This window comes from Cryptomeria japonica, chromosome 2, assembly GCF_030272615.1.
Source record: "Cryptomeria japonica chromosome 2, Sugi_1.0, whole genome shotgun sequence".
Classification (NCBI taxonomy): Eukaryota; Viridiplantae; Streptophyta; class Pinopsida; order Cupressales; family Cupressaceae; genus Cryptomeria; species Cryptomeria japonica.
In genome coordinates, this window is record NC_081406.1 from 261,268,150 (window position 1) to 261,340,238 (window position 72,089).

The following is a 72,089-nucleotide window of genomic DNA, read 5'->3' on the forward strand; positions in this document are numbered from 1 at the left end:
TCGGTTTAAGCTTTCCAAATGGTTGTTGACTGATATCACCCTTATCACTCGGAGCCATAGGATGTGATTGTTCCATTTGACTCATAGTCAGTTGATAATTGTGAAGAGTTGCACACAACTGTTGGAAAGAAGTAAACTCAGAAAACAGAAGTTTGTCTCGAATATCTTTTTGTAAATTGGAAATAAAGATTCTTTGAATATCATTGTCAGGCACTGGAAAAGAAATTTGAGCATACAAATGCTTATATCTACCAATGAAATCAGTCACTTTTTCTTTAACACCTTGTTTACAATGCATTAAATCAATCAAAGTAACTTTAGGACTTATATTGTTTTGAAATTGTTGAATGAAAGCATTTGCAAGTTGTTCGAAAGAAGTAATAGAATAAGAAGGCAACGAACAATACCATTGTAAGGCTTTGTCTCTTAATGTTCTAGTAAACAGTTTCGCAAGCAACCTTTGGTCATAAGCAAAATCGGTACATATTGTTTGAAAAGTCTTAACATGTGTTAGAGGATCACCTTTACCATTATAAAGTTCCAAATGCGGGATTTCAACATGTTTAGGAGGGATAGCTTGAACAATGTCAAGAGAAAGTGGGCTCGCAACATCAAATGTGGGCACACTAAACTTAGATTGATTCATAGAGGCAATTTGTTGCTGTAAAGAAGAGACAATTTGTGCAAGATTGTTAATGGTCGCTTCAGTTGAAGAATTCATATTAGGTGTGTTAGATTGAGATGGAGGTGTTATGTTATTGAAAGAAGGTAGAGAGTAAGGTGGTGGGACTCTATGATAATTAATCATAGGAGATGATTGGACAGGAGGAACACTACAAGGAGGAATGGAATGGTTAAATGAATTGCCCCCTTGCGTCATGTTTATTTGTGAAGATGTAATAGGGACACTCATTGAAGGAATGAATGAAGAAGTCGGATTGAATGAAGGAAGAGGGTTAATTGAAGAGGAAGGATTGCCCCCATGACTGGTGATCATAGGAGGAATGTCTTGTATAGAAGTAGTCATTATGTTTGATGTAAAGGTAGGTATGCTAGCAATAGAAGTTGTCAAAGGAATAGAATGATTGACTTGAGTAGGAGGTTGTGTATAACCTAAAGTTTCGGCACAACTCTTTATAGGCATCACATTCGAATCCACGATGTGTGCAATACCACGCAAAATATCAATTCCATTCTTATCACTTTGAAGCATATGTTTTAGACCCTCAATTAAAGGAAGAGCTTGACTATCGAGGTATTTTTGAGACATCCATTGTCGAAAATTGTCAAATTGATTATCCAATTTCGCAAGTTGTTCTACAGAAACCTCATGGAGAGCTTCTTCATCATTAGGAGGATTAGAGGAATTACCCATGTCCTCGTTAAAAAGGCTATTCAAATTAGGTTCCATCTCCTCAGTAATTAAACCTTGGAAAGACTTAATTCTAAGGCTTCGTCTAACGGGAATAGTGTAAGTAGGGCTTATTGTTGTAAAACTCATGCACTAGAAAGGGAGAGAAGATTTTGAATTTTAGAGGTAGCAATTTTCAGTAAAATCAGCCAATCTTCTAGATTTAAGCTTTTAAATGCAATCACTACAGTCTCCCGAAATTTCGGAAAAAATGTCCAGGACGGTGGCGCTCGGAGTGCACACGGTCCTTGCAACTTTTTTCAAAATTTGCAGGGATGAAAGTTATGATGATTTTAAAGCTAATCTGAAAAAATTGAGTGATTTTACAATCTGTAGATAGGCCAAATTAAAGTTGCAATCTCAAAATTGAACCCTACCAAGATTGTCGAAAAATGCAAAATGTGAATTTTGAAAAAGAGAGGGAAACTGAAATTTTGAATTTTATGATTTTAGAGGGAATGTCAAAAGCAATGCAAGTTTTGAATTTCAAAAGTTGACTCAATTTCACGCAAAATTCAATTTTGAAAGCGGAAATCAAAGTTGTTGTAATTAAGCACTTAATTTCAAAAGTCACAAATTGCAAGAATTTGAATAAAGCACTGAAATTTCGAATGAATGCAAACACACTTTTCAAATTTAGGACAGTAAGAACACAATTTTGACACAAAATTTCAATTTCAACAATTTTTGAATGATTAGAAGCCCTAGACCAAGCAATCACAAGGCCAACTTTGACTGTAATTTTGAAAGTGTTATAATTGATAAAATCAGCCAAAATTCTGGATTTTAGCAGGAAAATACAGTAAGATCTAGCTCCCGAAATTTCAGAAAAAATGTCGGGGACGATGGCGCTCGGAGTGCACACGGTCCTCGCAACTTTTTTCCAAATTTTCAGGGATGAAAGATATTGTGATTTTATTGCGGAATCCAAAGTTACAGCTGATTTGGAGATGTTTTGATCAGTGAAATTATCGGACAAAGGTTGAATCAAGAGGGTTTCAAAAATTAGGGTTTTGACACTTAACCACTTAATTTTCAAAATTAAAGTACAAATATGACTTGATAATTTGTAATAGAAGGGCAGATCTGAAACAAGCATTAACAATTAAATATTTCACAAGTTCAATTTCTAGAAAGAAAATTTTAGGGTTTTTATGCAATCAACCTCTAAAATTTGCAAAAGATCAAACATGGAAATGTAATCAAGGAATCCAATTTTCAAATCTAACCATGAATAATCAGAAAGGATGTTCACATCGGGTTCACCAAAATGTAAAGCGGAAAATCGATCGAACCCTAGTTGCTCTCCCCTCTTCCAACTCCAAGGAGAGAGAAGGGAGGTTGCTAGGGTTGATGGTTTTCACTTAGGGAGACTTTACATTCAAAAGAGGGGTTGAAACCCACAAGATCCAATCCCACACAATGCAAGATTGGATGCTAAATGAGTTTCAAGGGTTAAGACAACAAGGCTACCCTCTTTTGTAAAGAATGTTGATAGAAGAATTAAGCTAGGAATACATAGAAAGTGAGAAAGATTTGCTTATAAACTGAGATAGGGATATAGGATGAAGCTGCGGACCTGGAATTAGTAGTAAAATGTCGATACGACGTTGTCCTGCAAATTTGAGCAAAAGTTGACGGGACGATGGCGCCCGGCGTGCACACGGTCCTCCGAAAAATCCGCGAAATGAAGGGGGATCTGTTCGTCTCTGCACAAGGATTCCAGATCTTCAATTTCAGCCGTGTACCTACAACCTACACACAGAAAAGAGAAGACGATTGGGGGGTTAGGGATTAGGGGTTTGCCTTTAGGTCAAACCCCAGTTTTGGAATTAACCAAGAAATGAGAAATGCTGTAAATGTAAATGTCTGTAATGTAAAACAAGTACTAATACCTTGTTGTAAGGATGTTTGTATCCTTATGTGCGAAGGTATAGATGTTGTTGTTTGTTGTATTGTTATATGTTGTAGTATGTGATCTCCTCTTCAATGGTTGAATCCTTGTCTTGAATGCAACACTTAGCCTTGAATGGAGACTTAGAATGATCAATTGCTTGAAGGAATGCTTGAATGCTTGAATGCTTGAATGTTGAGTATCGTTTTCACCTTTTTCCCATTCATCCAAATGAGAGAGGAAGATGTAGTTTATATACTTGTCAATTAGGGCTGATAGACTGATTTTCCCGACCTTAGGCCGACCAGGAAAGTTAATTTCCAATTTGCAAACAAAAAGACCCGAAGTCCCATAGGAGACCGAGCCCAAAATAGGGCCAGGGACTAGGGCGCTGGGCGCCCTGGTCCTAAAGGACCAGGGCGCTGGGCGCTCTGGTCCCACCTCCCGGGACAGTAGGATGCAAAGGAGGTTCAGGCCAGGGTGCAAGAAAATGCAGTTTTTGATGTCGTGGACAAGTTTCGGGGTCTCCATTCAGGTTCCATGTTGTGTCGCCATTGTGAAGACCGAAATGCAGTCAAAATTGCAAGTGTCGTAATTTTAGGATGCTATAGAATCAAAAGTACTATTCATAGTTCTTCATAACCTGTATGGGTTATGAAGAACTAGAAATAATTTTTTTTTGTTTCACAAAACCCGTACAGGTTATGAAGAACTAAAACATTTTTTTTGGTTTCACAAAACCCGTACGGGTTATGAAGACATAATAATGTATGCTTGTAAACTTAGCATTTACTACACATGTTTTAGACATACCTAGATAATATGTGTTTATGTATGTATATATGCATATCTATAGTTATATATACATATATTATATAGATATATGTATATATGTTTGTATACATGCATGTACCTCTTCTTTTCCTCTCTCTCTCTTGTCTTACTTCCCCCATCATTGTCTTTGTCTATTCTGAGCCCTAATTATCTTTCTTGAGTTCTATCTCATCTCTCTCCCCCTCACACTTTTCTATTTTTTGATTCTCTCACCCTTTTCTCCTTCTTGTTCTCTCTCTACCTCATGTCTCTCTCTCTCTCTCTCTCTCACACACACACACACACACACACACACACACATTATCTTATCCTATTCCCACCCTCTCCCCCTTCTCTCTCTTTCTCTCCCCTCCCTCTCCCTCTCCCCCCTCTCCCTCCCCCCCCCCCCACCTCTCCCTCTCTCTCTCCTCTCATCTACTCTCTCCTCTCCTCTCTCTCTCTCTAACTCTCCTCTCTCTCTCTCTCTCCTCTCTCTCTCTCTCTCTTCTCTCTCTCTCTCTCTCTCTCTCTCCGCCCTCCCTCTCCCTTCCTCTCTCCCTCTCCTCCTCTCCTTTTCCCAATCTCCCTCTCTCTCCCTCTCCCCCTCTCCTTTCCCCAATCTCCCTCTCTCCCTCCCCTTTCCTTCTCTCCCTCTATCCCTCTCCTTTTCCCAATCTCCCTCTCTCTCCCTCTCTCTCCTCCCCCTCTCCTTTTCCCAATCTCTCTCTCTCCCCCTCCCTCCCTCTCTCCCTCTCCCTCCCTCTCCCTCTTCCCATCTCCTTTTCCCAATCTCCCTCTCTCTCCCTCTCCCCCTCTCCTTTCCCCAATCTCCCTCTCTCCCTCCCCCTCTTCTTCTCTCCCTCTCTCCCTCTCCTTTTCCCAATCTCCCTCTCTCTCCCTCTTTCTCTCTCCCTCCCCCTCTCCTTCTCTCCTTCTCTCCCTCTCCCCCTCTCCTTTCCCAAATCTTTCTTTTTCCCAATGTCCCCTCTCTCTCCCTCTCCCTCCCCCTCTCCTTTTCCCAATCTCTCTCTCTCCCTCTCCCTCTCTCCCTCCCCCTCTCCTTCTCTCCCTCTCTCCCTCTCCCTCTCTCCTTTTCCCAATCTCCCTCTCTCTCTCTCTCTCCCCCCTCTCCTTTCCCTAATCTCCCTCTCCCCCTCCCCCTCTCTCCCTCTCTCCCTCTCCCCTCTCCTTTTCCCAATCTCCCTCTCTCTCCCTCTCCGCCTCTCCTTTCCCCAATCTCCCTCTCTCCCTCCCCCTCACCTTCACTCCCTCTCTCCCTCTCCTTTTCCCAATCTCCCTCTCTCCCCCTCTCCCTCTCCCTCTCCTTCCTCTCTCCCTCCCCCTCTCCTTCTCTCAACTCCCTCTCCCTCCCTCTCTTCATCTCCCCCTCTCCTTTTCCCAATCTTGCTTTCTCTCCCTCTCCCCCTCTCCTTTCCCCAATCTCCCCTCTCTCTCCCTCTCCCCCTCTCCTTTTCCCTATATTTCTCTATCCCTCTCCCTCTCCCTCTCCTTCCCTCCCTCTCTCCCTCTCTCCCTCTCCCCCTCTCCTTTTTCCCAATCTTCCTCTCTCTCCCTCTCCCCCTCTCCTTTCCCCAATCTCCCTCTCTCCCTCCCCCCTCTCCCTCTCCTTCTCTCCCTCTCTCCTTCTCTCCCTCTCCCCCTCTACTTTTCCCAATATCCCTCTCTCTCCCTCTCCCCCTCTCCCCCTCTCCCTCTCTCCCTCCCCCTCTCCTTCTCTCCTATCTCCCTCTCTCCCTCTCCTTTTCCCAATCTCCCTCTCTCTCCCTCTCCCTATCTCCTTTCCCCAATCTCCCTATCTCCCTCCCCCTCTCCCTGTCTCCCTGTCTCCCTCTCCCCCTCTCCTTTTCCCAATCTCCCTCTCTCTCCCTCTCCCCCTCTCCTTTCCCCAATCTCCCTCCCTCTCTCCGTCTCTCCGTCTCCCCCTCTTATTTTCTCATCTCCCTCTCTCTCCCTCTCCCTCTCTCCTTTCCCCAATCTCCCTCTCTCCCTCCCCCTCTCCTTCTCTCCCTCTCTCCCTCTCCCCCTCTCCTTTTCCCAATCTCCCTCTCTCTCCCTCTCCCCCTCTCCCCCTCTCCTTTCCCCAATCTCCCTCCCCCCTCTCCTTCTCTCCCTCTCTCCCCCTCTCCCTCTCCCCCTCTCCTTTTCCCAATATCCTTCTCTCTCCCTCTCCCCCTCTCCTTTCACCAATCTTCCTCTCTCCCTCCCCCTCTCCTTCTCTCCCTCTCTCCCTCTCCCGCTCTCCTTTTCCCAATCTCCCCCTCTCTCCCTCTCCCCCTCTCCTTTCCCCCAATCTCCCTCTCTCCCTCCCCCTCTCCTTTTCTCCCTCTCTCCCTCTCTCCCTCTCCCCTCTCCTTTTCCCAATCTCCCTCTCTCTCCCTCTCCCCCCTCTCCTTTCCCCAATCTCCCTCTCTCCCTTCCCCTCTCCTTCTCTCCCTCTCTCCCTCTCCCCCTCTCCTTTTCCCAATCTTCCTCTCTCTCCCTCTCCCCCTCTCCTTCTCTCCCTCTCCCCCTCTCCTTTTCCCAATCTCCCTCTCTCTCCCTCTCCCCCTCTTCTTTCCCCAATCTCCCTCTCTCCCTCCTTTCCCCAATCTCCCTCTCTCCCTCCCCCTCTCCTTCTCTCCCTCTCTCCCTCTCTCCCTCCCCCCTCTCCTTTCCCCAATCTCCCTCTCTCTCCCTCTCCCCCTCTCCTTTCCCCAATCTCCCTCTCTCCCTCCCCCTCTCCCTCTCTCCCTCTCTCCCTCTCCCCCTCTCCTTTCCCCAATATCCCTCTCTCCCTCCCCCTCTTCCTTCTCTCCCTCTCTCCTGCTCTCCCTCCCCCCCCTCTCCTTTTCCCCTCTCCTTCTCTCCCTCTCTCCTGCTCTCCCTCCCCCCCTCTCCTTTTCCCAATCTCCCTCTCTCCCCCCTCTCCCCCTCTCCTTTCCCCAATCTCCCTCTCTCCCTCTCTCCCTCTCATTTTCCCAATCTCCCTCTCTCTCCCTCTCCCCCTCTCCTTTCCCCTATTTCCCTCTCTCCCTCCCTCTCTCCCTCTCTCCCTCTCCCCCTCTCCCCCTCTCCTTTTCCCAATCTCCCTCTCCCCCTCTCCTTTCCCCAATCTCCCTCTCTCCCTCCCCTCTCTCCCCCTCTCCTTCTCTCCCTCTCTCCCTCTCTCCCTCTTCACCTCTCCTTTTCCCAATCTCCCTCTCTCTCCCTCTCCCCCTCTCCTTTTCCCAATCTCCCTCTCTCCCTCCCCCTCTCCTTCTCTCCCTCTCTCCCTCTCCTTTTCCCAATCTCCCTCTCTCTCCCTTTCCCTCACCCTTCCTCTCTCCCTCCCCCTGTCCTTCTCTCCCTCTCTCTCCCTCCCTCTCTTCATCTCCCCCTCTCCTTTCCCCAATCTCCCTCTCTCCCTCCCCCTCTCCTTCTCTCCCTCTCTCCCTCTCTCCCTCTCCCCCTCTCCTTTTCCCAATCTCCCTCTCTCTCTCTCTCCCTCTCCCCCTCTCCTTTCCCCAATCTCCCTCTCTCCCTCCCCCTCTCCCTCTCTCCCTCTCTCCCTCTCCCCCTCTCCTTTTCCCAATCTCCTTCTCTCTCCCTCTCCTCTCCCCAATCTCCCTCTCTCCCTCCTCCTCTCCTTCTCTCCCTCTCTCTCTCTCTCTCTCTCTCCCTCCCTCCCTTTCCCCAATCTCCCTCTCTCTCCCTCTCTCCCTCTCCCCCTCTCCTTTCCCCAATCTCCCTCTCTCCCTAGCCCTCTCCTTCTCTCCCTCTCTCCCTCTCCCCCTCTCCTTTTCCCAATCTCCCTCTCTCTCCCTCCCCCACTCTCCTTTTCCCAATCTCCCCCTCTCCTTTCCCCAATCTCCCTCTCTCCCTCCCCCTCTCCTTCTCTTCCTCTCCCTATCTCTCTTTCCCTCCCTCTCTCCCTCTCCCCCTCTCCTTTTCCTAGTTCTACATAGCCCATACAGGTAGAACTAAGGCCAAAACTTCTAGTTCTACATAACCCATATGGGTTATGAGAAATTGTGAACATTGACATATAGGGTTTCCATAACCCGTACGGGTTATGGGAAAATCTTTATATATTTTAGTCCCAACGGCCTAAAAAATAGCATTGCAAGTTTTTTGAAGGCCCCATTGCTTTTGCACATGATTTTCTTGGACAGTAATAGTCAGGTTTTCATATTCTTTTGTCACTTTTGCTTTGGAATGATTGATTTTTAAGTTATTTTATAATTGTTACTTTAGATAATAACAAAATCATGATCATTTGTTGTTTTTTTTGTTTTGATTATGATTTATTTGTCTTGTATTTTGGTTTTTTTGAAGTTATTTTATTATTGTTACTTTAGATTATAACAAAATGATGATCATTTGTTGTTTTTTTGCTATTTGATTGTGGATTGTCATCATGATGTTATGTGTAGGACAATGGGAAAGAATCAGAGAGGAACAAATGAACAAAGAGAGGCAGCAAAGGAAAGACAAAGGGAGCGTATGAAGAGATTACGTGAAGGTACGCCATCTAATGCACCTAATTGAAGTGATGAACATTCGACAATTGAAATTGATATGATTAATGCACAAAATCAAAATGATCAACATACACCAATTCAAATACATATGATGAATGCACCTAATGAATGCAATGAACATAGACCATTTGAAAATGATTCGGTGAATGCACATGTTAATGAAATTGAAGAAGATTTACCATTTGAATTTGATGTGATCAATACACATAATGCACCTAATGAAAACGAAGAGCATGCACCAATCTTAACACCTCTTAGAATAATTCATAGAAAACCAAAGCTCCTAATAGATATTAATGAAACTATTGTGAAGCCAATGCATGATAAAATTTCTGAAAGAACTTGTAGAAGAACGATTAGAATAATTTGGAATAACTATTTTGAAAACTTAAATCAAAGTGGAAGATGCCAATTAGTTGTTGAAATGATTAAAAATCTGAAATTTAGAGAGACAATGAAAATTTTGGGGTTAAGAACATCCGAAAATAATAGTGAAAGAAGCATTGTGAGAAATCTTTTTGATGCATACCAAGCCATTGGTTCAAAATCACGCACTAAAGATGCTAATGTTACTCGTCATGTCCTCACATCAACCATAATGGGAAAGGAAATGAAAAAATCTCATTTAATAAGCAAAACAAGCAAGTCATTAAGGATAAGTAGAACCACATTACACTATGCCTTAGAGAGGCAAGAGAAAATTGAAGATCCTAACAATAATTCTCTTTGGGAATTCTCTGGTAGACTCCCACGCAAGGACAAGGTTGTTGTTGATGCACTAAGAACATTAATTGAGAGATTTTGGCATGACAACACAAGGGTTTCACCCAACCAAAGAGATGTTGTTAGAAGGCGAATTGGAATTAGTAATCGTGAGCCACATCCAAAACACTATTTAGATACAACTCAAACACAATTTTATGAAAGGTTTCTTCAAAGCTTTCCTCAGATTAAAATTAGTCAAAGATTTTTTGAGATGACAAAACCATTTTATGTTAAGATTAATCATGCACGTACTACATGTTGTTGTAGGGTCCATGTTGAATTTTCCATGCATTATGATATTTATCGCTATATCTGTTGTACTTTGCACACTAATGATGTTTTGCAGGAATGTGGTCTACAAGCACCTTCGAAGTCACCGAGAGAATTTATTTCAAGTGTACTATGTAGATGAGATGACAGATGCATTTATTATAAGATGATGTGTTTGAGAGGTTTTTGTCCTACATGTGGTGGTTTGCAACAGTTGCATAGATGCCTGCATCTGGATAGTACACATGAAATTGGCAAGGAACTAGTTTCTATTGGAAAATATAAGTCAGTAACATATGGTGTTAAAGATGGAAAAGAATTAAAGAGGTGTGAGTTAGTGAAAAGGGATATATGCATAGCTGATTTTATGAAGATGTTTCAAGAGAAACTAGTATATGAGTACATAGGTCACACACATAGAGCTAGATGGTTAGATGAGCAATTCAAGTTGTGTAAGGACACTTTCCCCCTTGGCGCTATTGTCTCTGTCGTTGATTTTGCTGAGAATTATACACTAAAGCCACAAAATGAAGTACAATCTATGTATTACCACTCTACACAAGTTACAATTTTTGTACACAAAGCATTCATGCATGCACATGATAGCACCGAGGAGGACAGAAAGTTTATAAGAGAATATCACTTCTATATCAGTGATGATCGTACACATTCCTCAGAGTTTGTGCAAGGATGCTTTATAGTCTTCTATGATAGTTTAAGGGAAAGAGATATAAGATACAACCAACACTTAATATGGTCGGACAATTACACCACACAATTCAAGAATGCAAGGATGTTCTACTGGTTGACTAGGATGCATGTAACAAGTGGTGTGCAACATTTTTGGAATTTCATTGAGGCAGGGCATGGAAAGGGAGAGAATGATGTTGCGGGAGCATGTGTGAAAAGAGCTCTTACCAGAGAGGAACTGAAGTACGAAGGTGGTGCAATGTTAATAGATGCAAAAACAATTATGCAATGGTGTAGCTCTACAATGGGACCAGGTAATGCAGATAAGTCTATTGTTTCTAGATATTTTTGGTTAATAAGTGAATCTAACATTGAAAACTATCTAGATTGTTGTACACTTACTGGATCAAGTGACATGCATTCATTTAGAAGTTCAAATGCAATATCACTAGTTATTTATACTAGACATATTGCATTCTTTTTCTCTTCGTGTATGCATTTTTTATGGGATGAATGTGAATCAAAAGAGTGGGCTGACCAATGGTCTTGTAGACCTTTGCAAACCCTAGATACATATCAACTTCCTAGAGCACTACAAATGAACAAGATTGAAGCATCAGTGGATTTTGACCATGTATCAGACATAGTTGAACCAGGTAACTTAGGTTGCAATGTGCTACAATTTTAAGCTTAATTTATTAGTATTAACTTATGATGACTTTGGTATTAACTTATATCCTTCTATTAAATGCAGGTCATGTATATGCAGTTATTGCGGATGAGAACAACGAAGAAGGAACATATTACTTTTTGTGTCATTGTATTGAGACCAAAAAGAAATTGACTTCTATAGAGGTTAATGGAGAGGGTATTGAGTACCCAATAGGATCCGTTGTTGTGACAAGGACATGACTTAGAAGTTACCACGTTGTTGTGTCGAGTTGTATTGAGACCTCTTAAACTCATTTATTTCGTAGTCATTGTATTGGTTTTGCCATTATTCTTCTATAAAATGTAGGTACCCTATTGAAAATTCTAATGCTTGGTTGTTTGAGGACTTTGAGACATATAGACATATTCTTCATTACTCAAACCTTCTTGTTGCAACAAATATTCATTTGATTAAATATCGTGGTAGACCTCTTAACAAGGATTTGTGGAAAGTTCATGAATCAGACCATGAGGCAATACTTGAGACGATCCAGAAGGTTTACTTGATTGATTTTGGGCCATCTAGAAGAATAATTCTACAATATGGTAGAATAATTTTGACAATTTTGTATATATCTTTTGTGAAACATTGTAACTTCACTTTTTTGGATGTGCTCTACATGCATATGAGCTATAATGTGCAAATGTAGATGCCAAATTTTGTATATAAAAACATCAATGAGTTGTAATGTGCATAGCTAGATGCTAAATTTTGTATAAAAAACAACATTGAGTTGTAATGTGCATATCTAGATGCTAAGTTTTGTATAAAAAAACAACAACAAGATGTAATTTGCATATTTAGATGCAAAATTTTGTAAATATAAACAATAATGAGCTTGATAGTTTATAAAAGATGCCAAATTTTATATATGAAAGTGTCCATGGGGCTGATTTGCAAATTTTTAATATGAATATGCAATTTTTTTTTCCAAGTGTTTTGGGAAAGTTTTGAGTTATTATTGAATTACCCGATTTGAAGGGCTAGTATGAATAGTCCGAATCTGAGATATGATTTTGGTAGGTAGTGACAACATGACCCCATAGGTTCAAACGGATCATCCATAAGTGCCACGGTTTCCTAGTTGGGCTACGTCAAAGTTTGACCCTTTTTTTGCTTTGAGCGCTCATGGGAAAACGTCGCTACGAGGTGGCTCATAATGATTGGATGTCTTGGGGAGAAAGACAAGGGCACACTGAGCATAAACATGGCCACCCAGATTCGCTCACCTTGACGGTTCATTCCCACAACAAGCATAACGAAAGATGCACTATTTTGCCACCTCTCACTAACGGTTTTTGATGCAACAGAAAAAATCTCACCACAAGAAAATGAAATGGAGTTGGCTAAAATAGAGATAGGATTTTGTAGGTAGTAATAACATGACCCCATACATTCAAATGGATCTTCCATAAGTGCCACGGTCTCCGAGTTAGGCTACGTCAAAGTTTGACCCTTTTTTCCACTTTGGGCGCTAAAGGGAAAACGTCGCTATGAGGTGGCTCGTAATAATCAGATGCCTTGGAGAGAAAGACAAGGGCACACCAAGTGTAAACCCAACCGCCCGAATGTGCTTGCGTTGATGGTTCGTTCCCACGACAAGCATAACGAAAGATGCACTATTTTGCCACCTCTCACTAACAGCTTTTGACGCGACAGAAAAACTCTTACCAAAAGAAAATGAAATGGAGTTGCCTGAATCTGAGATAGGATTTTGTAGGCAGCAATAACATGACCCCATAGGTTCAAATGGATCATCCATAAGTGCCACGGTCTCCGAGTTAGGCTACATCAAAGTTTGACCCTTTTTTTCGCTTTGGGCGCTCAGGGGAAAAAGTCGCTACAAGGTGGCTCATAATGATCAGATGCCTTGGGGAGAAAGACAAGGGCACACCTAGTGTAAAACCAGCCACCTGGATGTGCTTGCACTAATGGTTCATTCCCATGACAAGCAAAACGAAAGATGCACTATTTTGCCACCTCTCACTGACGATTTTTGATGCGACAAAAAAAATCTCACCACAAGAAAACAAAATGGAGTTGCCCAAAACTGAGATAGGATTTTGTAGGTAGTGATAACATGACCCCATAAATTCAAATGGATTGTCCATAAGTGCCACGGTCTCCGAGTTAGGCTATGTCAAAGTTTGACCATTTTTTCCGCTTTGGGCGCTCAAGGGAAAACATTGCTACGAGGTGGCTTGTAACAATCAAACACCTTGGGGAGTGAGACAAGGGTGCACCAAGTGTAAATGTGGCCACCCGGATGTGCTCGCACTAATGGTTCATTCCCACAACAAGCAAAATGAAAGATGCACTATTTTGCCACCTCTCGCTAACAGCTTTTGACGCGACAGAAAAAATATCACCACAAGAAAATGAAATGGAGTTGCCTGAATCTAAGATAGGATTTTGTAGGAAGTGATAACATGACCCTGTAGGTTCAAACGGATTGTCCATAAGTGCCACAGTCTCCGAGTTAGGCTACATTAAAGTTTGACCATTTTTTTCGCTTTGGATGCTCAAGGGAAAACGTCGCTACGAGGTGGCTCGTAATGATTGGATGCCTTGGGGAGAAAGAAAAGGGAACACCTAGCGTAAACATGACCACTTGGATGCACTTGCACTGACGATTCGTTCCCACGGCAAGCAGAACGAAAGATGCACTATTTTGCCACCTCTCACTGACGGTTTTTGATGCGACAGAAAAAATCTCACCACAAGAAAATGAAATGGAGTTGCCTGAAACCGAGATAGGTTTTTGTAGGCAGCGATAAAACAACCCCAGAGGTTCAAACAGATTGTCCATAAGTGCCACAGTCTCTGAGTTAGGCTACATCAAATTTTAACCATTTTTTTCATTTTGGGCGCTCAAGGGAAAACATCGCTACGAGGTGGCTTGTAATGATCAGACACCTTGGGGAGCAAGACAAGGGAACACCAAGCATAAAATCGACCACCTGGATGTGCTTGCGCTGACGGTTTATTCCCATGACAAGCAGAACGAAAGATGCACTATTTTGCCACCTCTCACTAACGATTTTTGATGCGACAGAAATTATCTCACCACAAGAAAATGAAATGGAGTTGCCTGAAATTGAGATAGGATTTTGTAGGAAGCGATAACACAACCCCATAGGTTCAAACGGATCATCCATAAGTGCCACGGTCTTCAAGTTAGGCTACATCAAAGTTTGACCATTTTTTCTGCTTTGAGCGCTCAAGGGAAAACGTCGCTACGAGGTGGCTCATAACGATCGGATGCCTTGGGGAGCGAGACAAGGGCACACCTAGCATAAACTTGGCCACCCGGATGTGCTCACACTAATGGTTCGTTCCCATGACAAGCAGAACGAAAGACTCCAATCTCTTCATGCACAAAGGACTCAAAGCAAATTCACTCAATCAAAATATAGAATATCAACATTACCGGTATCAGTACTTGGGTATACACAATATGAGAAATAGATAGTTTAAAAGTATACGCCATATGAGTTACAAGTAATGAACAAATTGGATCACATTTCAAGACATATACACAACTAACAAATTTGATCACATTTCAATAGCAAATAACTAAGTTTTAGGAATATCATGTTTCATATATATCAATGAACAAATTGGATCAAATATCAAGTTTCATATATATCAAAATGAACAATAATCATGTACATATATCAAAAAATGGCATAGATGCCAAATCAATAATAGTTACAAAAATGTGGCATGTGCCATGTCTGTCAAAGTCGATATATACATATACAAATGTCGAATATATAAAAAATTGGCCCTTCAATGACCACAAATATAACTATATGTCTCTATCCGTATCTATGACTATGGTGGATTATTAAAATCAAGCCTCTTTGAAGTAGTAGGTGGCTGCAAAAGGACAATTCAAATGTCTAATCAGATATATTTTCTCAATATAACATCAAAATAACTAAATACTGAACTCTAAATTGTTTGAAGTTGAAATGTTGATTACCTCATTTTTGTCTTCTACAATTCAGTGAGGCTGAGGATCCGTGGGATGTCCTGCAGGAGGCTGTAACTGGTAAAACAACATTAATACATGTTAATGACATATATGTCAAATAACACATAATAACTAAAAATGAATAGACTAAAAAACTAAAGCATATCAGAGCCTCAGATGGATGTGTTGTGGTCGTAGAAGGCAAAGTCACAGATGAATCAGTTACGACCATTTCCTATATCCATGGTAAGTGATCCAAAAGGAGTTAACTAGACGGTTTCAACTCTGTTGTGCATTTAGTGAAAAGGAGTTGATCTAAGACTGACATAACTTTTGCCTTGGTCGTGTTGGATCCCAAAATATACGTGTAGGACTTCTACTGAAATGGAATGGTAGAATAACAATAGGAAGTTTGCAAGGGGCCTGTAATAGTTTAAAGACAATCATACAAGTTAATAACCCAAAGTTGTTGACAAACTAGATAAAACAAATATTTTTAACATATGTACAAAAAATGCACATCGAAGCCTCATATAGTTCTCCTGTAGCCTTAGGAGGCCTTGTCGAATCTGATACAGCTATTACCATTTCCTGTATGAAAAATGATAACATATGATATAGACATAAAAGGATTTAGTTATTTTGAACAAGCAAGAATACAATCCAAAGTGAATATGAAGATATCACCTCTTCCCTCTGCTGAACCTCATCGACATCAGGTGCATTCATTAATTCCGTAAACCCCATATGTTTTTGTATATAGAACAAATAAATTAAGTGCATTTATCAATATCTACATATACATGTTTAATCATAATACATTTCAACAATTGAATTTAAATTGTAGTGAATTACCTTCTGTCATTTGGGTGTCTGAGAGGATATCTTTTTCTGCCTCAAAGTGCTAGAGGATAGCTTTCTCACACGAGATGTCCTCGAGGCAAGTGGGATAAACTAATGGAAAAAAATTAACATAAGGGAAAAGAGCATGTATTTAATATATCACTTAAGTAAAAAATATATAAATCTAAATGGTACTGCATAGCTATCTTGGCCAAAGTCAATGGCTGGAAGCGTGATATCATCAACTTGGGACATCTCAGCCACTGATAAGCCCTACAAAATATCAAGTAATGATACATATAATTAACAAAATATATTTTGAATCTAATGTATTATTATATTTTTAACGAATTTACAAATCTTTACCTCTGGTGGCGAAACTACTCGTGACCGTGGAGTCGACTAAACAGTATGTGGTGTACTCCCACCACCTGTTGCACCCTACAATGCATTTTATTTATATGTCACTTTAAATTATTCTAAAAATAAAAATTCATTTCTTTTTATAATATTTAGTCACTTAATTGATAACATGTCATAAACAGAATTAAATGCACCTGTGTTTGATAGATAGGGTACAACATATTGAGCAGTTCATCGGTGAGGGCCACATCCTCTACAGTGGAAGTATGATATCTACTCCCACAACATGTACACGAATGAGATGTCCCACCATCCTCGTCCGCATCAGTGCCTACACCAGAACATACACCCTAGCAGGTGGGGCACATATGCTGAATGGGTTGGCTTGTGCCAAATGATGCATGAGGTGTTGTTGATGAAGGAGGTGTCGCTGAGGAAGGAGGTGTTGCTGATGAAGGAGGTGTCGCTGATGAAGGAGGTGCTGTAGGTGCTGGTACATCCTCTACTCCAATGAACTGTGTCCCATGCTGAATAATGACATCAGTCAATGATGTAGCTTCCTGAAGAGTCTGTAATTCCATAGACTCCTTCAAGGATATAGGGACATTGACATGAACCATGGGTTTAGGAGCTGTATGCCTCCTATGTTGTGGATCTACCACCCTATGGGCCCCAGGTCTATCCTACGCAGAGCCTCTCCCTCTACCCTGAAATTGTCAAATGTCAAAGTAATTCGGCTTCTCACCGAGGATAAACTCACAATACAACTTTCTCAAAAAATATAGAGGCACCTCCCAATTATTACAAGGTGGTTGGTCAAAAACCATATACCACCTATCCCAAAAAGCATCTTTCAACCTATCATGAACACACAAATGTATAGGAAACTGAGTTGTATTTAGTTCTAGGTTGTTTTTGATTAAGTAAAAATAGGTTTTAAGGGACTCGAAACCCGATTACGTTCAAAAGATATTCAAGAAGGAAACAAAACAAGACAGCTGCAAAAGACCAGCAAAAAAACTAGCAGTAGAGAAAAGGACAACAAGAAATTGACCCCAAGCCTAGCATTACAAGAAAATTAAAAACTCTTCATAGTTTCCTCAGCATTCTGTACGAAGAGCATCATCGCCTTGGCCACTTCCCTCAGGTCGTTGTTTTCCTGTCCAATCTGACTCTCTTTCATTTTGGTGTCCTTCTCAGCAATTGTCTTCCTAGTTCTGTGCCTAGGGTTCTGGTGGGTAGGGTTGGAAGTTGGAGCATCTTCTATAATTACCAGGTTCTTCTCCTAATTTTTCTTTTCCAAATGATCGACCAACGCATTCATATTCTGGGAAGAAACTTTAAGGACCTGGAGGCTGTGGTTCATAAGGCTTTTCAATGCCTTCTCATTACGAGCAATCTGGGTGTTGATGTTGTCTTTGTCCTCCTCCACCTGCTCTTTCATAGTTCTAATAACATCCTTCAAATATTTCAGGTCCCCTTTTATCAGATCTTTCTCCAGCCAGTAATCCATCTCCATTTCCTCCTCCACTTCACTATTTTCCGTATCCTCATTCCGTTTCCCAGAGTTAGACATCTTAATCAGCTTATTGATCTTATCTTCCAGCTCCCTTTGCTTACCTTGCATATTGGTGATGTTTTCAACAACCCATTTCTAGAAATTGAAGAATTCAAGAGTGCAATTGTAGGCGGTGTCCAAGATGGTATCCATAGAGTCCTTGCTCTGTTCAGTCTCCTCAGCATTAGGGTTGTCATACTCCTTAGGATTCAGAGCCTCATTCTCGCTTTCTGAACCCTTAGGGTTAGAGTGAGGGTTCTCAGAATTACCCCCTTCCTCCCCTTCACCATAGTTCTCATCCTTGTTTGGCTCCATTTCAGTATCAGTGTCCTTATCCTTTTCCTCTTCTTCATCACAATGCACCTCCTTTTCTTCATGCTTTGTTTCAACTTTTCTTTTTTTATGGGTATGGGTGCTGAGCCGATCCCCATTTGAGTCAGAGTCTTTGCATCTCTTAGATATATGAGTGTTAATGATCAAAGGATCATCCTTGGTTTCCCTAGCCTTATCCTTAATATGTTCATATATTAGCAGAATGAGTCCCTGGTGAGCTAAAGGATAGGAATTAGGCTTTTTAGCATAGTCGGCAAGGCTCTCGTTTAGAGAGGATGCTAAATAGAAGGGCAAGGATATTTTAGCCCCATGACGGAAATGGTTCAGGATAGCAAAATGATAGTTATAAATTTTTGTAAATCTGCCATCCATAGTCAAATATTCCATTAAAGCCCTAAGAACTTTTTGCCAGAAAGGCTTTACCTGCTGGGGAGTGTAGTAGGAGATGTTGTCCTTCTTCGCAAGCTTACCCTTCTCATCCTCCATCTTCGGGAAATTTTTGAAAGCCTCAGCTGCATACTTCCGATCCTTGTAGAATTTAGTCCCCTCCATCTTGAGCCCCGTGACCTCTGCAATCAAGTTTTCATCGATTTGCCAAATCTCCCCAAACAGGGTGGCTCTGTTGTTATTCCAGCTTTTAGCAAAACCGTAAGACACAGAGTTTCTGCTTCCGTGAAGCTTTTCCATTTAGTCAGTGAAGTCGTGTCTATGGAGCCTTCTCTAGACCTTTCTTTCACTCTTCCAATTCTTGCATCCTGGAGGCTCGTTCCTATTTAGGTTACCGCCCATTCTGAGCTCCAAGTAAAGATACCCACTGCTGCAGTTCTCAATCCGCAGATAAAAGTCTGAAAAATTGTTATTTCTGGATTCCCCATGTAAAGACTCTTTCATAGTTTTGAAGTTGCTGCTTATGTCCGCACAAACCCAGCTATTATTACTATAATCTTTCGCACACATATGATCTTGGATACGATGCTGAGAAACACTCATAATCTAACAATTAATCCACCCCCAAAATCTATTTTTGGAACTCGTTCCCCAGAACTTAATCATGAGATTAACTTGACCCATTGATGCGATCAAAGTATAATTGCTCTTTAACCTCCGGTTTGATGTGAGTTTCTCCAATGTATTTGACATCCTTCTCCAAATTGATGCCTTCATTGGCTAGGATATCCACAACCTTATTGCCCTCTCTAAAGGTATGAGCTATACTAATGCTAACATAGTTATTTAAAATCTCTTTAGCATTTTTAATTAAATTGGTAATATTCCAGGAAACAGAACTAGTACCTTTGAGGGCTTGTATGATGTTTGAAGAGTCCCCTTTGAGCCAATTTTTTTTGAATTTGAATTCCTGAGCTAGCTGGGGGCTCTTTAGCATTGCCAGAGCTTCAGCCACATGGTTATTTTGGATCCCAAAAGGAGAAGCAAAAGCAACAATGCAAATTCCTTGAGCATTTCTAATAACTCCTCCTCCACCAGCCTTTCTAGGGTTCCCTTTAGCCGCCCCATCAACATTAACCTTTATCCAGTCATATTCAGGAAACCGCCAAACAATGTTATCTCTTTTATTCTTATTTTCCGATCTATAGACCTTATGCATTAGGTTCCATTCGGTAAGGATGTCTTTTTCCATATCATTCATATCATTAATAGACCATTGCTAATTATTCTTGTGAGGAATGTTGATGTTCTCCTTTATAGCCCTGCATATTTTTTCAAAGACCACCTGAGTATTACACTTAACTTCCCTAAATATCCTATTATTCCTTTCTTTCCAAATGCCCTAGCATATCATGGGGAGGGTCAAAGACCAAAGGTGCTTGATGATTTGGCATCTAGTTGGAAAATTCCATTGCTAGATAATATCCTTGATGCTCTTGTTCATGACCCAATTAACTTCTCATTTTTCCCACATTTTGCACCAAATATCCTAGGTAAAGGAGCAGTGAAAAAAGAGATGATCAACTAATTCCCCCTCCTTCTGGCAAAGCTCACATCTATTAGGGAGTTTGAAACCCCTTCAGATTAAATTGTCAAGAGTAAGAGTGCTATTATGAGAAGCAAGCCAAAAGAAAATGTTGACTTTAGGGATCAAAATGTTGTTCCAAACTTTACTCCAAATGGGATTGTTGGTTTGAGAAAAGGTGTTTTTATAGGCGGAGGCAACCGTAAATTCACCTTTAGGATCACTTTTCTAGAGGAAAACATCATCATAGCCTTTGTTAGGGGAAAAGGACAACAACTCCTTTTGGAGAGAGGAAAATCCAGAATGGATGTCATTAAGCCTAACCCACTTGTCCTCCTTCCAATAGTCACAAACCATAAGCCCAAACCTCCTTTTACACTCCTCAATAATTTGACTATTGTTTTGATCATAAAGGGCTTCATTCTTCATCCAGGGGTCTTCCCAAAACCTTATTATGTCACCTTTTCCAAGGACCCATCCAGCCCTAGCTTTTGCCACTTTTATGGATTTGGTAATACTATAACAGATGAAGGATCCAGCAGGGATATCTTCAGAGTTAAGGATCTCTTGGATAGTTTGATTCTGAATGTATTTGTCAAACCGAATTTGATTCCAATCTTTCTTAGTATCATAGGTTCTCCATAATTGTTTAGCAAGAAGAGCTTTGTTAAAGATTTTTAGAGCTTTAATCCCCAGCCCTCCTTTGTTCTTTGGTCTACACACTTTGTCCCAGGCAACCAAGGGTATTCTCTTTTTTTCTTCCACTCTTGACCATAAAAATCTCTTCTGGATTCTTTCCATAGCTTCAACAAATTTAATTGGGATACCAAACAGGCTGAGTGCATAAACAGGTAGATTTTGAAGAGTAGCTTGAAGGAGCTACATTTTCCCAGTGTGAGATAACATTGAGCCTTTCCATCCAGCAAGTCTTTTATTAATTTTATCAATAAGCATATTCCAAAAGGAATTTGGGGGAGCTAACCCCAAAGGAAGGCCCAGATAGGTGGAAGGGAGCATTTCCACTTTGCACCCAATAATGTTAGCAATCTTTTGTTGTCTTGTGACCAGAGTATTGAGGAAGTACATAGCCGATTTGTCCCAATTGACTTGCTGACCAGTAGCCAAAGCATAGGAGTTAAGAGCTATTTTGAAGGCATCAGCCTCCTTGGTCGAAGAATATCCCATGAGGATAGTGTCATCAACAAACTGTTGATGAGTGCAAAAAACATTAGCAGAGGAAGGTTGAAGACCTTTGATAGTTTTGCTTTGTTTCAACTTATGAATCAATCTGGTCATACTTTCAACCAATATGGTAAAAAGGATAGAGATATGGGATCTCCTTGTCTGAGCCCTCTTGAAGTTTTAAAAAAGTTTGTAGGAGATCCATTAATCATGATAGAAAACATAGGAGTAGTAATCAGTTCTCTGATTATTTTGATTACCTTATCATCAAAACCAAAAGCCCCCATGATTTTGAAGAGAACATCCCACTCAACTCTATCATAAGCCTTTGCCAGATCCAGCTTTATCAAGAAACCTTCTTTTTTAGCAGCACTGAGGGAATGAATGTTCTCATGAACAAGAATAATTGAGTCCAGGATCTGCCTACCAAGAACAAAACCTTTCTACTCCTCAGATATGATGAAAGGAAGCACCGCCAAAATTCTAGTGGTCAAAACTTTGGATATAATTTTGTAGAAAGAGTTGCATACGCTAATTGGCCTAAAGTTTCCCATAGAGTCTACCCCAACAACTTTGGGGATTAAGGATATAAAAGTGGAATTAAGTTCCTTAAGGATTCTTCTAGATCCAAAGAATTCTTTGACCGCATTAACCGTGTCTTCCCCCACAATATGCCAGAACTCTTGGAAGAAAAACATAGGGAAACCGTCAGGGCCTGGAGCTTTATCCCCTTGAAACGAAAAGACAACTTTTTTTATTTCTCCAGCAGACGGGATGGCAGTAAGGGCCTTATTCTGAATAGGGTTAATGACCTTAGGAATAATATTAACCAAATTGAGTTGATGGGTATGATCAATGTCCTTGTTACTAGAAAGGAGCTGCTTGAAGAATCTAACAACTTCATCCCTGATTTCATCCTCATTAAGCAGAGTGTTGTTTTCAACAATTAGTCTTGTGTTTCTATTTGTTGCCTTATGTTTTAGAGAAGTCATGTGGAAAAATTTAGTGTTTCTGTCCCCTGCCTTCAACCATATAGCCCTAGATCTCTGCCTCCAATAGATTTCTTCCCTAGAAATAATGTTGTGGATATTGACTAGAACATCATCTTCCATGGCTTTGGAATACTTTTTGTAGCCTTCTTTCTAGATTGAAATTTGTATTTGGTCCAGTTCCTCCTTTAATTTTTTCTTTGAATCAAAGATATCACTAAAGACCTTCTTGTTCCAGGTCTTAATGTTGGTTTTGATGTTTTTAAGTTTTTTGGCAACTTTATACATGGCAGTTCCATTAACATCAAGTTTCCACCAATTAGTAATAGATTTTTCAAGATTAGGGTGGGAGGTCCACATCTTTTCGAAACGAAAAGGGAATCTCTAATTATTCTTAAAATTCTTAGCAACAAAAGAGATGGGATAATGATCTGACCCAATTCTATTAATAACAGAAAGGGAGCATCTATGAGAAATAATCCAATCATTAGAGAGAAGGGATCTATCAAGTCTTACCTGGATGAGATCTTCACCATCTCTTCGGTTAGACCAAGTGTAGGAAGCCCCATTGAGATCCATATCAATGAGAGCATTGTCATTAATAAAGTCCATCAGGTCAGATCTGATGTCTGGTTGAGCTTGACTACCTCCAAATTTTTCAATGTCTTGCAGAGGAGTATTGAAATCTCCCATCACAACCCAGCTGTACACAGGGAATTTTTTTCTTTTATGCTAAATTTTATTCCAAAATTTATTTCTAGTGGATTTGGAGTTAGGGGCATAGATATTAGTGATAACAAATTCCTTACCATCAAAGATGCTTTTAGCTTTTAGGGATAAAATATTGCCATCAACATCAATCATATCTCCAGAGGTTGTGCTTTTATTCCAGAATATAGCAACCCCTCCCGAGGCTCCATTCGAGCTACTGCCACAAGCCCCTCCATTTTTGAAAAACTTTAATTTCTCCACTTTCTCTTTACTCATTTTGGTTTCCTGAACCAAGATAATATCCGGATTTTGATCTCGAATGAGGTTCCTTAATATATCATGTTTATTGAGACCATTTAGGCCTCTGATGTTCCAAGATATTACTTTCATTTGGAAGCCTGAGGGCAGGATTCCTTGATAGTTCGCTGCCTTCCATCAGCTATATTTTGCTTACTCTCCTGGTCCCTATGCCATTTCATAGTTTTGTGTCCCGGTGGGGATCTTGAAGCCCTAAAATTGGCCTTAGATCTGGTTCTGTTTTTTACTCCATTAGGGCCTCCTACCTTCTTGGTTATAATTTTCTTTCCATTTCCTGTTGTGTTTTCTTCTTGTTGTTCTGCTCTAGAGTCATCTTGCATGTTGCTCCATAGGTCTTCTCTTTTCTAGGATGAAGTGGTCATATTGACTTCTATATTATGGAATAAGGTATTTAAGTTTGCTTGCAGCGACCCAAACTTGTTACTCCTTCCCAGTTTTATTTCGTGTTCTTGAAACTCTTCCTCTAAATAGGGTTCATCTTTTTTTGATATAGGTTCATGAAGATCCTTAGGATGAGAATTAGTGATATTCTCAATCTCACCATCTTCAAGTGTCTCTTCACTGATTTCATTCTCCTTCGCCTGTGACTATAGAGCCTCAAAGGTATTGCCTATTTTGATCTCAAACTCCCTGGTTTCATTCTTTTTATTCCCCTTCAGGGGGGGGTCTTTAGGAGGGTCAGTGCTATCTGCTTTCAGGTGTTCTGGTATATTCACCAAGTTTCCACTTTTTTCTTCTAACTTGATGCAGTCTTTGTTATTATTTTTTTCTTTCCATATTGGTTTGTGAATATTTTTTTCTTTCATCACAGGTTTTTTAGGGTGGCTGGGGTAGGCCTTAGCCCAGTGACCTGCTTTTTTGAAAGAGAAGCAAACAAATGGGAGAGATTTGAATTCATTGGCTTGTTCCCATAACCCAAGTTTGGAGTTTATGTCAATAGTACTTGGGAGGTCCATATTCTGTGATATGTTGACGCAAATGAGTGCATACACCAATCTCTTGCGAGCTGCTGTCATTGGGTCTATCACAACAAGCTCCCCAAAGGAGTTAGCGATTCCTGAGAAAACATCCTCCACCCAGTATTCCAACGACAACCTAGGCAACCTAACCCACACTGGAGTAGATTTAAAGAAAGAATCATTGAGTTGCATGTTAGGGGACCATTTTCTAACAGAAAGAGAGGATTTACCAAACATCCAGGGGCCGCCACTTAGCACAGCTTCCAAATCTTCCCCACATGAGAAAGAGAAAACAAAAAAGCCTCTAGGTAGGGCAGAGACTTCAACCTATCCTTTCATTCTCCATTTTCTCTTAACAAAGGACCTAACATCCTCAATATTAGGTCGAGGTCCAACAAATTTCCCCACTAGAGAAAGAGTCATTAAAGAGATGCTATGATCAATAACTAAATCAAGAATCTCAATCGCAAGTTTACCTGTTCTATTATCTGATATATCCTTCACAAAGGGGAAAGATGATTTACCAGTCGGTTTACCAGATTCTTGTCTTGCAAAGAGACTATTCCAGGGTTTAGGTATTCGCCCCTCCTTGATATTTTCTGAGTCAATCTTCACCGCCTCGGGGCTTAAATCTTGAGAATCTTTTAAGTTTTCGGGATCAGGAGGAGGGTCCCGTGTTCGTGGGTCCCCATCCTGCCTTCCATCCTCATCATCAGATGCTTGTCCTTGAGCTGCAGTGGAATTAGAACCAGAGGATCTAGCATCACTGTTCCCTCCATTTCTCGATTTCAAGTCTCTTGGAATGAGCGAATTGGTGAAAAGAGCAGATATGTCAGCTTTAACTATGCCCTTTTTCTTCACTTGATCATATGACAACCCATCCGCATAAAATGTTCGACATCTATCCCTCCATGAACCCCATTTTGTAACCTCCCTAGATACCTCATTTGCACTATTAGCCATTGTTTCTAGTGTTCTAGCAAGGGTTGAGTGGTGCTCAAGCTTAGAGGTCCTCAACCTATTCACCAATATAGAAATTTGGGTACTATTTTGTGTAAGGCGATTGATGAGATCCTCTTGTGTGGCATCTACATGATCTAATGGAGGACGTGGAGGGTTTCGGGGTGGTGGTGGTTGTTGAGGAGTAGCATTTTCAGGATTTTGAGGGTTTTCTTGTTGCTCTTGTGCAATGTTAATAGGGTTTTCTTGTGTTGCTTGTGTAGGAGGAGGTCTTTGTTGTCTATTTCATTTTTGGGGATTGCTTGAAGAATCTGACATCAAATTAGTAAAAATAAAACTTAAATCAATTTAAAAACCCTAATTTAATTAAAATGCAAAGAAAAATAATCAAACAAATCAAATCTTACCTATTCGACGGGGTGCCATTGTTGAAAATTGCTTTTGATGATGGGAAAATAAAAAATTGTTGCAAACCCGTGCGGGTTCGATGCTTTTTTTGGTTTCTCCTTGCTGCTGTTCCACGAGTTTTGGCGTTGAAAATGGCCAAAACCCATGGCCTAAACAAAAGAAATATGTTTCTCAAAACCCGTACGGGTTTTGAGAAACTTAAAAAAAAAATTTATTTAAAAAAAATGTTCCTCAAAACCCATACTTTTGGTTTTTTTAATTGTTTTTTCTCTAGGCTTGGTGTTACCAAGCCTAGCACATTTTTGAAATTTTAGAACCCGTACGGGTTATGAAAATTTTTGTTTTTTTTGGCATGTGGCCACTTTTCTGTTCACCATCTTGGTGCACTTACCCATCTCCATTAGGTTTCTGATTTTTCAGCATGTCATCAAGTTCTTTTGAACTTTTCTTGAATTTCTCCTTATGTTGATTGGCAGTAGCCAACTCATTTTCCAAGAAATCTTTTTGTCTCATGAGTTCAGTTTTATCATGTTCCAAGTGAATCATATCTGTCTTCAACATATCATTTTCATGACCAAGTCTTAGATTTTCATTTCCAACATCATTGATTCTCCTACTCAAGTCATCTTCATTCTTCATTCTATCTTCAATGTCTTTACAAAATCTCATAGTCATATCTTGCATCTCATTCCTCAAGGTCATGTTTTCTTGCTTCATCTTGCTTACAAGATCATTAAGAGTTTCTTTTTCATCATCATCATTTTGTATCTTCTCATGAAGTTCTTTTCTTTTGTTCCTAGCAATAGTTAGATTTTCTTGAAGTCCTTGAATGATTTCCTTTGCAGTCTTGAAATCATCTTCAAGTTTGATATTTTTCAACTTTTCTGCATCATAATCTGAAAGAGTTGTTTCCAATTGCTTTCTCAAGTTTTCCATCTGTACCGGTGTTAGAATCTTCCTCAAGCTGTTAGGCTTTTGAAAAAAGAGGAACTGGCTCTGATACCAATTGTTAGGATTCCCAAAGATACTGAGAGGGGTGGGGTGAATCAGTATCTTGCCGGTTAACGGATTTTCTAATCTTATTAAACAAATTGCACTTCAAACTAGTGTACCGGTAAACAAGAATTAATGCAGTAAATAAGAGGAATAACCACAACATAGAAAACACACCAGAACACAATATTTTTAATGAGGAAACCCGGTGTGGGAAAAACCTCGGTGGGATTTGTGACCCACAATATTCACTTACTGGCCAATAAATGAATTGTAGTTACAATAGGGGCCTACACATGCAGGAAGGCCAATTGCCTAAAGCTCACTGCTTAATTACAAAAGGGAAGTCTCACTGCCTTACAAAAATGGATTATGCAAATCCAATATCATGTACTGCTTCAGTTCATCATCCACTATGCCAGGTTCAATACCGGTTTAAGCTCACAAAATAACCATAAACCTTACTCCAAAATCTACCTTAGTATTCACATATTACTTCTGCAATAATCTAGCCATGTCCACATATCCTAAATGATCTACAAGATCTCATACTTATATATGAGTCCTATTACAATTCGCCTTGTTGGCTTACAAAAAGGTATTTCAATTAAATACAAAATGTAATAAACAAAATCATGTCGGCCGGGGTGCCGGTAATCATCTTTGTCACTACCGGTAAACTATCTGCTAGTGTCCGTGTTGGTGCCTGTGCCATAGGATTGCAAGGTTGCCATCAATGACAATACCTTCAATCACCTACAATTTCTCATTGGAGTGTGCATTTGCCAACAATTATGAGCCCATTTCACACATGTTCATGTAACATGCTACTATAACATATTATTTAAAGACATTCAATGTGCACTTAGTTCATAAGACAACATTCGAGAGAAATTACTAGAAAATAATTCATTTTCTAAAGGACAATAAAAAGATAGATCCACATCATGAGTGTTTGAGTACATTGTCAATACCATTAATATGACCTATTGATGAGGTTTCACCTCAAAGAATTCATTCATCTATCAAGTTGGAAAACACTTAAATGGTGTCCTAAAAAACCACCTTGACAAATTCAAATAACAAGGTGAGACAAACAAGTTCTTAAGGGTACATTCTTACAGACTATATTGTACATCATAGATTACATCTATACAACATATCGAATTCATGACAATCTATACTAATATCATAATTTTAATGATAACATTTTCAAAATCAATATAATTTTTTTTAAAATATCAAATAAAAAAATTCTAATTTCTAAACAATGACAAATTAATTAAACATTACATTAATGTTATCATTCCAATGCATAACTTTAATATCAACCTGTCACATAATTTTCACAAACATCTATGTCAACTTGTATTCATTCCATTACCCTAAATTTTATGTAAACTGGTTTTTATTCCATTAAACAGACAGAGTTTATTTGAATATGCCTGAAAGGAGTCTAAAGAAAACTACAATTATTGGCAGGACAACCTACAACTCATCTCTTAGAGCTGCATGGGAAGAATCCAATCTTGTTTGGAACAGTTCCCTAAGATTAGTAGGTTGTATAACAGCATCGGATCCTGCCCACATGGCTTCTGCAAACTGTTTATGAATGCTCTCTGTTACGTGGTATGCATCCCACCATACATAATTCTTTGGGTCCTCACAAACCTCGTATTCCTTCTCTTCCCTCTGCCCTCCACAGCTGAATATTCCTCCATAAGGTCCGCTCCCACAGCATGCCTTCACACCTTCTTTAAATCCTGTATTTCAAACAACCAGAGCATAAAAAACTATGAAATATATTGTGGGGTAGATTTTTATTTGTGTTTGGAAGGATAATTTAGCAGGGATGTATCCATACCATATTCAGATGGTTTCTCTAAACGATCGTTCAGAAAGTCGAAGAAATTTGAATCGGCTATGGTAAGTCCCGGTAGAGCAGAAGCAAGGGCTCTGAAGGCTGTGGATAATGCAGAGTTGTGTGATCTGGCCAGAACAGAGCCCACACCAAGACATCCTCCATTGGGGTCGCTGGCTATTGCTCTCATGATGGGTAGGCATCCCAATGGTGAAAGCCCCAGGTGCCCAAATTTTCTGGCTCCTTTGGAATACAAAATCTGCGTTCAGTCCCACAAGAAAATTTGAGTAAATTAGATATGTATATGTAGTTTTCCGTAGAAGTTTTCTGATTAAAATTTCAGATCAAATTGCATGGTCTATCTTTTAAACATTTCAATTTATGTAATTTCCACAGTCTATGAAGTTCTATATAGATTTTTCATGCCGATTATGGATCATACAGTTTGGTTCAAAACTTGATGAAAAAAACCTATATATAACTAAATCTAGAAAACTTCTATTGAATTAAACACTTGTTCGCTGAAAATTGGATAAAGAGAACCCTCTCTGTCTCCTCTCTATTATTGCTCTCCTGTATAAAGAAATTGTTTTTATTTTTATATTTCGAACTGTTGTACTAGAAAACTTCTATTGAATTAAACACTTGTTCGCTGAAAATTGGATAAAGAGAACCCTCTCTGTCTTCTCTCTATTATTGCTCTCCTGTCTAAAGAAATTGTTTTTATTTTTATATTTCGAACTGTTGTACCATCTGGACTTTAATAATGTGACTCTTTCTATACACTTTTAAAATGCTAATTTGAAAAAACACAATTAAAAAAAAAGAGATCCTAATCAAAAGATCAGTGTAGCCCTCAAAATCAGAGATTTTTTCTACTTTAAGTAACTTTGGGATCTGTATGGAGGGAGAGAAACAACTTAAATACCATCCTTGGAATCTCACCTGTATTGCCTTGGTGACATTTGTGACCACCATGCCCACATACTCTTCTGGCGGATGCAGCTCCTGCATCTTGGGATTGCCAAGGTACCCCCCAAGATAGTCATTACTACCAATGCTAAAGAAATACACTGCCTCTGAAAACATTTTCTGTGCTTCAACAGAGCCCAATTCTTCCACAAGCTTGTTCTGAACCTCTTCGAATTGATCCAATTGTTTCTGCAAATCCACAACCTGAATCCCCCCCACAAGAAAACAAGTAAAACAAAACTATTTCAGTCCCTTCTCTCATTTGAATTTCCAAGTCAAAGTAGAGCAAAAGTAAAGAAACATACAAATCCTTCATTGGTTTCAAGCAGAATTCCTGCTCCACCTGATGCGAAATTGGCCCCATTAGAGAAATCAGCCTCGGGTTGGAAGAATGGTGGAATAAGTGGCAGCTTGGCATATTCAGCTTAAACAACAGTCAAATGAATTTATCAGGCACCCAATATGAAAAGCAACTGTAGAATAGAAGATTCCAAAACATATCATAATTCATAACTATTGTTTCTGGATTTTATTGTGTAATTTTGTTTGATCATAAACAATGATTGATCATAGAGTGTGATTCGAAATATTGATTCATCATAGAATGTGATCTGAAATGTCGATGCAAACAAAATCACACATCACAATTATAAAATTCAAAAACAAAACAACAATCTAAAACATATTTTTATAATTAACTTGTACCTATGAAATCCACAATTACTCTGCCTTCAGAGAAGCGGCCTGTTGGTGAGTCAAAGAAACCATTGTTTCCATATGGAGGATGGTCTGCACGGAACTGGGGAACAGTAGAAATGTAATTGTTGTTACCGGGATCAACTGTAGAGTCTCCAAATATGAACAGACCCACTCCATCTTTCTCAATACCTGCTGCAAACGTTCCAGACTGTAGTACAAAGACTACACAAAAGCAAAGGATTGCAGTAAACTTAATATCCATCTTTAATTCTATCCTTATAACATTCCGGACTGTAAAAATTGTAGAGAGTAAGGAATTAAAAGGCTTTCTCAGGGTATGTTGGTTGACATGAATGACATATAAATATGCAGAACTAGCACTGACATGATGAGGCGGAGACAACTAAGCTGCGCTTTTGTGAAGGAGGCGGAGACAACTAGAAGTGTTGCGTTTGGTAGCCAAATATTTATTGAAAATTATAGAGGGCGTCGGAATTTTCTTCGTCAGACTTGACGCAGATCGACCGACTTCGTTTAATACTAAAACAACTCTATATCGATGTAACATATACAAAGACGTCATATAGATACAGGCCGCTTTATATCTAACTTATATGGAAGATATCTATAGAAATTATTATTAATTTTTATAATAGTAGTAAGGGGTGGACTCTAATGGTGTGAATATTATTAAAAAATTATTTTTGATTTAATTGTCAGATATATTCTAAAATGTTAATATTTAATAATAAATACAATATTTTTAAATTAAATAGTACATAAATTTTATCTTTCTATGTAATAAATTAAATAATTCTAAAGTAAAATAAACTAATTTATAAATAAATAAAATAATTTTAGAGTGATATCTCTCAACATTTTTTAGATAGACATATTGACGATATCTATGTTAATTTATTTGGGGTGAAATTATTACTTAATAGATAAAATAAAAGATAGAATTACTTAATTTAATTGAGAATTATATAAATTGTATATTTAATTTTTTTTAAGAAATTAGATGAAGCTCTTGTCAGGCTACTATGCTTTTGTGTTTAGACTATTTGTATAATATTGTGTGCTTGTGTTTGAGGTCCCCTGTTGCTGTCTCACATCCAACATGAACATGAGGTCTCATGTTTGTGGTCTAGCTAACGCAGACCAAGCTAAAAAATCATTTGTCACTAATCATTTTTCAAATCGAAGTAACTTATTTATTTAAGTTTTCTTTTTATTTTTATATAAAAATTAAATTTTAATATCTATTTAAACTATTACATATAAACATGGACACATAAATAAGTATTTATATGAATAAACAAGATCCATAACTATTTTTTTTATTCACTTAAAAGTTGCTTTGTTTTACTTTAGAGTTATTTCATTTACAAAAGTTTAAAATTGAGTAGCTTTATTTTATTTTACTATAAAGCTATTTTATTTACTTTAGAATTGTCATTTTTTATATTTAAAAATAAATGTTGGCTTTTAAATGATTTTGCCTTTTACATTTTTATTTCACCTTCATGACATTAGATGTTTATCACCTTTTTTTTATCCCTATCGGTTACACCTCTCAATATAATTAAACAAACTCAAATTTAAGAGTTTAGATTGATAATTGAAATAAATTTTAAATTAAGTATCTAAATGTAGCATCATAAATTGTAGCCCTACATAATTTACATAACCTTTTTTGACCCTACTTTAGTGTGTCTCATCTTAGCTCTCATTCGGGTCCATTTCCGGTCTTTTTATCTCCAAAACTAATGTTATATTTTTGCATAGTGATCTAAACCCTGACACCAAGTTGTGTGCTCTTCATTTCCCAGTTGTTTGCTTTGTATTTGGTGAGCAAGGGCACTTGGGGTGCCCTTATCTAGATAGGGGTGCCTAGGGCATCCTTGTCCTCCTTAAACCTGACCTATTTCAAATATGTTAGTGCACTTCCCCTTCCTGGTGATTTTGAATCTCAATGTCTCAATTTGACCATTCGAGGTTGGTATAATTGGCAAATTACCTTGGGGAATCCTATATAACAGCATCCTTTCAATTCATTTTCACATCATCAAATCATTCATGCTCATACATTCCACATCTCTCCACAAGCAACATCAAGTGTCTTCAAGCATTCAAGGCAACATTTTATCCCACCATATCTTCCCACTATTTTCAAGCATCATGGAGCAGCAAACTATATCAATCTTTATGCAATCATGTGTTTATGACTGAGTCTCTTATGTTTCGTCATATTATTGCATCAACACTTGTGATTACATTAAAAAAGAATTGCATCACCAACCATTATCAATTTCTACATAAATGCTCCTTGGCAATAGATCCAAAAGCTACAAACAAAGATTCTAGTAGAGGAGACAATGACAATCAGATGTGACATTCACGGGAGCGAAAAGTGGAGGACAGGGTCACCCACAACACCTTATTTGATGAATTTTCAACGAACTTTCAAGAGAAGATTCTAAGTGACATTTTGATTCCAAAAGTTTCTTCCTCGTTTGTAATTGACAACTGGAGGACAAGGTCGCCCCAAGCCACCTTGTCTTGTACTTCCAAGAGAGACTTTCAAATAGAGGTTCCCCTTTGTGTCCTTAACTCAAATCTAGCTCTATGTCTGCATACTACATCTGTAGCTCATTGTTTATGTTTAAATGCACCAATTTTGCATCATTTACTCTAGATCTACAATTCAATTTCAATTCATTTAAGCACCTTCAACTCAAACAAAGAGGGGGTAAATTCTAATTAGAATTCCATTCCATTTTGGGTTGAATCTATTTATTTTACTCCCGCTTTCATGTTTGGTGGTCCTTTTGAAAGTAAGTGGATTCATATCCAGTTTTGTGGATCTCTATTCCACCACTAAACACTAAATAAACATAAAAAAATTGAATAAAATAAATGTGTGGATATTGGATTTTGATTTTATATAGATATATCTATGTCTAAATGTCAAGATGTGTTATTCTTTAAGATTATGAAATTTAGCAATATATTGCCAATGTGTGAAATTAAATACACATTGTCAAAGAAAGTGTGGACATGAATGAGGTGTATAAATCTACACGTATAAGTCATAGATACGATCTTAGACAATTTTGCAAACTAAAACTTGTTCAACTTATTTTTGATATCTATATTTTTATATAAAGGAAAGGTGGTGTTTATAAACACCTTTGAATAATTCACCTAATCATGACAATTACATTGTGTGCAAATGACAACCGAAATATGCATAAAATATAGCCTAAATCAAATCAAATATATGCAAACCTCAAAAAGATCAAATGATTGATGATGTGTTGATAGATAAATGTGGTTGCTCTTAAATCCAATAACATGTCAACGTGATCAAGATGATTGAGTGAAAAATGGAACAACATAACAGTATGATAAAGAAAGATATGAAAGTGGGGTGAGAGGCAAGCCTCTATTTTTTACAATTCCCAAGAGGTTAAATCAATGGTTGGGATAAAGAGGCTAAATGGGAGGCTAACATTGATTGAGGGTTTGGGATACACTACAAATTTGTAGTCACGTGACAAGTGTCACATGAGGAATAGGCTCCAGTTATTGAGATAAGGTTATGACAACATCCTTATAGGAATGTTTAAGAGTGAGAGGCTTGGTATGGAATGAATAGATATTATGAAAATTTAGTTTGACTTTTCTAATGTGTCCAGTTTCAATGAATCTAGACAAGACATATTTAGACATGTGAGGGTATGTGCACCAAGATAGTGAATAAAAAAGTGGCCACTACCAAAAAATGCCTAAAATGAATGAAATATGTACGTGTTTTCGATACATTCAAAAACAACATAGGTGTTAAGGCTCAAAAAATTCAATCCAAAACATGTACCTATTATTTGAATTAAAAATGTATTCATGTTATTAAAATAAAAACACATGCAAGCTTTAATAAGAGCAAAAAGTGCACATTATTACGTGTACGTGTTATGGTAAACAAGTAAAACACATACACATTTTATTGACATAAAGCTAGAAAAGGAACATACCCCTAGATGCTAATGCCTTTTGCCTTCCCTTAGTTTTTTTTCATTAGGATATATACATAAAATATAACATTTAAGTATAAGAAACATAAAAGAAAAAGATAAAATATAACTTATTTTAAGTTATATTTTTTTTTTTTTAGATCTCTAAGAGTCATCATGCAGATTCTAGATTTTAGGAGATCTTATAATTTTTTAGATTGTCGAATTTCAATAATCAGTAGGCTCCTAACATCATTCTCTCTCTATCTCTCTATCTCACGCTCTTTGACTCCCCCACGCTCAAGACCTGTCTATTTTTCTATAGCTCTACTTCTTCTCCCTATTTACCTTTCTCTATCTCATTGTCTCCTCTCTCCCCAAGCTCTAGATCTTATAATTTATCAAACTTGATAAAATTTCAATAATCACTAAGATCTTGTTATCTTTCTCTCTCTTTCTCTATTTTACTCTATTTGTTTCCTTGACCTCTAGACTTATCTCTATTCATATCACTCTCCCTATCCCCCTCTCTCCCTTGTCTCTCTATCTTAATTTCACTTTCTTTTTCTCCCTTAATCTCTAGTCTTATCTCTCTTCCTATCACTCTCCCTATCCTCCTCTCTCCCCCATCTCTCTATCTTACTCTATCCTCTCTCTTATCTCTCTCATCCTTCTACTCTATATCTCCCCTCTCTTCTCTACCTACCTCACACACATTCTAATGTAGGAGAATCCCTGGTTCTTGGCAATCTTGCATCAACCAAAAATATTTCTTTTTCATTTTTTTTTCCTATTTCATGGTTAAACATTTCTTTCTGCATTCTCCTGCATTTTCTCATCGTATCTTACGGAGTTGGATTTTGATCGCGGACATGATTATATTCCTTTTCCCAAATCTTTGAAACGTTTGGATCTTTTTTCGGCAAGTTGTCGATTCTAGATTCTGAGATAGTTTTTTGGCTGAGAACTTTGGAACCACTTGGTCCTATCCTGTTATTGGCAAATCTTGTGGATTCTTTCTATTTCTTGTGGAGCCTCAGTGTGTTGTTCCAACATTCCTTGACATGTGGTCAACCTTTCCTTTAGTCCGCACTTCATCCTATTGATTTTTTGGAGGATTCTCATTGGCAGAGGTTGACTTAGTGGTTTACATGTTTCATCTTGTTCATTATCATTTGATTCTTCTTGAGCCGACGTGGATCCCTCTAGACTGTATAAATCAATGTAATTTAGCTTGACCAATTTTTGGAACCAAGAGGACCTAACTTAAAATTAAGTGCTCCGGTACTGACCCAGACTGTAATTGAGCATGTTTGTATTAAGCCAGGGAGCCAGATCTTGTAGCCTACATGTTGCTGACATATTGTAAATAGTTTTCATGTTATAATCAATTGGTTCTACATTGCCTCCATCATCTTGTCTTGCTTTCGTTGTGTATTACTCTTGTTGCACAGTCTGAATAGATCTTATTTGAGGTCCCTCCTAACCGTGACTGCACTAAGTGGTGTTAGAGTGAGATTTTATTTCTTGGAGATTGTGTTGTCTTGAAGATTTTTTTGTGGGGTAGTTTAGTGAGTTACAAGCTATGGTTGTTGGTGCACCAAAATATCGACCTGTCAATGCTTGATACAACCAATAGAATTGTAGAATCCATAGAAGGTTGTTAAACCATGTCATGAATCCCCATGAGGGACACTGGCCCACTACCAACAAACCCCCTCCTAGCGTCACTTATCGTGGCCTGCGTGATTCAAACTTGTGACCAAGCTCTAATACCACTTGTTACAAGCTAAGGTTGTCGTTGCACCAAAAGATGGACCTGTCAATGCCCGATACAACCACTAGACTTATAGAATCCACAGGAGGCTATTAAACCATGTTGTGAATCCCCGCAAGGAACGCTAGCCCATTGCCAACAAAGTGTGGATCTGACCTGTAGCTGCAGAGGACTGGCATCACTAGTACATTCGGGTCAAAATTTTGACGGCAAATCGTTGAAATTCCAACACAATTTCATCGCACTACCGACAAAAAAAGTCATCGCAAACTTTGTGTCAGAAGTTCCGACTATCTTTGTGGTCGTCGCAATTCTGACATCACCTTCAACCTTTCCAACGGCCCCCATGGATGCTCATAACCTAAAAGAATACTGTCGCGATCTCGGCCTATTGTCAGAATTTCGACTCCCAAGGGTAAAATTTCGACAGAGAAGTGTCATCGGATGCACAACATCCTCGTCGGAACTCTCTTGGAGGTTGTCGTAATTCCGACAGTGAGAGATGATGTGGGTCAAACGGCTTTGCCGTCGGTGAATGAAAGCATTGAACGAGTTCTATTTTTAAAAATTGCATTAAACATTTTAATTTATTTGATTCAGTGTTATTTGCAAAAAATGATTATCAATGATGTTTCCTTTCTCCAAGAATTGTCTAGGATCTTTCCGTCAGATAATATGTAACATCGAATGACTAAATTTTTTCTTTACAAATGCTTATTTAATTTAATTATTATCTGAGCGTGAATTAAAATTTATATCTATACGGAAGAAGAACATACAAGTTGAAGAGTCATGTGCAAGCAAATTTCCTAAAAGAAAGCAAGCAGGCATTATCTTGAATGACATGGAAACAAGCTCATCAACTGCCTAGAAGAGAGCAATTGGAGAATGGCAGAGGAAAGTGTTTAAGAGTGATAAATAGATAGAGAGTATGGAATACAAACAAACAATGTCTGGAGTGTCTGATGTGACGTCTCTAATTTATGTCCAAAGGGACTAACTGGTTTTGGAGTTCCTACAAAACCTATTGGGCCACGCTTTGGAGGAAATCAATGTGTTCATGAAAGGAGCACCTTTTTTCTATTATGAGAATGATGGTTTTGCACCGAGGGATATTTGGAAGTCAATATCCAAAAATCTCTACAGTGTGGAACAAGAGTTGGCAGACTCGAAGTATAATTGTCAGCTTTTAGAAGACCAAGAGGTTATGTACACAATCTCCCAATAGAAGAGCGATTTCAAGAATTACCTCTCCCCCCCATGACTATTCAGGAAGCACTTCCTCAAATAAAGGACTATTGGCCTCCATGGGATCAAAGAAAAAAATTAAAGCATAGACTCTAGACGATGTGGTGGTGTCCTTTGTGAATAACTCTACACTATAATTGAAAATTCACAAGGGAAACTGCAAGATAGTGAAGAGAAATACAATCTTGAAAAGTGGAAAGAACGGATCTTGGTTTGGGTGGGGCAAGTCAGGTGGCTCCTCTAGAGGTTGACTAGATAGAAATCATATTAGGATTTGAAAAAGATCACAGTTGTGGAACTTCATGTGCGAGTGATCGATTGTGGTGTTTGGGTAATGCATTCCAAATAGATACAGTTGCATGCCATCAGGATAAAAGTCTTTAATCAAGACATTACCCATTTGGAATGCATTACCCAAACACCACAATCGATCACTTGCACACGAAGTTCCACGAGTGTGATCTTTTTCAAATCCTAATATGATTTCTATCTCGTCAACCTCTAGAGGAGCCACTTGACTTGGCCCCACCCAAACCAAGATCCATTCTTCCCACTTTTCAAGATTGTATTTCTCTTCACTATCTTGCAGTTTCCCTCGTGAATTTTCAATTATAGTGTAGAGTTCTTCACGAAGGACACCACCACATCGTCTAGAGTCTATGCTTCAATTTTTTTCTTTGATCCCATGGAGGCCAATAGTCCTTTGTCTGAGGAAGTGCTTCCTGAATAGTCATAGGGGGGAGAGGTAATGCTTGAAATTGCCCTTCTATTGGGAGATTGTGTACATAACCTCTTGGTCTTCTGAAAGCTGAAAATTACTTCGAGTCTGCCAACTCTGGTTCCACACTATAGAAATTTTTGGATATTGACTTCCAAATATCCCTCGGTGCAAAAGTATCATTCTCATAATAGAAAAATGGTGCTCCTTGCATGAACACATTGATTTCCTCCAAGCGTGGCCCAATAGGTTTCGCAGGAACTCCAAAACTAGTTAGTCCCTCTGGACATAAATTAGAGACGTCACATCAGACACTCCAGACATTGTTTGTTTGTATTGCATACTATCTATCTATTTATCACCCTTAAACACTTTCCTCTGCCATTCTCCAATTGCTCTCTTCTAGGCAGCTGATGAGCTTGTTTCCATGTCATTCAAGATAATGCCTACTTGCTTTCTTTTAGGAAATTTGCTTGCACATGACTCTTCAACTTGTATGTTTCTGCTTCCGTATAGATATAAATTTTAATTCACACTCAGATAATAATTAAATAAAATTAGCATTTGTAAAGAAAATATTTAGTCATTTGATGTTACATATTATTTGATGGAATGATCCTAGACAATTCTTGGAGAAAGGAAACATCATTGATAATCATTTTTTGCAAATAACACTGAATCAAATAAATTAAAAATGTTTCATGTAATTTTGAAAAGTAGAACTCGTTCAATGCTTTCATGCACCAATGGAAAAGTCATCTAACCCACACCATTATGCATAATAGAACAAATCAATATAATAGGCTATTATAAAGAATATATACAAAAATATGAAAGAACATTAAATTACCATTACAAACCCATAAACCATTAAATAGTGAAAATAGATATAAATTTGTAAATGTCTCCCTATAAACACCACAACCATAACCAAAACAAAAAAAGTTCTTACCCGCAAAAACTTAGCTGGTGAGTTGCAAGTCTACAACATCTCTTAGATGATCAAACCGTTTCTTAATTTTGTTCTTCTAGTTAGTCAATGGATTTAGTTGCATGTTCAAGTTTTCTATTTGAAGCCTTTTGTTTCCCTATATTTGAGACATAATAAAATTCTTGTGAGTAGGAAATTGATTCAGGAGTTACGTGTGAAGAATTTGGCAAAGTAAATGATGACAATCAAACTCAAATTTTATCTGTCTTGATTAAAGAATTTTATCCTGATGGCATTAAATTAAAGTTCTTTCTCTATTTTTTGGTGATCTCTGGAGAAGAGGTTGCTTTGCATCGACCTAGGATACATTTAACTTGTGTTGTATCTGTGGAAATATGTATCCTAGGACGATGCAATGTAGCCTCTGCTCCACCAATACCAAATAGAAGAGAAAGTACTTTAATTTAAAGCCATCAAAATAAAATGTTTTCAAGACATATATTAGGTATAAAAGGAAGCCTACCCTGTCATTTGAAGGGGTTTACCTACAATTAAAGTGATCTCTTAATTATAAAATCAAGCATTCATCAAGAATTGAAGGAGAAATCAAGTTAATAAAGATATTTAATAAAGATATCATCTTTTAAATTAAGAAATGGGCAGGAGATTAAGAATACAAACCTTCCATATTGCACACTTCAAGGTATATTAAAATCAGTTTAAAGTGTATTCATTTAGGGACCTTTCATAAAATATTCTCAACTTACATATCATAAAAGGATCTTAAAATATTCATTGTTTATAATGATCAGAATTTGGTTGTTCCATACACCTTCCTTTACTATTTTAAAAATATCATTGACCAAAATATTGTGCAGCAGTAATATGGAGTGCATTTCATCTATTTTATGTCTAAATATTTCATCATACCACTTTCTTTTCAGCGGTGACTGATCGATTGTGGTGTTTGGGTAATGCATTCCAAATAGATCCAGTTGCATACCATTTATCTGTCTTGATTAAAGACTTTTATCCTAATGGCATTAAATTAAAGTTCTTTCTCTATTTTTTGGTTATCTCTGGAGAAGAGGTTGCTTTGCATTGACCTGGGATACATTTAACTTGTGTTGTATCTGTGGAAATATGTATCCTAGGACGATGCAACACAACCTCTACTCCACCAATACCAGATAGAAGAGAAAGTACTTTAATTTAAAGTCATCAGGATAAAATGCTTTCAAGACATATATAAGGTATAAAAGGAAGCCTACCCTATCATTTGAAGGGGTCTACCTACAATTCAAGTGATCTCTTAGTTATAAAATCATTTCAATTCCAAGTGAACAGGCAATCAAGCATTGAAGGAGAATTCAAGTTGGTGCAGGTGCATTTGGAAGACAAAAGGACTCAACGAAGCCATTAAAGACTTTTGAAGGTCTTAGGAGTGAAAAGCCAATCAATTATGATGTCTTAAGGGGGCAGCCTTAAACAACACACACTAAGTTTTGACTGCTTAGGTGTGTTGTGGGCCCATTCCTTCCCTTGACGTCCCTTCTCGTCTGTTTCCGTTAAAAAGACAATCACCGTTAGCATTTGAATTCAAATAGTGTTCTCACGTTTGACTGCATAGAACAAACCAAATGGCATAAGAAACTCTCATCTACCTCGCAGCTGTCATAGAATACCTTCCCAAGGAGATATTCTCATGTCATTTCCTACTTTATGCTGTCGATGAAATATATAAGTGTCCTTACAATGCAGTCAATGCAACAAATAGATTTCCATTTCGATCAGTTTTATTTGCCAATGTACTCTCTACCTATGCCAAAATGGGAGCTTTGGAATAGAGTATGGGCTTCCATCAAGGCAGAAGGTAAGGGCAATTAATATCAGATGCTTATGGTTGGAAATGCTCTGTTTGACATGTTTGGAAAATGTGGAAGTATAGACATGAAAGCGCATGAACTGTTTAGTGAGATGCATCAAAGAAACACGATCTAATGAAATGCTATGATTGTAGGATATGCACAAGATGTGTTTGAAATGGATTTAGAAACTTTCAACCAAATGTGACTAGTGAGTATAGATGTTGTAGTGCAACTGCCCAGGTACACATGCATGCAAAATATGTAAGCTTATATAAGGCACATGATCTATTTGACATAATGCCTCAAAGATCACCCAATATCCAATGACGGTTGGGAGAAAGAAAACATCAATTTCTTGATAATCTTAAATATTTCTTTATTCATCACTATAAATCTATTATGAATTTAGTCTCAATATTGCAAAAATTTATTCTATTATGAATGCAATATTTAGGGATGTAATCTTTATATATATTTTTTAATTAGGAAAAGGTCCTAATAGAATCCCCAACTAATTAATCTAGAGAAAGATACCACTAAAGAAAGAAATTCAATCCTCACCACTATGGTCTTGAAGGCTTTTAAGACACTTGGATTCCTATTTTGGCCTGCTTTTCCTTGACCCTGTGTTAAGATAGTAAACTAGTTTGAGAGAATCTATTGGGTGGGAAATTGTGTATGGTTGCAATTATTTTCATGCATGGAAAGTGATTTAAAGTTTGGACCAATAGAGGATAAGTATTTCTTGAACCTTCAAGGACATGTGTAGAGCACCGCATGGATGTTTCTCCATTATTGAACTCTTTGAATATGTAAGTAAATTATTTTAGGTTGATGACACAGTAAGTGTGGTATTTGTCTTTTCGATATGTTGTGGATAATATTAATCAAATATGGAATTTTTTTGATGCTATATACACTATGTTTTGGATTGAATTTAGGTAAGCGAAGAGGTAATGGAAGAATAAAAGAGGTACACAAAGGAAGAAGAGTGAAATAGGTGGTTTGGGATGGAGGTTACAAGTATCTATGATAATTTGTATGGATAATTTGTTGTCTATAAAGAGGCAAATAAGCTATCACAACTTCAACATGAATGAATGCCTCATCTACAGAAGAAAAAGGTACCTCTAATGGTTTCAAAATTTGTCAAAATAGTTATTATATACCAAATAATGAAGTGGAATATCCTTTAGGTAACTAATATTATCTTCAAACTATTTATTTTGATTTTCATCATATCCTTTCCATGTGCATTTCCCTTGGTTTTAGTCCCATTTTTTCTTTATTTTATTCAAAACCAAATTTATAGATGCCTCTACTTGTCTCACCACTCATTAATTGTTTGGGATTTTCATTCCATTCACCAAGGTTGGCATCTATTCTAAGACTTTGTGTCATGGCCAAGCTAAATGATTTGCCTCTAGTTTCTCTCCAATCTAGTCACCTAGTAGCATGTGAAATCTATCTCTTCCTAATTATTATTCTCTCCATCTTGTTAATGGCCATTTCATTAATGAATCCTTCCTCATAATTTTGGATAAGTGAGACAATGTTAGCTCAAGGAATCTTTTCAATCCTCTTTCAAGATTCTTTCCCAAGTAATAATCTTGCATATTGGAAAATAAATTACGCTTCTATTTTTCCAAGTTACTCTTCCTTATAATGTTTAGATTTATTCTAAAGTTCTCATTGTGACTCATGTTTACTACTCTTCCTATTAGCTCATTCCAATATCTCCTACAAAAATATGGAATGATTACATTTATATTTTATTTGTGTCTCCTAAATATCCACAAAATTTGGAACAATAATACAATTTTTTAATAATATTTAATTGTAAAAGAAAGGATTAAAATGGAACTAAACACTCTAAATAAATTAATTAGGGTTAAGGGGATAAACTAGGATCAATTCATGAAGGCAAGATTTGTTATCTCAAAATTAATAGATTCATGCAAGAAAAGAAATATTAAATCTAGAGACAAAATTCTTGAAAAATTTAGCTAGCTAAAAGCGACAGAATGTTGTCAAGCTCTCATTTTTGTCTAGACTGGCAAAGGTTGTAGAGGAGAAATCACTATTGAACTTACCCCTATCTCATATAACCCTATGTTGGCTAGGCCCCACAATAATTAGAAGATCCTAATTACTACTGTCCTAAACCTTGCATTGACCATCACAATTTCACAGTGAATTGAGTTAATTAGTCCATTAGCGAGATTGGGAAAGAGTTTTGTATTGAGTTAGGTGTTGGTGGAAGTTTTAAGGAGGTACACTATCATGATAATTAATGTTAGAGAGTGTTCTGTGAAGAAGAATGGCCACAAAAGGAGTGACTGTCCTAAGTGCTTGAGACTGTCAAAAAAAGTGAGTGTTGCAGCAGTGAATCTTCCTTTGACCTTTGTGTGTTTGGGAGGGTAAAGACCCACATATCAACTATCTACTTTGACATCCTAGCATGGTGTCCACCTACTCTAAAACCTTGTGGGCAATCTTTGTCTAATACTAACATATACATAACATGTGCCTCTCATATAACCCTATGTTGGCTAGGCCCCACCATAATTATAAGATCCTAATTACTAAAAACACTAGATTCTCCCCTAAAAGGTTGTTGAGTCATAGAAGGCCTAGCTTGATAGCCCTATAGTCTCTCATACCTAAAATATCCTTGTGTCTATGATGGTCAAATGTGACTACCCTATGGCCCCTACTATGCTCTAGTAGACCTATGTCCCTAATATTGATACTATTGGGTTTTTCTTTGTAAATCATATAGTAAGTCTAAATTATCCTTTGAAGGATGGGGAGGCCTATGGACACTTTAGTCTCTTAATCAAGGTTACAAAATTCTCTCATGCCTCTTGTGTCCTCCCATGTACCTCCTTTTCCATAAGAGACTTTGCCATAGCAACCCTAAAGTCATTTGGATTGGCCATGTGTAGGAAAACTAAAATTTTGGGCATTCCACCCCTAATGAAATATTTGACAAGTAACTTGTCTTGAATGTAATCTACAAACTACAAGAACTCCAAAAACTAACTCTCATGTTGAGCCACTATGAAACCTTATTATTTAAATTGTGAAACTCATGTATGCATCTCTGTCAAAAATATTTTGAAATAGAACACACTTTGAAGCACTCCAAAATGGTATCTGGAGAGGGTTTCCAATGTGAGTTGGTGCATTTTATCCTCCCAGTACCACAATGTGGAAGCAATTCCTCTCAAAAATTGCATTGAAAATTATGCCTTTAGGTTGCTCACATATAGATGCAACCCTAAGCATAAGTCCAAGCTAATTAGTAAACAAGACTTATCCTCAACCCCATTTGTGGATCTTAAAAATTTAGAGGATTGGAGATGAAGCAACTCTCGAATATGATCCTTTGGCTCATGATATGTGCTTGCTATAGTCTATACCTCTTGTATTTATGCATGATGAGGCTAGGTAATGTGTATTGATCAGTATTCTATCTCCTCTATATGTATTTCCCAAATTCAAGGCGAACTCCTAATAAGCTCCTAAGATGCAAGTATATGCTCCTCTGCTACAAGTGGATCCTCATGGCTTGTAAGATTTGAGGTCCATACTCGGGCTACTCATCTTGGTGAAAACTCTCAAAGTGATATGACCCTTCCTTCCATTTCCTGCACCTTATTTTCTAACCCACACCTCATAACCTTTACCTCACTTCCTATCATTATTACCTTCCATCTACCTTTCATATCCCCTATCTTAACCTCCTCCACTTTCCTACATCATATCCTACTCCTTAACCTCATACACACTTACTTTTACTTCACCTACCTAACCCCATTCCATTCTTCACATTCTTTTATCTCCCCCCATTCACTTTCCTACCTTCCAAACCCCTAACATATCCTAACTTACTCTTTTACCATTACATCCTTCATCACTTACCTCCCTATCTTATCCTAACCCACACCTCATAACCTTATACCTCTCAGCTTCCATTTTATACCACCTTCCTAACGGTACACTTATGCTCCCCTCCAAAACACTGAGAAAAAATAGCACTCGATCACTACACTTTGCTCTCACGGTTCTGCCGCAGGGATTTTCTGTCACTACCATATATACCAACATCCATAATTAGGATATATTTTACATAATGGCACTTGATCACACAAATTTAGGTCATCCATCCCCTTAATTAGGATATATTTTAAATATGGAAAGCAAGGTTAATATGTTTTAGGCTAACTATATTGTTCATTATTTAAAATGCAATGTTTAAATAATACATGATTGGAGGATTGTTCAATGGTTTATGTCTTGTAAGAAATTCTTCTTTTAAATCGATCATATCATATTACAGAAACCTCTCACCCTCTCTGCCATTGCCAATTAATCTGATAAATATATAATAAAATTTGAATCTAAATATTTGAATATGTATAACAATGAATTTGTTGATTATACCCTACCTTTTTCCTGCAGCGATTAAACCATTCCTACATCGTGCAGCGATTAAACCCATAGGGAACTATGTCCACCTCCCTCCTTCATGTTCATTGGGGGACGACCCCTATCTGTATGTTCCCAATTGTGATCCCCATTGTGATCCCCTAATATGCCCCGAGACAATGCGAACTAAGATACCTTGGCAGGGCCTTTAGGTAGGCACTCGTTCGCTCGACTAGGAAGGGATGCTTACATGAATAGTTGTGGTTGAAGCTAGTGAAGATGGATAGAGATTCGATAGTGTGGTATATATGTTTGCAAAATGTGGAAGCATCCGCAAAGCGGGTGAGCTGTTTGACAAAATGCCTCAAAGAGATGTCATTTCGGGGAACACAATGATGGGAATGGTGAATACTCAATGCTAAAGGAAAAGAACCATAAAATTCATTTATTTACTTGATATTGGAGCACAAGTCTTAGGATAAAAACCTATCAAGAGCCTAGAATTGAGGGTTAATCATTTTGCCAAATCACTTGGAGTTGTGATCCAAGCTTCCTCTATTTTGAACTGTTTTGATATTAGGGCCTTTCTCTTAGCCTCATCAAATACTTGATCCCAAATAGACTCATTCAGCTCTAAACCAAAAACCCAATAACACTTCCAACATCATTAAATATTTAATAAACTTTTCAAAAGATCTTTTTGTTATTTATGGGAATTTTTTAACAATTACATAATTCTCATATAGACTGGAATAGAACAATAAACACATGTAAAAGATTTTTCCACAACAACATCTACTACTGAAAGTTTGCACCATTACATGCACCTGCAAATTCATATTTTAACATAAAAATGATACAGGACAATAATAATTTAAAATAAATGTCCACCACACATCTGATCTCCTTCAAGATAACCATTAAAATATGAAGTACACAACCTATCTTCCCTACAATGAGGAAAATACAAATTATCTAACACTAGAAGATGCAACCAACTTCACTCCAATGGCTTCCTGAAAACCAAAGCAAGATCTATCTAGCCATAGTTGGAAATTTTTCATACCATTTAAAATAATGTCTCCCATTACCAGCGACTGATTGATCAATGTCAGCTAGTGTCCGCCTCCACTTCCACCAAATCATACTCCATCTCCACTTCCAGCCTGACATGGCAGTGACGTCAGATATACAGCATAAAGGAAGCTCTTATTGCGGGTGAACTTCTTCCTCCATCCGTAGCTCTTATTGCTATTGACGGAGGCCCAGACGTCGTCGTTTGCACAACCCATTTTGGGCTCCCTTGCCGTCATCCTCGCTGGTTATGTGTCAGCCCTTGGCACTTTGTGCCCGTGGAACTTTGTGCCCCCGTTCCCCGCTGCGGCCATGTTTGTCACACCAATGATCTTCCCCGCCATGATTAAATCCACAGGTTCGCTACAAAGGCGGGACGAATGAGAGGCGGGATTTATGAAATGACTTGGTCTTTTCTTTTTTTTTAAGTAATGCACACGGTCGTCGGAATTTCGATGAACGTGGGAACTTTTTCTTAAAAAACCAAAATGTCATTGCCAATTCCTTCTCCATCGAAACCAAATGTTGCATTATCATCAGAATTCTGACAAAATCGGGCATTTTTTCAAAAAAAAATCAAGTTTGATCACAATATACCTTCTCTATCAGAAACCTCCGTCGGAATTTTAGGCTAAATGTATTAGTGCGTGAAGATGGCACAAAGAGGAAATAGGAATGGTGGAGTGCATCAGAATGCAAACCCTACTATGATGGAAATGTTGAGAGGAATTACAACCCAATTAGAAGCTATTGAAACAACCTAGAGAAGAGGTAGACATATTGAAGATGTGAATGAAGATGAGGAAGAAGAAGCACCAGCAGAACAAGCAACAAATCCACCAGCGATCAATCCATAAGAGGAAATGTTTTTTAGGCTTTTGATTAGGGCAAACACCAAACCACATTTCACCCCACTAGAGTATGATGGCAATTTGGATTCATATGAATTGATGGATTGGATCTCGTAGATGGAGAAGTATTTTGATTTTAAGAATACCGCAGAAGAAAGAAAGGTGAAATATTCTTGTACTAGGTTGAAAGGTCATGCATCTCTTTGGTGGGAATGTTTGCAGATTGATAGACAAAGAAGAGGTAAAGAGAATATTAAATCATGGGAGCAGATGGTTGCCAAGTTGAAATCAAAGTTTATGCCAGCTGATTATCAAGTGAACCTATTCCGAAAGTTACAAAACCTAAAGCAGAAACAATTGAGTGCAAAGGAGTATACTAAAGCATTCACTAACACATTTGGGGTCGTTTTTCGATGAACTATCATTCTAATTCCAACATATTATTGTCGTAAATTCGACGAAACAATGAAATTTTTTCATCACTAAAATTTGGTCAGGTTATTCGACAAACAAATGTTTGACCAAATTCCGACGCCTTCTTTGTTGAAAGTTGATATATAATGTGGCGGTCTAATTCGTTGGAATTCCGACAAAGTCACGAATATTCCGACGAACCATGCACTGGGTTTTTTATCAAAATTTTGAGAAAAAAGGGTATTATGCTCCGATGAGAATGGTGCTCCTGCAATGAAATTTTTCGTCACAGGTACATCAATCCAATCGGATCATAGTGCCATTTTTGTCAGAATTCCAACTACAAATGCAAGGAAGCTTTGACGGGAATGGTGAACTGTCGAAACATAGTGTCCTTTTTTTTCAGAATTCTAACAAAAAATGCAAGGAAGCTCCAACGAGAGTGTTGTGTCTGTGACAAAATATGCGATGACCTATGTTGGGCATGTCCGTCAGAATTTTGACGAACAGGCTATATTTAAAAAAAAACAAAAACAATTGCCATCAGGGAATATAGAGCATTGTAAATATGGAATATGATTTGATAAGCTTTCTCAAATATTGAACTACCCCTATATAACTCCTTACCTCAATGACTAACTAACTATGGTAAACTATATATTCTAACAATATACAAAATCAACAATCCCATATATTCTAACAATATAGCAACACAACCAAGATGGACTATTTGGGTAATGAAGACCTTGATAAAACATGGATATGAGAGTGAGGAAAATGACTAACATGCAAAGCCTTGATGAAGATATGTAGCCATTATGCATTCTACTACAGTACAATGACTAGTTATAGGTTAGAGATGACATACAAGGTCATGAAGGGTTAAAGGATGCAGAGATTACAATCAAGCAACACACTAAGATTATAGAGATCTCAAACCACAAAGTGACCTCTCACAGTCCAGAAGAAAAGATGTTCATATACAAGGATTGGATCAAAAAAAATTGTAGTAAGTTAATGACAAAGAGTAGAAGCAGTTAACAACTTTACCCAAGTAAGGATTTGATCCAATGCCAAAGGTAGTTACAATGACGTAAGGTTAAAGGGGTATAAGGTTTAGATGAATGAGAACATGATAGTGTCGTAGCAGCAATATGAATAAATATTTGATAGTCCCAAAGTCTGATAGACCTACAATACACAGTCAAAATAGTAACATCATTTAAACAAAAGGACAATTCACAGTTATATAGACTATCAAGAGTATCGATCACAACATAATGCAACCACTATCAGAAAATGTCAAAGATCAAGCTACATTGATAGTTCAAAGCCTCAACATAGAACCAAGATAAGCATTGAAGTAATTAAGAGGTGTATGAGCAACTATGGTAGTTAGGAAAGAAAAAACACAAGACAATGTATAGCATCACAAATTCCAGTCATATGATAAAGGCATTAGGGACATGTTTCAATGTCAATGAAGAAGATGCCTTATCAAGGGACAATGATATTCATAAGATTGAAATTAATCACTAGCTAGGATGAAAAGGTGACCCTTGGAGTTACCAACTGAGCTGAACATCTAGTGAATGTGATGGAACCAGTTCCTAAACAAGATAGACTAAAACCTAAGATTGAACCTAATATCACCTTTACCCAAAGTGGTAACTCAAAGCATACACTTGATGGACCAATATACATTACTTCTATAACTAATGAAAAACCCACATGTAGGGTGCTTATTGATCCACTACGTATGGTTAATATGAATACAAAAAAATATTTTTTTACATATGCATTATATCGAGACAATTATGATAGATCTGTAGTCTTGATTAAGGTGCACGATGGTTTCACTTGTCCCCACCATTGGTTCCATCACCCTCAAGTTAAACTTGAATTTAAAAGCTTCGATGTTCCTTTTACAACTATTTATACCTTAGACTAATTTCATGTGAAGTTGGCTCATTTTTTAAGACAGTACCCTATGTAGTCCATTAAAATATTGAAGTTCTCAGTTCAAGGACAAGTGTAAACTATATTTCATATCAGGTTTTATCCCTTGTTTAGACAACTATTTGGTGTATTTGGTGACTCCTAATTGCTAATCTTTGATCTGAGACTTAGACAACTATTTGGTGTATTTGGTGAATGCCCTTTTAAATCGTTAAATGAATATTTCACTATGTAATCAACAATATGAATATAAACAACAAAATCTATTTTTTGTAATCAACAATATGAATATAAAGATCAAAATCTTAATCAAGGACCTTACCTTTGATGGTCTCCACTGAGTAACTTCTTGTGCTATTGTTTGTGCTGGCTCTGTTGGACCCTGCAATTAAGATTCAATACATACTATTCAATAAGATTAATAGTGGAGCATAATGAAATATTGAAAAGTGTGTTACCTTATTGAGCTTCTCTTTGTTTCAAGAATAGTTTAATATTCTCTACTTAACAGGCCAACCACGTGAAGGTGGAAGCTCATTTGGCCCTTCCCCACCCCCAACATGATTCTAAAATCCCCGTTAACATATAACATTCATTAATTCTTCATCCATTAATAAAATATAACATTCATTAACACATAACATTCATTAACATTCATTGACACGTAATATTCATCAACATTTATTAAAGCATATCATTCATTAACATTCATTAACACATAAAATTCATTCATTAAGAAATAATATGATTACAATCATTTATTTTTAAAATTTTTTTTGAAGCTAAGTAAACACTAAGTGGAGCATCATTTTATTCATTTTTTTTAACCTCTTCAATTGTTATGCCTTCTTCTCATGATCTTAAGGTATGCCTAGTCCTGTACTCATGACAAGGATACCTAGGCAAAGGGGGCTTCGTTGCAATAACAAAGAAATGGGTTAAATTCATAAGACTTTTTTATTATTGTTACAATTATTTCATTAATTAAAAGAATATTACATGGGTTCTCTTTACCTAATGGGGCCACATCATCTTCCCGATCATTTTGTCTAGCCTCATCCTCAACATGTTGAACACCCTCTAAATCATCTGAAGTTGAAACACACAAGAAAGGTTACATTAATCAATACACCAATTTCAATTAAATTCATTTAAAGGAATAACAATGGTCCTCTTTACCTAATGGGGGCACATCACGTTCCTAATGTTGTCTACCCTGATCATGCTCCACTTGTTCATCGCACTCTACATTCTCTAAAATAATAAAAAAAAGGTTACACTAATTGCTACACCAATTTCAATTAAAGATGTTTAATTGTATTAATAATTACATAAAAAAAATTGTATAGCACATGAATACCACTAGTACCGGGATGCACACCATAACCTTCATCATCGGCAGGTTGTGTTCCAGCCTTAGCAAGTTGCATTCCAATGCCATGTGCATTGTTATCATTGCTTGCTTATTTAAAATAAATGTAGTCACTTTATGTTGGAAATTAACATGGAATAGATTATTGATCAAGTATTCATTTTTAAACAATTTTGTGTTTGCCCACTCAATTCTCTTAGGCATTCAGCCACGGATCCATAGCCTTGCTGGAAGGCAATTTTCATGTAATCTTCTATGGGCTCTCTATTGAATTCAAAGCACTGCATTTTTGCTTAATATTATGAATTTTGCTTCTATTGTTTGATTAAAAAAAAATGTTTGCAATTTATTATTTTGATGTGATATTTCATTTATTAATACTTACAATTCGTGCGGCAACTTTCATATAACCACCAGAGCAAAGTTTGTGTTGCCTGTATTTTTCTAGTCTTGCCTTAGTTGCCTTCGATGTGTCGGGCAACCTATGAAAAGTTTGAAATATGTTAGATTATGTAAATATAAAGAGTAATTAGTACATAATTACATTGTTAATAGTATCACATACCTTCCTTCGCCCGGTGGTGTATGTCCTTTTCTCTTTTCAATTTTTTCCTTTCCATCTGAAACCAGGTCCTTCCACTCCCTCTCTAGAATCATGGGGGGATGCTCGTACTTTTTGTTCTTCTCTAAATGTGTCCTATATTGGTCCCTCACATACTTTAGATATGTGCCAGCTTTCTGAAGGACCTTGGTTTTGTTGAATGTGTCATTTCTGTACAACACAACCAAACGGTTTATGAGTTCATTTTTTAATTGTTGATTTTGGGCATTCCACCGTGTACGTATGGTGGGCTTGAAGATCTCCAATGTAATATCATTTAGATATTTATAAAAAACATCATTGCTTGCAAAAAAATCATGGGATCATTAGTCCAAAATGAGAGATCAATAAGTAAATTACAATTGAGCTATATATAATACTTATTTTATAGTACCTAGAACCTTCTCTATCTTTATGGGAACAAGATCATCAGTCACCACAAATGTGTTCGACAATGTTCCCGTACTAGTAATACGGGAAGATCTAGAAAATGCTTCTAAAATATCACCACTAGTGACCTCTGCATCCCCAGGTGCATGTCTTGTTGCACAGGTCAGTGCAGTACTTGATGACTGCATGTTGTGTATTGCCGACATTGTAGTCGACAATATAGGTGTCGATGATGAGGTTGGATGAGGTGGTGAATGCACAAGAACATGAACAACACCTAAAGATTAATACATTAAATATAAGAGCAATAACACATTAACAGAAGGACATGAACATGCAAAAATATGAGTTGATGTATGCATAGAACATGGTAATCACTTGAACTACCTGGAGTACCCTGATCATGGCCAACAGCTTCATGAGGATGCAAAAATTCCTGTAAAAACAACACGTACATATTTTAGTTCATGACATAAAAGAGTATAAAATATAAACCATGAATGAACTTATGTTATAATTAAAGATTGCATGACTGCTTACTTGCAAGTTTTGTGCTCTCTCTGTCAATTGTTTCACCCTCTCTTGTATCTCATAAGTTTGAGGGACTATGAATAACAATTTAAGAATTTCTTTACTAATTTTTTTTGCGTCTTTCTTATCATTTCAACAGGGTTTGTGGAATATGTGATGTCATCATTACATAATAGTGAGTCCACCTTTGTATCGATGTTCTCAGCTACTACAAGTGTCTTTCCCCGAACATCCATCTGTGAGAAGAATATTAGTAACATTATGAAAATTAATCTAAAACCCTAAAGAAAAGAACATAATAATATAACATTTTTCTTGTATCTAATTTGTACAATTACAATGAGGTTTACCTACTCGATAGAAGTGCTCGGAGCTACATCTCGGTCTGTGCTATGTATTGGATCAATGTCACGCTGTGAGAAAAATTAAATATAAAAAAACATTACCTAAATGAAACCAATAGACTTACCAAAAAAACTTAATAATAAAATGGTATATTGGAGTCATTAATTGGAGGTTGGTTTAAATGGTATATATAAGTACACACGACCCCCATGATAGTAACTTTGTTTGTATCTATGTGATTCAAATTGTAATTGATTAGCAGCTCTTCTCCTGCACTTATTGATTTTATTGCACATACAAATACACAGTTTCCCTCGCGTGCCTCAAATATGCAATTGGGTTGCCTATAAGTTGACACAGGTCGTGTGCTGTTAATAAAACATGGAATTTTCCCTGTTGGTTTTGGCCTCTTGTCAATGTACATAGCCACTCTTTTAATTTGATCATCATCTTTTAGCTGTATATAATTAGTTGACAGTGCATACCTACGCATACTTCGTGTGTATCAAACCAGTTGCATCCAATTTTTGTAATTGTAACAGGATCCGACATACTCCATCAATTCAACAACTTTGTTGCAATAGACCTCTATGTTGTCCATGAAAAATAGGCCCAAACCATGTAATGACGATGGTGCTATGTGATATATCCTCCCATTAACACAAAAATTAGTGTTTATTGGAGGAATTTCCTTGGATACCCATTGTTTCTTTAGAGGTTTGTACCTCAAGGGCACCTCAATTTTGCCTATGCTCTCGTCATCATAAGAACATGACCCCTCTTGAGAAACAAACAATTCTATACGTTTATGGAATTTTCTTCTAGTCTTTTGACCTCTAGTTGATCTCCCTCTTTTAGACCTAATACATGTCTCACTTTCCTCTTCTCTTCCCGAATTTACCTTGCTCGAGGAAGACACATCTAACAAATACCTATTTGGTGGTACCTGCACTCCATCAAATGAGAGAAGTTGGGAAAGGGTTGATTGTTATAGTGAGAGGAAAATCCGATGGTGTAGTCACTGACCAAGGTGAACTAAGAGGTGAGTTGGCTATACCAAGTCATACTTTGGATGGACCCATTTGCCACATGGAAGGCAGTGTCAGATTGACTAACAATGACCATGTGATTCATCGAGATGGATAGGATCTACGATGGAGTTTCAAACAATTTTTATAAGGGTGTTGTAAAGGCATGGTATGTTATCTACACGAAAAAGTTAGAATGGACAGAGTGAAAGCTTGTCAACTTGGAGAAAATAGCGACAAGGTAGGACGATTGGATGTCGACTCATTTCAGAAGGCCAGTTTTCTGAAGGTTTGTATTGAATCGAAATTGATTTGACAATAAAGGACAATAGTTTGAGAGGCATAAGAGAATTTGGATAACCTCTGAGTTGGAAATGAAAGATCATAGATTTCTTGGTAAAATCAGAGGTTTCTTGTTGTGAAGGATTCTCACGGAGGGATAAAGTCAAAAATCCTTCTTTGAGAAGATCTAAAAGAGGATAATCCAGTATTTTAAAATAATTCTAAAGAAAAGTTACATAGTCCCAGGATGAGAACATCAAAACAAAATCATCCATGTAAGGTGAATCTTGACAGAAAAGAAATGGATTAATTTTCATTGTGAAAAAGTTGGAATTCGACGGTGTCTTGGGTCTAACATACATGATTTCCCTAGTTCACAGCTAGCATGGTGAATAGATAGAAGTGAGAATTTAGGAAGATTGTTTTTGCATGAACAAACACCGCCAAGTGAAGTGATTTTGATTATAAATACAATAAGGTGGTAGTTTAGTTGGTAGAAGAGAAAAGAAGCCTCTTTTCTTTCTAAAGAGCGGTTTTTCATCACTAAAGAAGATGTTGTTTGAGTAGTATCATGCATGGAGTTGTTGTGTGCTTGTTGATATCAGATGGGTGTTCTTTCTCTTGTGTGAGTTTTCTTATTGTCAGAGGGGGCATGAAAGCCATTTCTTATCAGAAAAAGTCACCGATGATGCATCCTCTACTTCTACTTTGCCACTAGCTGGCAAGGGGTTTGAGGAAGGAGCCCACAAGGGAATGAAAGAAGGATTTTTTTGAGTGGGGAGCGGCAGCCAGTCATCTCTGCGATGACATGGAAGCTGCGACCCCTCCCTAACATATTATGTTTCTCTATAAGTTTCTCCTTTCACTTTCTCTGATCCTGGGCATAAAGGTTGGAAATCTTCCTCTAGTTTGAGGGCGATTTTACTTCTTGCCAGGATCTAGTTTCCCTTCCGGGAAGGAAAATGCTCTGTACGATAGAACGAAGCATCTCATAGTTCGATTGAAGATATCAGGATGATAATGGTACGTCTCAAGCACTTTTGTTTCTACCAATGTTTAGTTACAAATTGTGAGCCTATTTTATCACGGGTGCCAGCGTATGGGTAGTTTTAAGGAATATTTTATAATAGAATTGTGTATGCCTTTCTTGGCTTGTTCATTCTAGATGACATGTGTCTCTTGGCCTCAAGATTTTTGCTCCCTTATTTTCTATAAAAGGGAAATCAAGGCCATTAGAAAGGGCTCCAAAAACTTTGAATAGGGTCTCTTGTGTAGGTTGGGTCTACAGGATTAGGTTCTAGTTTTTGCGAAGTCATGAGTAAATAGCAGAGAATTGTAATGTCATTTTGCAGAGCAAAATAAAAGATAGTCATTAGTTTCAAATTTCAAATGGGTTCTTTTGTAAATGAAATGTATTCGGTTATTTGATAGAAGATAGCTTTTGAAGTTAATACAATTATAATTTCAAAATCCTTACTCTCCTGTGTATGATTTTATCTTCTTTTGAGTTAATGGTATCGAGGGTTTCATTTGCTTATTGCATTGTTACGATGTATGTAATTTTTTCATTTCATGCTTTAATCCAAGGGGTTAATTAAAATGATTGAATGGAATTATATAGGGATAAAGCTTGTACTAGGATTTGATAAGTAGTTCGGGTAAGAAATTGCAAATAAAATGATATTGTAAGGCGATATTGTTTAATATTTAATCAGTTGTTAGATAAATTTCTGTCAAGTTTAAGTGATATTTGAGAAACTCAAAGCCCACTGCAGTAAGGCACTGGTATATTTTGTTGGACACAATGGATCAATGAGAGGGGGGGGTGAATCAGTGATTTAAACACTTTTTCTTTAACAGAGAGATACCGGTAAAGTAGAGGACAAGCTGAATGCCAACCGATAACTTAAACAATGCAAGTAGAGTTTGTGAAAGGACTAGTTGAAATATTAACTTCACACATGAATAAGAATACATCACACAACACTAGATATATATGAGGAAAACCCAATGTGAGAAAAACCTTGGTGAGAATAGTTGTTGGAGATCTTCTACCCCAATCCAGCCTCACAATGAAGCTCTGATTACAATATTTAGGGCACCAACCACTACACAATTTATAGGCTACAACCCCTGCACTAAGCAACAAATTAGTAAAAACAAAATAAAGCTCAGATTTACAAATGAAATCACTATTGCAAATGAATTTTTGCAACCTTACAATATTCCTTTCTATTGGTTTTAGCCTTACCGGTCTGTATACTTCTTCACTCACTCTGCAACCTAACTTTGATGATCACTTGTCTAAGTCCCCTCTCCTAATGTCTTTTCACCTTCAACTCACACTTGATCACCCTTGATTAAGCATAGCTTCTATCGATTTGTCACCTTTGTTGTCAATACACACTCCATCGGTTGTTCCTTACACTGGTTTACTCTGCTTTTCTTTATCAGCCAAATCTTTGCTCATAAACACTTGAAGTGTTTATCTCTTCAGCTCTCAGACAATAATTTTACACTTGTCTTCCCTCTACAAGAGAAACTACAACAGTCTCAAGTCATCATATTTAAACTTGAGCTTTCCCACCATGAAACTATTCAAACTCAGAGCAGTTAGGGTTTCCTTTACCCAACACAATCTGCATGAGATCCAATCTAGTATATCTTGGATTGATCACCTGTACTTCAAAAATGTATCTATACATTGTTAGTGTAGGTTTTTTATTTTCCTTATGTTAGGGGGTATTTATTTTTCCTACACATATATTATTTAAGCTTGCTTAGGTTAATAGGAGTGGTTTATATGAGGACACGTGGTGAAATACTTCAGCTACATGTATAACTCTCCACCTCATATGGGTAGTTGAGTTACACACCCTCTTTTGGCTTGTTGTGCCACCTCTCATAACCACTATTTGGTCATTTCCTAAGTGGGTTATGGGGTAGTTGGGTTTCACACCCTCTTTTGGCTTGTTGTGCCACCTCTCATAACCACTATTTTGTCATTTCCTAAGTGGGTTATGGGGTAGTTGGGTTTCACACTCTCTTTTGGCCTTATGTGCCAACTTTCTCAACTCCTTTTTTGTCTCCATGTAAGGAGGTTATGCCACATGTTTTGGCATTTACCAAGAAGGTAAAACCTCCCACTTTTTATGGAGAATAGGAGTTAATACACCCCTTGGATGTATATGTTTATATTTTTCTATATAATAAGCACTATACTCTCACCTTCACTGGTCAAGTTAAGCAGGTGAAGTGATAGCTTGGTCAGAGTCCTCTCCAAATTCTCCTCTTTGTCTCTATTTCTCTCTCATATTGAAATTATCTTCATTCAGCTATTTTGATCTTCGATCATCTGTTGTGTGAAGAGTTGCATGTGATTTACGACCAACATTAGATCTTGGCTCGATTCTCGCTTCTCACAGAATCTCACATGGTATCAGAGTTTATTGTCTAGTATAACTCATTGCTTTTTTTATTTATTTGAGGGATTTGAGACTTTTATATAGCTAATATTTTCCTTAAAAACTAAGTATGCTCTTCTCATGCATTCTCGTGTGATCTGGAGAATCAAAATAGTTTAAAGGAAAATAGCTTCTAGTTATATCTGGTTTACATGTATGTGTTCTTGTAAGATCTGGGTGATTGCAGCTTTGTGGTAATATTGGAAGCTTAATAAGAAGTTCCAGAGTGTCCATAAGGCTTGACAAAGTCAAAAGTGACTTTTACTTCACCAAAATCAGAGTTTGGAGGACACAGTAAAAAATCAGAGTAAATTTTTTTTACTGGAGCTGTTTTCATTTCAGCTTTAGTGTTCAACTTCTGTTCACTTTCACAAAAAATGATTTCTGGGTTGTCTTTTCAGCATCGAAAAAATTTTGGGTTTCAGATGGTATTTTGAAAAAGTTAATTAATTTTTTAGAAATCGAGCTTGAATAGGGCCTAAGCCGTTTTTCTATCAGGGAAATTCAGCAACATTTCTTAAAAGTTGCACAACTTTTGCCTTGGGTGTCAGATTTTTGCAAACAAATACTTGACGAAAAGCTAGAAATGAGCACTCTCCATTATTGCAGGTCTAATTAAATTTTTTGGTCTTTGTCTACCAGATATTAAAGGTTGTATCAGTTGCTTCATTTTCTCTTCAACTGGTCATATCTTTCTCCTCACAACTCCGTTTTTCAAAAACTAATAATTGTTAGAAAGGTATTGAGATAAATTAAGCAGTTATAAGGCTAATTTGTTTCAAATCTTGTTTCAAATTATTTGTATTTAAAATCTCTATTGGTTTCTTAAAAGAATTGTAATCTGATAAAAAGCCTTGTAAATGCACTAAGTATAAAGTGCCAACCTTGTAATATTTGGGGGGGTGATTTCTGAGACTAGTGAAAAGGGGGGGTGTCTCTTGTGCCTTCTTTCTTGCACTTTTCCTGATTCTTTGCAATCTTCTTTTTTACTCTCTTGGATGCATCTATAGTTCCACTTTTAACACCATATAATTATTTTGAATGGAAATCTAAGATGATAATATATCTGAAAAGACATGGATATCATCATGTTACTATGGGACTTGAAATTGAACCTCAAGATGTTGCAGAAAAGATTAAATGGTTTAATAAATGTGATGAAGCTTTTGGTACTCTATGTATGTCAGTCTCTCTAGACCTTCTTTTTCACATTGACTCTGCCACTACACCAAATGCAGTGTGGACCACTTTGGAAAACCTCTTTGGGAAGCAGGATGAGCTAAGAGGTCATCAGTTAGAGAATGAACTCATAGAGTTGAATCCAACCAATTTTGATACTATACAAGACTTCTTCACTAAACTTAAGTCTATAAGATTTCAGTTGGAACAATGTGGAACTAAGAAAGATGATAAGCAACTGATCTTGAGTATTCTTTCTAAGCTTGGTCCTAACTATTCAGTGTTTGTTTCTACATTCTATGCTACAAAATGTGCCCTAGGTACCACATTCAAAATGCCTTCTCTGGATGAATTTGCTACAGAACTCACTAGGGAGCAAGACAAATTGGTTCAAATGGGTACAATAAAACCCTCTAAGTCACATGCCTTAGTTGTAAATCAAGGCACAAAAGAACAAAAAGGGTCTAGTAAGCAAGATAAGAAACAAAAGAATCAAGGAGAGAAGAAAAAAGATCAGAAATCTGCTACTTCAAAAGCAGATAATCAAACCTCTTCATCAAGAGGTGAACAACCTAAGAAGGAGAAGGTCAAGTGTTCTTATTGTAAGAGGCCTGGTCATGATGAACATAAGTGTTTAAAGAAATAAATTGATCACCTTTCAAATCTTCTTGAAAAGAATAATATCAAGGTGTCTGATTCAGTCAAACAGAGTTCATCAGAAGGATCTTCTAAGGATACATATAAGAGTAAGGGAAAGGAAAGGGTAAGGCCCTAGTTGTTATTGCTTCACAACCCAATTCTTGGACAATTGACTCGGGTGCTTCGCACCACATGGCTTCTTCAAAAGATGATTTCACCTCTTTAGAGACATGTTCTATGCCTTGCATACTAATGGGTGATGACACTCCTGTTGAAGTGCATGGGAGAGGGTCTGTTGATGTGGGTGAAGGAACATTTAAGGATGTCCTTTGTGTTCCATCTTTATCAACTAATCTCCTATCTGTTTATCAGATCACTCATATTGGTTCTAGCAAGCGAGTTGAGTTCACACTAGATACAGTGGTAATCAGTGAAATGCATAATGGGTCTACTATTGTTGTGGGAAAAGCAGATCATCAATCCAAATTATATCAGTTTTCTCACATTGTTCCTGACTCTCCTTCGACAGTTTTACTCACTCATGCAGATGAGATTAGTTGTTTGTGGCATCAATGATTTGGCCACTTGAACTATCGTTACTTGCAACAACTCAGTAAACAAGACATGGTTTCAGGGTTGCCTTCTATTCGATTTTCTGATGGAGTTTGCCAGGGATGTATTCTTGGTAAGCATCCTGAGGAGAAGTATGATAAAGGAAAAGGATGGAGAGCTCCATAGCTATTGGAGTTAGTACATAGTGACTTGGCAAGACCATTTCCACAACCATCTTTCAGCAAGGCTAGATATGTCTTAACATTTATTGATGACTTTTCCAGATTTACATGGATATACTTTCTCAAACAAAAGTCTGAGGTATTTGAGAATTTTCTAGATTTCAAATTTTTTGCAGAGAAACAATCTGGGAAGTTCATCAAGATTTTGCGTACAAATAATGGGGGTGAATATGTTAATAATCAATTTGAACAATTTTGTGCTTCAGAAGGTATCAACATGCAGCACACAGTTCCATATAGTCCTCAGCAGAATGGTGTCACAGAATGGAAGAATAGGTCCTTGAAGGAGATGGCGAATTGTATGATTCACTCCAAATCTTTGGCACCTCAGTATTGGGCAGAGGCCATCAATTGTGCATGTTACATCTAGAACCGAGTTCCTCATAAAGTTGTGAAGGGGGTAGCTCCTTTTCAAGCTTGGACCAGTCGGAAACATATAGTTAAGCATTTCAGAGTGTTTGGTTCTCTTGCATGGGCCCACATTCCAGCAGAGAAACACAAGGCTATGGATCCGCAGAGCAAGCCTTGCATATTTGTTGGGTATCCAGATGATGTCAAAGGGTATAGACTTCTCCATCCCTCTATACATGAGTTGTTCATTGAGAGGAGTGTTCATTTTGAGGAGAGTTCTTCTATTTCTTCTCATACCACTTCTCCATCCACTATCACATTGGAGACATTGCATGATGATGACAGTTCTTCTGAGGATCTTAATCCTCCTAATCCTATTGAGGAGTCTTCTTCCTCCACTTCAGATGGTGATAGTGATGGTGAGGATTCACATTCTTCTCATAGTCATCCTTCAGAGTTTGATGATTCTCCCCCAGACTCTCCAGCTTTAGTGCCTCTTTGGGCTCGACAAACTTTTGATTCAGTAGGAGATTGGCTTGGTGATCCATCAGATTCTAGAAGAACTAGGTCACAATTTCAGCAAGCTCCACATCTCTTCATTGCTTCAGCTTCTGATCCACAGTCTTTTCGAGAAGCTACAGGTGTTCTCAAATGGGATGCTGCAATGCAAGAAGAGTTTAATTTCTTGGAAAGGAATCACACATGGGATTTAGTTCCTCTTCCTAAGGGAAGGAAACTTGTTCGATGCAAGTGGATCTATTGAACAAAATTTGCAGCAGATGGGTTAGTTGATAAGTATAAGGCTCGCTTGGTAGCAAAAGGCTTTTCCCAAGTTCCAAGTGTTGATTACTCTGAGACTTTTGCTCCAGTTGCTAAGATGAATTCCATCCGGCTTGTCCTTGCTATTGTTGCAACCCATCATTGGGAAGTTCATCAAATGGATGTCAAGAGTCCATTTCTTCATGGTGACCTTCAGGAGGAAATCTACATGGAGCAGCCACAAGGGTTTGTTCAAGATCCTTCACTTGTGTGTCAGCTTTGAAAGTCTCTCTATGGCCTCAAACAAGCTCCTTGAGCTTGGTATGCCAAGATGGACTCCTTCCTTCTGACAGTTGGTTTTACTCAATGCCATTCTGATCCAAACATCTACATTCTACACCAGGATGATACTCTCACATTTCTAGTTCTCTATGTTGATGACTTGTTGATCATAGGGAGTCACTCATCCACCATCAAGGTAGTGAAAACTGCTCTACATGATAGATTTCTGATGTGAGACTTGGGTCTTCTACATTACTTGGACAACCCAAGTATGCACTTGATATGCTCTTTAGATTTTGCATGGCTAACTATAAGCTTGCACCTACTCCTTTTTTGTCTGGGGTCAAACTTGAGGCTAAGTGCTCTTCTCCCTTGGTTGATAGCACTTTATATCAACAAATTGTTGGGAGCCTCATCTACTTGACTCATAAGAGACCTGACATTTCATATGCAGTGGGAATGGTCTCTAGATTCATGCAGGAGCCACATGAGTTGCATTGGAAAGCAGCTAAGCGGATTCTCCACTACATTCAGGGTACTCACAATTATGGAATTCGGTATGCAGCAGGCATGGATATTGACTTGGTGGGATATACGGATTTAGATTGGGCAGGTGATTCTCAAGATCACAAATCCACTTCAGGGTATTACTTCTCACTTGGTTCTGGTCCAGTTTGTTGGTCGAGTAAGAAGTTTGCAATTGCTCTTTCATCACCAGAGGTTGAGTATCGAGGGGCAGTTAATGCCACCACTGAGGCTATTTGGCTTCAGAATATTCTCACTAAGTTTGGTATTCCAGTTAGGAAGCCTACTATCATCTTTTGTGATAATCAAAGTGCTATATAGATCTCAAGAAATCCAGTTCATCACCAGAGGATGAAACACATTGAGATACATATACACTATATTCGGGAGCTCATTCAAGAAGGCATCATTGATCTTAAGTATTGTTCTACAATGGAGCAAACTGCGGACATCTTCACCAAACCCTTCATCGAAAGCAAGTTCCTTCATTTGCGATCACTGCTTGGGATACAACAGGTGTCTACTTTAGGAGGGACTTCATAGTCCTTCTTTCTTTCTCTCCTTATTTAGGGTCTTTTGGGGGGGCTATCTATGTACATGGATACCTAACATGGTTGCATTTGTCGGGACCCATATTTTCACCCACCTAAGCTACACTTAAGGGGGGGGTGTTAGTGTAGGTTTTTTATTTTCCTTATGTTAGGGGGTATTTATTTTTCCTACACATATATTATTTAAGCTTGCTTAGGTTAATAGGAGTGGTTTATATGAGGACAGATGGTGAAATACTTCAGCTACATGTGTAACTCTCCACCTCACATGGGTAGTTGAGTTACACACCCTCTTTTGGCTTGTTGTTCCACCTCTCATAACCACTATTTTGTCATTTCCTAAGTGGGTTATGGGGTAGTTGGGTTTCACACCCTCTTTTGGCTTGTTGTGCCACCTCTCATAACCACTATTTTGTCATTTCCTAAGTGGGTTATGGGGTAGTTAGGTTTCACACCCTCTTTTGGCCTTATGTGCCAACTTTCTCAACTCCTTTTTTGTCTTCATGTAAGGAGGTTATGCCACATGTTTTGGCATTTACCAAGAAGGTAAAACCTCCCACTTTTTATGGGGAATAGGAGTTAATGCACCGCTTAGATGTATATGATTATATTTTTCTATACAATAAGCACTATACTCTCACCTTCACTAGTCAAGTTAAGCAGGTGAAGTGATAGCTTGGTGAGAGTCTTCTCCAAATTCTCCTCTTTGTCTCTATTTATCTCTCATATTGAAATTATCTTCATTCAGCGATTTTGATCTTCAAACATTTGTTGTGTGAGGAGTTGCATGTGATCTACGACCGACATCAGATCTTGGCTCGATTCTCGCTTCTCATAGAATCTCACATACACATTTTCCATTATCCAATGCATACTTGCTAAAGATAGCAATCTCATACATGATTTTCTACCTTGAAGTCTGTCATCTCTTAAAAAGCTCAGTTATTTCCTTCTCGAGATCTTCTTGTAATTTGATTTATTTGCTTTGATCTAGGAACCAACTACTCCTTGATCTTCCTCTGTTATTATTTCTTCCTTGATCCGCATTAGTGAGTTACAATCCCGTGATTTTTGGTTGTTTCATTAATATCTACTAGCTATTTCAACAACCATGTCGATGGAGGCTTCATCAACCTCTGCATATTTGCCACCTCAGCTCCACATGGCATCACAACTATCAATCACTTATCTCACTGACACACAGTTGGTTCATACTTGAACATTCAACAAACTCATACTAGTACATGCCTTTATCAGTGAGACCTTCTCCTCCTGCTAATTGGTAGTTCAGACTTCACCTGTAGCATATCTTCCCCTTCAGTGATTTGTGATTACTTTAACATTCTACCTCTTCATCATAAATAGGCAGCCAAAATCTAGACCGGTTATCACTCAACATGCTCTCACACACATGCATCTCACCTCATACCGATGAAGTCACTAATAGTCTCAACAATTGCTTGTCTTTCACCATACCGGTTGACAAGACTTCATGTTAATCTTCTCAATACCTTATTTGTCTTTAATCATATCGGTACACTCTTCTTCATACCAGATGACATACCTCTACCGGTAGCCTACCTGCAATACCAGTTGACATCAATGACAACTCAATGCCAACATATGCTAGCAGATGTCATTAGGTTATCAATTTCTTGTCTGTTTCACTTATGATTTGTCATAAATCATTAAAATCAAGACATATTTCCAATTTTTTATGTATGTTTGAGGTGGCCTACTATCTCATGCTCCAGATAAGGTCGAGGATCACTGAAGAATTCACCATTCTTGAGCATTCTCCCTGTTGTTGAACCCATTTATGAGATTATCTGGAATGAGCTATACCATGTGGATGTCAAGGTGGTTTAGGTGAGAAAAAAAATCAAAATTTTGACAAAATATAGTTGCTAAAACCTAGCTTATTATTAAACCACTCCAAGATGGGTGTAAAGAGAAACAAAGCAAATAATAAATGATTTCTATAGGGTGTATTGACTTATACCTGTCAATCCATGAGAAGAATCATCGCCTTGCCTTTATGTAGATTGTGCAGGATCCTTGTCAAAGGGGTTCAAGTTCCTGCATATGTAATTCATTTATCTTATGCTAGCTTACATCTTATATGAAGGTAAATAAAATGGTTCAGTACCTTTCATAGACAAGGAAACGAACTGTTTGAAAAAATGTCTCAAAGAAATGTGTTCTCATGGTGATGGAATGTCATGACAATCCATAGCAATTTGACTGTCATGGCATTCCATCACCATGAGACCACATTTCTTTAAGGCACTTTTTTTTACAGTTCACTGCCTTGTCTATGTTAACACATTTTTCATACATTGCTTATATAAAAAATGTGGTAACATATCCCATAGGTTAGTTTTAATTCTTACATATAATTATAATATCCCATATAATATCCCATTTAATATCATATTTAATTATGTAATTGAAATATCCCATTTACATATAATTATAATACCCGTAAGTCAATTTCAATTTCAAATTACTCTGCAAAGAAAAGGTCTTTGGAAAACTTCTTTCTTGCGAGGCAAAGCAGAAGACCATTGGTGTGCGCAAGAGAGGAGATTCATAGGGTTAGATACGGTGGTGAATGAAGACTTCATTCGCGCGTGCAGGAGGAGGAAATCAGTTTACATGTGAGAAATCACTTAGCTTCATCTTATGTGCATTTTATAAAATATATGGGATATTATATGAGATATTTTAATTTCATAAATATATGTAAATGGGATATTATATTTGATATTATATAATCAAATCTAACAGTTTTATTGTACAAATTTGTTGTGTTTGATCCATAAGATCTTTGGTAGAGCTTATTCATTTAGTCTAGAAAGCAACTAATCGAGTCTATATTGGCTTTGTTTGTTTCAACACTTGACCCTTTCTTTGTAGCAATCTTATAGGCTTGTATATACCTTCGCCTATCATCATCTATATCTACTATATTGCTAGAGGACTCAGACAATGTGTAGAGAAGGGTTTGAACGCTATACTGCTAGGATGACTAGGTTTTCGAGGCAATCTCATGTGAGGATTCAGAATAGATTCTAGTGGACGACTATGAAGCCTCGTGTAGGCAGAAAAAAGAAGGCACTGGATAGGTATGACTAAGGGAGGGTACTGATCTGGATTCCAAACCACAAATTTGGATCCAGAGTGACAAAGATGATCATGATAGACAAAAATAAGGGTCTGATTACCGTGAATGAAGGGATATTGGGAGAAGGTGGCAAGAGATTAGGACACTTAAAATCCAAAGATGGATTTGGTTTTCATGGGATATCAGATTTCTTTCTCTTTTAGATAGAGCCCGATGTTCGATAAGGATAGGAAATCATAAGGTTGAAGTTAAATAGGAAGGCAGATCAAGCAATGAATGTAGGAGGAGAACTGAGAGAAAATGGTCCATCACTTTGGGCTGAGATGCCTATGTGCAGAGGAGATATTTCAGCAGCAATGCAGGAGACTTTTTAACTATAATGAGATCACTTGGGATGCGATGTGGTGTTTGGCCAGGGCTATTTGGGGTGGGGATAGGCACAGGAGTGATGATTTCATCTATGAGGAAATTTTGTGCCCAATGGTTGACATCCTTGATTCCAATGAATCATGCATACAAATGATCTATGTCTTCGTAAGATCGGTCGATGGGCAGGTGGTAGAAAGTCCTATTCTAGACTTGGATTTGGGCAGTTGGACTAGTGTTCTGGACATGTACTTCAGTCCAGAACATTACATAGTTGATGCACTGGAGGAAGAGTCTGAGTCAAAGGATGAGGATGCTCAGGAGGCCATGGTTGTGCAAGAAAGGAAGAAGAATTTCATGGTAGAGGCTTGGGAGGTGTTCTAGGTGGCTGTCAGAAACCATGACTTGGGGCCCTTCAAGAGATTCCTAAACTCAAATGATAACTGGCTTAGTGTGGCCTCGACTGTGTATGTGGTGGACATTGGTGAAAGGCTCACTGCAATTTTCCGTTATTTAGAATAGTTTTTTTTTCTATTTCTGCTACTATGTAGCCTACATATGGGATGTAAGGGAGCTATCTACTTTTGATAGCATTTAATAATTAAAAAAAATTATGTAACTACAATACATTTTTGAGTTCTTATCTTCCAGTACGCTTAAGGTTCCTAGTGACAAGACGCGTTGGTCGCCTCGCACATCACATACAATATCTTCCCCTAACATTCAATTTGCTATCCATATACAAAAGAAGTACTCGGCACAATCCCAACATTCAAAGATTATCCTTCAAAGCATTCATAAAGCATACCAACCCTTGCAATACAAAGAACATATCTGTAAAAATCCCTAGAGGATCATTGAAAAGGGAAAAAATTAATTATAATTATGTCTGAAATGCACATAAGATGAAGCTAAGTGATTTCTCACGTGTAAACTAATTTCCTCTACTTGCAAATTTCCTCTCCTGTGTGCGAATGAACTCTTCATTCACCACCATTTGCGGATCTGATCCTCTCCTACTTTACCTTGCGGGAATGAAGTTTTTCAAAGTATTTTGCTTTGCCTCATGGGAATGAAGTTTTTTGAAGTCTTTTGCTTTGCAAAGTAATTTGAAATTCAAATTGACCTATAAGATATTATAATTATATGTAAATGCGATATTTCAATTACATAATTAAATGGGATATTATATGGGTAATTATAATTAAATGGGATAAATATAAGATATTATAATTATATGTAAAAATTAAAATTGATCACCTAAGTGTCGACCCCAAGTGACTCGGTTGTGGGGGATAATATTTACAAAGAAAGCACCCCTTGTCCGTTATCCCATTGGGTGTTTCAATGTGATTTTCAACCTCGCGGGATAAGGAAATGATAGTTTCCAAAGAGTGCATCTTATCCTGTGACACATTTGCATCAATGATTAGGAACCGCGGGATAATAAGAAGGAAATAATTACAAATGAATCCTTATCATGCGACAACTGCAAGGTGAGCAAAGAAGAAACGCGAGATAAGGAGTGGCTAAAAGAAATAAGTAGTAGAGGCCTATCCCACAATGATCCAGGAGCACTGTGAGAGGCTCATGGGATAAGGGTTATCTTAGGCACAAAGAGGAAATCTTATCTCATAGGGTCTCCAAGTTACCATAATATCATTACAGGGCAACATGGGACAAGTCAACAAAGAAGGATTTTATGCTTTTCTTATCCCGTGCGTTCCCACGGGGATAAGAAAATAACTAAGAAAAGGGTAAAAGGGCTTATCCCACAGGGAGAAGAGATCCACAACAAAGTTGAATGAAAGATCAACTGGTAAGACTCAACGGTGCACTGCGGTGATAGCTGATATGGCCGAAGGAGCTTGAGAGAACATGAATTTCTAAAGTGACAAAGGGGACTTAAGTATTGCTAAAAAATCCTAGGTCTTAAGTCCTTTATTTCCTAGGAAGGCCCCATGCACAACCACTTAATCCATGAAGTTGACCACGTGTTCTAAATGATTACTTAAGTATTGACCCCAAGTAATTTGGTCACATGGGATAAGATTTCAAAAGGAAGCACCCCCTGTTCCTTATCCCGCAAGTGGTTTCAATGTGAATTTCAACCCCTTGGGATAAGAAGAAAGAAATAATTACAAAGGAGTCCTTATCCCGTGACAACTACAAAGCGATCAAGGAGCAATGCAGGATAAGGAGAGGTAAAAGAAAACAAGTGGTAAAATGTTATCCCGCAATGAACTAGGGACACTGTGAAATGGTCGCAAGATAAGGGCTGACTTCAATATAAAGGGAGTCTTATCCCGCAGGATTTCCATGCCACTAGAATAGCATTACAAGGCAACGCAAGAAAAGTCAACAAAGAAGGATGTTGTTCTTTTCTTATCCCACACATTCTTGTAGGGATAAGAGGAGAGTTGTGGGATAAGAAAATAACTAAGAAAAGGGTTAAAGGGCTTATCCCGCGGGGGGCAGAGATCCACAACAAAGGTGAATGAAAGATAAACTAGTAAGACTCAAAGGTGCATCGTGGGATAAGATTGTTAAAGGAAAGAAGAGGAAGTCTTATCCCATGATGTGTTTCTCTTTTTTAGATATGGCCGTGGGATAAGAGTTATAAGATGGAAATAAGGGAAAGCTTATCCCACGTGTTCCCGCGAGGATAAAAGGAGTACTGCAGGATAATACAAAGCAAGTACTAACCCTGATTACAGATCAATAACAAGCCATGGTTTAAATGATGAATGAATGGATGAAATGGATGTGATCGCAACAAGTTTGAAAGACAATGGAGCCATAGCCTTTATGAGTCGAGCCTATTTACCAGGTTTTCACCATCGCACTTACCCAAGGTGCCACTAGAGTGGTTGCTTACCATTTGGATGCATGATTTTTTTTGTATTTTCTTCAGGACATTTATCTGAATGTTTTTGGAGTTTTTTCTGGTATGTATTGGATCCTGATGCTTTGTAAAACTTATGTATGAAACTGTTTGAGGTGCATACTATTGATCGGATTTGCTAGCGATTCCCCTTCTGAAGTGGCCAACTGATATGCCCCAGACCCAACTACAACAGCGATAACATATGGACCCAACCAACTTGATTCAAACTTTCCTTGATGTTATTTGTTTGGTTGGTTACGAGGGTTATCCCTGAGAACAAGATCACCTACCTCAAATATATGAGGTTTAACCCGATGATTATAGCTTCTGCTCATGTGTTGTTGATAGGCCTTGAGGTGGTTGTATGCAGCTTGTCGCCTTTTGTAAAGTAGTTCCAAGTCTTGAAGATGAGAGACTCGGTATGCTTCATCATCTATCAGATTATGCAAAGAAACATGTAGAGATGGTATCTCAACCTCAATAGGAAGGATGGCTTCTGCACCATAGACCAGTGAGTATGGAGTTGCGCCTGTAGGGGTTCAAATGCTAGTTAGATATACCCATAGTACTAGATTTAATTGAATGTGCCAATCACGGCCAATATCATTGACTATCTTCTTGAGGATTCTCAATATGTTCTTGTTTCATGCTTTGGCCTGACCATTGCCTTGTGGGTAATAGGGAGTGGAAAAGCGGTGTTGGATGTGAAATTTCTCACAGAGCTCACAGACATCCTGATTTTTGAAAGGAATTTTATTATTTGTGATGATGGACATGGGTACACCATAATGGCAGATGATGTAATTAAGGATGAATGAGGTGATCTCCTTGGCGGTGACTTGGGTAAGTGGAACAACTTCGATCCACTTTGTGAAGTATTCAGTGGCGGTAATGATAAATTTGTGGTTGTTGGATGAAGATGGATGAATTTTACCCACAAGGTCAAGTCCCCATTGACAAAAGAGCCATGGTGTTGTGATTGGTTGCAATTCCTGTGCTGGTGCATGTATCAAGTCTCCGTGAACTTGGCACTTCGTGCATTTTCTGACAAAATAGTAGGAGTCTTTTTCCATGGACGACCAATAGTATCCAATGCGCATGATCTTCTTTGCAAGTGAAGGATCACTTGAGTGAGTCCCACAAATTCCTTCATGTACCTCTTCCAAGGCCTTTGTTGTCTCATCCTATTCCAAACATCCAAGGAGAGTACGATCAAGACTGTGTCGGTATAAGGTTTCAGCAATGATGGTGTATCGAGTGGTTTGTCGGATGAAGGTTTTGCGTTGGTTATTCGATTGGTTAGGATGAAGTGTTTGATCATGAAGGTAGGTGTAGAACTCACCATACCATGGGGATTCAGAACTGTCAAGGTGACATATCATCTCAGATTTGGGGATATCATAAGCGGGAATCCAAAGCTGTCCTACCAAGAACTTGTAGCATGTTGAATTCTGTGGAAGAGCTAGGAGAGATGCCATTGTAGCCATGGCGTCAGCAGCTCGATTCTGATCTCTGGGTATCTTCTCAAAGGTGATAGTTGTAAATGATGCTTTTAAAATATCCACCATTTGTTTGTATGGTATAAGCTTCTCATCCCTGGTCTGATATTTATCTGTGACTTCTTGGATGACCAATTGGGAGTCACCATATGCCTGTATCTCATTCAGTTTCCATTGTATGGCTAGTCTGAGTCCTGTGATCAAGGCCTCATATTCTGCTATGTTGTTTGTACATGGAAAAGTTAGCCTGTAAGAATTTGGGATGTTGTCACCTTGAGGTGTGATAAACAGAATGCTTGCCCCCGAGCCATGTCTAGTATATGAGCCATAAAAGTGGAGCTTCCATGGTTGTGTTACTGTGATCACGAAGATCTCTTCATCTGGGAAGTTAGAAACAAGAGGATGATCACCTGTGAGGGGTGCATCAACCAACTGATCTGCAATAACATGGCCCTTGATAGCCTTGAGGTCCACGTACTCTATTTCAAATTCACTCAAAATCATAACCCATTTGGTCAAGCGACCTGTCAATGCTGCTTTGTTGAGTAGTACTTTAGTGGATCAATCTTTGCAATGAGTTGTACCTTATGCGTCAACATGTAGTGCCTCAGTTTTGTGGCTGCCAAGATAACTTCTAAGCAAGCTCGCTCAATAGGTGTGTAATTGATTTCATAGCCGACAAGTGTGTGATAGATATAGTATACAACACACTCTTTCCCTTCTACATTGTGTTGTGCCAGCAGTACTCCCAATGTTGTATTTTTAGTTGAAATATAGAGCAATAGAGGTCTACTTGGATCTAGTGGGATCAACAATGGTATATTCATAAGATAGTCCTTAAGCATCTAGAATGCTGGCTGGCATTTGGCATCCCATTAAAAGTGGATGTTTTTGTGTAATAGATGCATAAAGGGATGCAACTTATTTGCCAGTTGTGCAATGAATCTTCGAATTGATTGTAGCTTCCCTTGTAGTGTCCTTAACTGACTGATGTTCTTGGGAGGTGGCATGTACATGATTGCTTTGACTTTCACCGGATCTACTTCAATGCCTTTGCTTGAGATAATGTACCCTATAAGCTTCCCTAAGGTTACTCCAAAGACACATTTTTTTGGATTGAGTCGAACATGATATTATTCTAGTCTGTCAAAGATTTTATCTAATATGCCAAGATGACCTTCTCTTGTTAATGATTCAGCCAGTAAGTCATCATCATAATCCTCCATTATGGTATGCATCATATCATGAAAGATTGTGGTCATATCTCTTTGATAGGTCGCGCCTGCATTCTTTAGACCAAAAGGCATCACATTCCAACAGTATGTTCCCCATGGACATGTGAAGGCATTTTTATGTTGATCTTCTCTAGCAATCTTTATCTGGTTGTACCCTGAATAGCCATCCATAAGAGAAAGCATGGCATGTCCTACTGCTATGTCCACTATCATGTTGATGTTTGGTAGGGGGAAGTCATCCTTAGGACATGCCTTGTTCAAATCTCTGAAGTCGGTATAGATACAGATGCCCCCATTTGGTTTGCTAATAGGTACAATGTTGGATATCCAATTAGCGCAATCAATTGGTCTAATAAAACCAATATCCAGGAGTTTCTTAAGTTCTGCTTTGACAAGCAAAGCAATCTGTGGGTGTAT

The 72,089-nt window shown here is 38.0% G+C and overlaps 1 protein-coding gene across 1 annotated transcript; it reads right to left on the minus strand.

Annotated features, from left to right (window-relative positions):
* Positions 1–27,932: 27,932 nt before the first annotated feature.
* On the minus strand, positions 27,933–30,567 carry LOC131050562 (GDSL lipase). Its single transcript, XM_057984763.2, has 5 exons — positions 30,182–30,567; positions 29,782–29,900; positions 29,450–29,680; positions 28,508–28,763; positions 27,933–28,406 (listed from the first exon to the last, which is right to left on the minus strand). Exons 1-5 carry the CDS (start codon positions 30,435–30,437, stop codon positions 28,132–28,134), a joined length of 1,137 nt encoding a protein of 378 aa, XP_057840746.2. The 5' UTR covers positions 30,438–30,567; the 3' UTR covers positions 27,933–28,131.
* Between the last annotated feature and the right edge of the window lie 41,522 nt (positions 30,568–72,089).

Coding starts and splice junctions, on each gene's coding strand:
- LOC131050562 (XM_057984763.2), bottom strand. CDS start 30,437: ATGGATATTAAGTTTACTGCAATCCTTTGCTTTTGTGTAGTCTTTGTA. Junction 29,901..30,181: donor AGTAATTGTGGATTTCATAG/GTACAAGTTAAT, acceptor CTGTTGTTTAAG/CTGAATATGCCAAGCTGCCA. Junction 29,681..29,781: donor TTGAAACCAATGAAGGATTT/GTATGTTTCTTT, acceptor GGGGGGATTCAG/GTTGTGGATTTGCAGAAACA.